At 41.7% G+C, this 68464-nt stretch overlaps 1 pseudogene; it reads left to right on the top strand.

The window, feature by feature from the left end:
• The first annotated feature begins 30318 nt into the window (after window positions 1-30318).
• On the top strand, window positions 30319-61813 carry LOC129734895 (solute carrier family 12 member 2-like; annotated as a pseudogene).
• Window positions 61814-68464: the final 6651 nt, after the last annotated feature.

The following is a 68464-nucleotide window of genomic DNA, read 5'->3' as shown; positions in this document are numbered from 1 at the left end:
ACTAGCAAATGTGCTTGTTGCAGACTTTCCTTTTTCAATGGCCACTGTCCGATCCAAACAGGCTCTTCCATTAGCCATTTCAAAGGAATCGGGAAAGTCCAATTGACAGTGACCGTTCCTAAAAAGGTGAATTTGTAGTAAGTAGTACTCCTAATTGATTCAACACATCTCTTCCGATGAGTGCATTCACTCCACTCGGTAAGGGCATAACAGTAACATGTAGTATCGCTGTTTTTCCATCTATGATGATTTGTATTCTTTGTTGACTGCGCTGAACAGGCGCTATTCCCCCTACTCCTTCAACTCCTCCAGGGACGTGTTGCAGTGGCCAATAAGAAGGCCACTGACCACGCGCGATGATTGTGATATCGGCACCAGTGTCCAAAAGTGCAGTCATGTGTTTTTTATCAGTCCCATGTACAAGAATAATTTGGGCGAGTGGTCGTTGATTCATAGGTACAGTCAACATCGCTAAGCCTCCTGTGGACCCAAAACCATCTGTCCCGCGATCGTGATTGGAGATTGCAGACATTTGGTGAGTTAAGTGTTGGAGTGGTATTAATTGAGCAATGCGACTACCTTTAGGAATATATATAGGCGGAAAACTCGTTTGAACAACTATAAAAATTTCTCCTTTATAGTCACAATCAATAAGTCCTGGTAAAACAAAGAGTCCCTTGAGGCCACTGGAAGAACGACCCAGCAGCAAAGCTCCATGAAGTTGTCCGTTTATCATTATAGGTCCTTTGATTCCTGTGGCAACTTTCTGCGGACGGTTATCAAGTAGAGTAATATCTATTGCTGTTGCCAGATCCAATCCGAGGCTCCCTCGGGTTGCTGGTCGTAACTTTGTGGCTGGTTGAAGGCGGGAGGTGTTGGTTGTTGGTTGGGGAGCTGGTTGGGGACAGTCATCGGCATGCAGGTTGCTGGAGCCGCTATTGGGGTCAGCGCGCCGCGACTCCTGGCGCTCCGCTTCCCTTTTCCCGAACGCCGGCAAGCTGAGGTATTATGATTATTCATTTGACAGTTTCGGCACCATACTTGGCGTTCTTGACACTGCCGGCGCGTATGACCCGAACGTCCACAACGAAAACATGTATAGTCCCTTCGATGGTGTATTCTGTCTCGACGTTCATCCGGAGGTTTCAGTGGAGCGAGGGCTGCAAATGCTTGCTGCTGAGCCTTAACTAAATTGTCCCCTACCTCTTTAAGCGCTTCAACTAACAGAGCTTGGGCTCCTACAGGAACCCTGCTCATTCGCTCTAACATGGTTTCAATAGAGGCATCCAGAGGAAGAGTAACAAATGCCTTTTGTATAAGGGTTGCAATTTTCCAGCACACATTGTCTTAACAAAGGTCCTTTCATAAAGTCAGCCATATCTGCACTATTAATAGCATCTGTAACCCTATCTACAAAAGAGGCAAAAGATTCATCCCTTCCTTGTTTGACTGACATATATGAGGGTGTAGCCGGTGTAGTTTTGACTTTTTGTAAGGCTTCTCGTGCTAGCCTCATAGACTCTAATAAGACATCTGGGCCAGATTGCATCTGCATTTCTACAGAAGCAAAGGGCCCGATTCCCATCAATTGTTCTACTGTTAAACCCGCTAAACGATCATTCGGTGCGCGAGGCATATGTACAGACAGTTCACAAAGTTTCTGCCAATGGGCTTGCCATAACAACTGTTGTGATTGTTTCAAAATGAGTCTCATTATATTTTTAATGTCTTCTGGACAAAGCATTCCGCTACTCCAAATATAGTTTAACATTTGTCTTGCAGGTTCGCCATGTAAACCTGACTCATTAACTGTACTCCGTAACTGATTTAATATTTTCCAGTCTAAAGTATGATGTTCTCCTGTCATTACTCCTGCATTATCAACAGTGTAAATTACTGGATAGGCTTGATGATTAATTTGAGCTACGACATCAAAGTCTTTTTGTTCCATCGCTTCTCGGACTATTTTGTCCCAACCGACTCGAATTAGTCGTGGCTGCGGGTGAAGGCAAGGCGATTTAAAAGTTCTATTAGCTGAATCAGACTTTAACTTCCCATCGTCTGCCCTCTCATTTTTGTCACTTGTCTCCTCCTCAGTTTCGCTTTCTTGTGATTCTCCCTGCACCTCCTCTTGAGGTGGTGCCGAGGGACAAGCTTTTTCCTCCGGAGGAGGAGGGGGAGGAGGATGGTCTGAGGGTCGGCGAACAACAGGAACAGGGATTCCCGAGGCAGGGGGGGTAAAATAATCACCTCCTGCCGTAAGACGCCCAGCAGCCGGGTCAGACCGTTCGAGTCGGCTGGAAGCAGCTGCTGCCATTTGTTTTTCAACTTTATATCTTTTTAAACAATTAATAACTTCTCTCCAAGGTTTCATTAATTTCTTAGCAGCTTTATCATCATCAATTACTGAATCCCATAAACAATCCCCATAATTACACCATTCTTCTACTTCAAACATATGCTCAGGATCTGCAAAATATCCTTTTGCTTTACCTAATGCAATTAACCCGGCCAGATCTTTTAAAGGGCCTACTCCCCGCTTTTCTAAAAAGCATTGTAAAAGTGCTAGCGCTACCTCTTTTTCCATTGCGCGCTCGTTAAAGTCCTCTTTGTTGCAGCCTTTTCCCTTGGGTAGCAGCTCACGGACGGCGAACCCCTTCTTTAATTATCCTGGGCTCAAGCACGGATCGGGTACGATGCCAGCATCAGCCGATCTTCTGCTCTCTGGTCGCTGCTACCAGTGCTTCTCTGTCCTCGCTGTCCGGTGAAGAACAGGGATTGGGGGTCCCTGTTCGGGCGCCACTTGCGACGAGTGAGGGGAAGCAAGCAGCCGACTCAATGTGAATGATAGAGCAAGCTTCGATTTATTACGGCGAGATTATGTCTTATATACAGTTCCAGTTAATTATGCCTACAAATCATCTGCTGATTGGCTAAGCTCTAAAGGGTTACACTTTCATACGTCCTCCTATTTGCGGTTTCTGCGGATAGCTAGCTACATATTTTTTTTTTTTCCTCTCTTGTCTACGCGAATTCCTCAAAGTTATTTACAACATTAGGCACAAGGTCAGCATGACCTTATCTCTCTTCCCTTTTTAGCAAGCCTGGTAATTTTCCATTTTTAGCAAGTCTGGTAATTTCTCGCTGCGGCCTAGCTTGGTTCACTCCAGACTTATGTCAAAAGCTGTATCACACAGTCCTTCTATGGAACCGTGGCCGTTCTCTTTCATCCATTCTGCAACAGAGTCCCATGATTGGGGTGCTGGGATGAAGGGCTACAGGCTGTTCAGGAGGGATAGGCAGTGTAAGGGCTCTTTCTGAAATCTATGCAGGCTTTTCCTGTTTGCTCTCAAGCACTGGATGTGGAGAAAAAGAAAAGGCCTTGTTCATTGTCTGGGTGCCAGACTGCAGAGTAATTATGGCTTAAAACATAGTGAGGAAGCAACTAGCACTAAATCTGGCTCTCAGAGCTCACCTGCAAATTACTTCTGTGCATACCTGTCTGCAATGAGGGGCGTGCCCAAAGCCTCCCAAATCTTAAATCCTGATCTAGGAAGAAGAGACCTCCACAGATGAGCATAGAGGGAGTGAACAGCTCAGTGGAGTGTAAACTAGCTGCAAAGGTGCTTTGGTGCATGTGGACATTTTCCAGAGCAGAACTTGGGTAGATAAGCAATTGTATATAACCAGCACTTATGTATGCAATAAAGGTTCTCACTTCTTCACTGACTTGGAGTCTGTGCCTTCATATGCCACAAGGCAGGGCAGGCAAGGCAGAGATGTTGCACTGTATGTAAGGGAGAGAGGCTTGACTGTACAGCCCTCGCAGTTAGTGATGATGTGGTTGAGAGCCTCTGGGTGAGGATGAGGGTGGTGGAAAACAAAGGAGATGTTGTAGTGGGTGTCTACTAACGATTGCCCAGCCAGGATGTCAGCGCTGATGAGTTACTCTATAGGATTGGTAGCCCTCGTCCTTATGGGAGATTTCAACTTCCCAGACATCAGCTGGGAGTACCATACTGCTGTGATGAGCAGGTCTTGGAAGTTCTTGAAGTTTGTAGGAGATAACTTCTTGTCAAAGGTACTCAGTGAGCCAACTAAGAAAGATGCCCTCCTAGACTTGCTAATTGTGAATAGAGAAGGACTCGTGGGGGATGCGATGGTAGGTGGCTGTCTTGGCCACAGTGATCATGAAATAGTTGAGTTTAGAATTTTCAGCGTAATGAGAAAAAAGGACAGCAGAGTTGCTACCTTGGACTTCAGGAGAGAAAACTTTAAGCTATTCTGGGAGCCACTTAGCAGAGTCCCCTGGGAATCTACTTTTGAGGGCTTAGTAGTCCACGAGTGCTGGTCAGTTTTTAAGAACCACCTTTTAGAAGCACAGGAGCAGATGTAATCCCACTGTGTTGAAAGTCAAGCAAGCAGGGCAGAAGACCAGCTTGGCTGAACAGGGAACTCCTCGTGGAGCTCAAGAGGAAAAAGAAATTGTATGATCTCTGGAATCAAGGTCAGGCTTCTCAGGAAGATTACAGAGCCGTGGTTCGTATATGCCGGGAGAAAACACAACAGACCAAAGCTCAATTAGAGCTGAAACTGGCCAGTGTTCTGTTAGATAACAAGAAAGGCTTTTTGACGTATATTAATAGTAAGAGGAGGTGTAAAGACAACATTGGACCGTTACTTCTTCAAGATGGTTGTTGTGGTTTAACCCTGGCCAGCAACCAAGCACCGTGCAGCCACTTGCTCACTCCCCCTCACCCAGAGGGATGGGGAAGAGAATTGGAAAGGAATGTGAAACTCAGGGGTTGAGATAAGAACAATTTAATAGGTAAAGCAAAAGCCGCGCACGCAAGCAAAGCAAAGCAAGGAATTCATTCACTTCTTCCCATGGGGAGGCAGGTGTTCAGCCATCCCCAGGAAAGCAGGGCACCATCACGCGTAACGGTTACTCGGGAAGACAAACGCCATAATGCCGGATGTCCCCCCACCCTTCTTCTTCCCCCAGTTCATATACTCAGCATGATGTCATATGGTATGGAATATCCCTTTGGCTAGTTTGGGTCACCTGTCCTGGCTGTGTCCCCTCCCAATTTCCCGTGCCTCCCCAGCCCTCTGGCTGGCAGGGCCCAAGAAACTGAAAAGACCTTGACTTAGTAAAACATTACCCAGCAACAACTAAAACCATCAGTGTCCTATCAACATTGTTCTCGCACCAAATCCAAAACACAGCACTGCACCAGCTACTAAGAGGAAAATTAACTCTATCCCAGCTGAAACCAGGACAATGGTCATCTGACTATTAGGGCTGAATAAAAAGCGGAGGCATTCACTGCTTATTTTTGCCTCACACTTTAATAATACTGGTAGACCTTGGGCTGGCTGGTCCCCTGAGTCAGAGGACCATGAGTGTGGGAAGAGTGGCTTTCCACTTGTGGATGCTGAAATTGTAAGGGACCAGCTAGATCAGCTGAATGTTCACAAGTCCATGGGGCCTGATGGGAGTCATCCCAGAGTACTGAAGGAGCTAGTGGATGTTACAGGAGGACCCATCTCGATCATCTACCAAAGGTCTTGGGAGTCTGGGGAGGTCCCTGCTGACTGGAAACAAGCTAGTGTTATTCCAGTCTACAAGAAGGGCGTGAGGGAACTACAGACCTGTTAGTCTGACCTCAGTTCCTGGAAAAATTATGGAGAAGATCATACTCTGGGTACTATTGAAAGGCTTCTAAAGAGCAATGCAATCCTCAGACTCGGTCAACATGGGTTCACAAAGGGAAAGTCCTGTCTAAACAATCTGATCTCCTTCTATGATAAGGTCACCCACCTACTGGATGAAGGGAAGGCGGTAGACGTAGTTTTTCTGGATTTTAGTAAGGCTTTTGATACTGTCCCTCACAGCATCCTTCTGGACAAGTTGTGCAACTGTTGGATGAGTGGGTTCATTGTGTGTTGGGTGAAGAACTGGCTGAAGAGCAGGGCTCAAAGGGTTGTAGTGAATGGAGTTATATCTGGCTGGCGACCAGTCACCAGCAGTGTTCCTCAGGGTTCAATTCTAGGGCCGTTTTTGCTCAATATATTTATCAGCAATCTAGATCCATTAGCAAGTTTGCTGACAATACCGAACTGGGAGGTGCTGTTGACTCTCTTGAGGGACAAGAGGCCTTGCAGAGGGATCTAGATAGATTGGAGCATTGGGCTATGATTAATAGGATGAAATTTAACGAGCCCAAATGCTGGGTTCTGCACATAGGATGGAGTAACACCAGACACAAGTATAAACTGTGAGAGGAGTGGCTGGAGAGCAGCCCTGCAGAAGGGGATCTGGGGATGCTGGTTGGCAGCAGGCTCAATAGGAGCCAGCAGCATGCCCTGGCAGCCAAGAGGGCAAACTGCATCCTGGGGTGCATCAAACACAGCATAACCAGCCAGTCAAAAGAGGTGATGACCCTGCTGTATTCAGCATTGGTGCAGCCTCACCTTGAGTACTGTGTGCAGTTCTGGGCCCCACAATTTAAGAGGGATGTGAAGATCCTTGAATGCGTCCAGAGGAGGGCAACAAAGCCAGTGGAAGGGCTGCAAGGCATGTCCTATGAGGAGCAGCTAAGGACTCTGGGTTTGTCTACTTTGGAGAGAAGGAGTCTGAGGGTCAACCTCATTGCTCTCTACAGCTTCCTGAGGAGAGGGAGTGGAGAGGGAGGTGCTGATCTCCCTGGTATCCAGTGACAGGACCTGTGGGAATGGTTCAAAGCTGCACCAGGGGAGGTTTAGATTGAACATTAGGAAGCATTTCTTTACCTAGTGGGTGGTCAAACACTGGAACAGGCTTCCTAGAGAGGGGGTCGATGCCCCAAGCCTGTCAGTGTTTAAGAGGCATTTGGACAATGCTCTTAATTAATAACACACACTAACTTTTGGTCAGCCCTGAAGTGGCCATGCAGTTGGACTAGATGATTGTTGTAGGTCCCTTCCAACTGAAATATTTTATTCTTGTCTCATCTAGTCTTTTTTATATATAGCTTATCAGAGGGAAAGGAGGAAATTCCAGGAAAACTATTCATGAAATAATCTAGGAATGTTAACTTCCTTGCCTGATTTACATCTGTCAGGCAAACCTTTTTGGTCACTATAGGTGAAAATTTTTTTACTGTGGAATCATAACACAATCTTCTAGGAAAATAAAACCTTGCAAAATTGTGTCAACCTGTTTATATATGTGTGTATGTATCACTACAAAACTGCACTCCACTAGGAAAACTGCACCAAGAAAATTTTTAAAAAAGAAACTCAAACCAAACACACACACATACACACTAACAATGTGTTATGTAAGTGATGTTGCTTAATACTAACTTAAAATAAAGTGCTATGGGTAAGTCATGATTCAAAGAAATAGAAGATTGAACTAAAAATGAGCTATTAAATTTTTGCAGTTCAAGTGATTTATAGCTTTCCTCTGTGCTAGGATTTTCTTTTTCTTATTTATTGGACTCTGGTTTCTCTAAAACTAAGGCTTTTCTCAAACAAGAAAGCAGATGGTTATCTTGATTGCATTATTTCTTCATGGTGAAGAAGTGCTTAAGAGTGAAACTTATTAAAAATTTAAATGCCTTATCTTGATGTTGCTCTGTGAGAATATGCCTACCTAAAAAGGGAAGTAACCTAGATACGTCCTTCTTAAGTGCAGGTTCAGTCTGTTAATGCTTATTCTTGTGATGGCTCTGCTCTAGGTTCCTGTGTTGTTCGAGATGCTACAGGGAAAGTTAATAATACCATTATCACCAAGCTGAAAAATTGTACTACTGCAGCTTGCAAATTAAACTATGATTTCTCATCCTGTCAGACAGGGTGTCAGTATGGGCTGATGAACAATTTCCAGGTATGAAATGTTCTCTTAAATTAGTATAATTGGGTTTGTGCTTTTTTTGAAATGCATATTAACAACAACAATAAAATAATTGGTTAAAAATGTCTGTCTCCATAAATACAAGGTTAATCTGGAATAGTTCAGTGATACACTTGAGCTAGTATGTAGAACAGCAAGGTAACCATGTTTAAAAAAACAAACCAGAACACCTTTGGGTATTTATATGCAGATGGTATAAATATTTACTCTTCTCCCGAGTAAGCTGCTTAGGTTAGTGGTGGTATTGCAGCTTGCTCCATTTAGATAATTGAATGTCATAATTCACTGACATGGATAGATGTGCTCATTGATAAATAGTGAGGTGTAGTAATTGTAGGAGGTATCTGTCAGTAACTTCTTTTCTGGTTCTGTTTTTTTAAAACTTGAAATTTCCTAGGAAATGTACTGACTTTTTAAAATATTACATATCAGTCACTATCATCTTTAGTGGTAAGGATTTTGTGAGATTTTTATAAGAACTGGTGTTATACTTTAAAAAGTTTGAAGAGTAGTGAGTAGTATTTTATCAATCCTGTGCACTTTGTGCTGCATTCAGTTCTTACAGCAAATTTTGGTTTTAGTGCTTAGGCAGATGTGGTTTTGAATGCACTTGCTGGATAGCAAATGGATGATCCATAGTGCAATTTAACTATGGAAAGCTTAGATGACACTAAGAACTGTGGGTGAGAGGCTTAGAATTCCACTCACTGGGATGGTAACAGTCTTGCATAGGAAGACCATCTTTAGTTCTTGTTGCAGTTATTGCAAATGAAGTCCTTGCAGGCTTCAGACATTCCTCTGTTCAGTGTCACAATGGCTGTGAGCTGGTAAAAGAGTAACTTCAGGAAACTGTTTGGGCTCTGTAGCCTGAGCTTTTATCTAATTCTAGTTAAGTTCCAACACGGAATAAAATAAATGCAGAATTCGGTCACATAACTATTTTAAAGTATATAAAATGGGTTTTTTTGAAACTAACTGATTTTGGATGACAGTCAGAAGTAGCATGAAACTAAATTCCAGAATCAGTGTAAAAGTTCTACTAAAACACTCTTCTTGCAAAGGACGTAGGCTATAAAACATTGCAAAATAGTTGGGGGTGGGGTGTGGGTTGGTGGTGAGTACAGTATAATCCATATACATTATATTCAAAAAACCCAAACCAACAAACAAAACCACAAAAAAACTCCAACCCTAAGATAATAGAGAAGCTACTGTTTGTTTTCATGCAGCTTTACTTTTCCTCTACAATGGCTAGACCAAATAACTGAAACTCCTGCTGCATATCAGCCCTTCATATTCTGTATGCACTCTGCTAGAGCTATCTGCATAAGTGGGCTTCTAGGTTTTGTGGTTATGAGTTCTGGATTATGGTGTATAAATTGAGTGGTTTCTTTTAACACCATGGCATACTGGTTCTACTGGAACAGGTTGTATGTGTGTGTCTCTGCAAATGGGTGTGGGGTATCTCTCCTGGGCATGCCTCCCACCCTTTCCTTGGCCCCTCCCCCCGTTTTGCTGGGCATGCCCCATCTCAGCCTCCCTCTCTTTTCCTGGGTGTAGCCCTCGTTGGCCCATACTCTTGTTTCCTAGGACCTGGGCCTTGCCCTCCAATCGTGGGTCTTGACTGGATCCACCTCCTGCTGAGCCTCACATCCCACACCCCCACCTCGGGCCCTGCCATCTTCTCATCCTTTTGGCTGGCTCCTGAACCCTAGCCTCGCAACCCCTTCTCCTTGAGCCTTGTCCTCTTCTTGCCCTTGCCCTCACCATGTCCCTGGTTCCTCAGGCCCTGCCCTTAGCTCGTCCTCCTCTCCTTGGCCCTTGCCCTTGCCTTCCTCTTGCCCCCGGCTCCTCAGGCCTCTCCCTGCCTTCCTCGACTTAGATCTTGCCCATCTTGCCTTGCCTTGCCCACTGGCCTGCCTGTCTCACCTCACTTTGGCCTCGCCTGTCTCACTTTGGCCTTGGGCCTCCCTCTGGGTCTCACCTCAGGCCTTGCCTTGCCTGTCTTGCCTCAGGACTTGCCTTGCCTGCTGCCTCACCTGTCTCCCTTTGCGCCTTGCTTTGGCCATGGGACTTGCCTCATCCATCTTGCTTTGGCCTTGCCTGTCTCCCCTTGGGCCTTGCCTTGCTCATCTCACCTCTCCTTGGGTCTCAGGACTTGGCCATCTCACTTTGGCCTCCCAATTTACCCTCCTTGTCTTGGGCCTCACCTCACCTGCCACCTCACCAATTTCCCCTTTGGCCCCGCCCACCTTGCTTTGGCCTCAGGCCTTGCCTCACTTGTCTTGCATTCCCTTGGGCTCTGAGCCTTGCTGTCTAGCTTTGGCATCCAGTCCTTGGGCCTCCCCATGCCCGCCTGACCCCTCATGCCTGGCCTCATCCTCCTCTGCCTGGGCCTCACCTTGCCCTTCTCTTCTTGAGCCTTACTTCAGCCCTGGTCTCACCCTTGCATTACTGCCCATGCCTCACCACCCTCAGGCTGAGGCTCACCCTGCTCTCGCCCTCCTCTCGCCTCGCCACCCTTGGTCCGAGGCATGAACTCGCTTCATCCTCAACTCGCTGCCCTCGGGCCGAGGTTTGCCCCCACCTTGCCCTTGACACCCTCGCCTCGCTCCTCGCTTTCCCCTCACCTCACTGCCTTCTGGCCAAGACTCACCCTCACCTCGCCACCCTTCAGGCCAAGGCTCACCCTTGCCCTTTCCTCACCTTGCCCTTGTCTTGCCCTCGATGCCCTCAGGCCAAGGCTCGCTCTCGCATTGGCAATGCTCTCTCCTTGACCGAGGCTCGTGCTTGTCCTTGCCCTGCCGCCCTTTGGGTCGAGAATCACCCTCGCCTTGCACTTGGGCCAAGGCTCGCTCTTGCCTTGCCCTGGCTTCACCCTCTCCTTCTCTCACCCAGAACTCCTTGCCTCTCCCTCTCCTTGCTGCGTCATCTTGGGCCAAAGCTTGCCCATGCCTCACCCTCACCTCACGGCTCTTGGACCAAGGCTCACTGTTGCCTCGCCCTTCCTTTGACACCCTCTGGCTGAGGCTCGTCCTTGCCTTGCCCTCACCTCATTGCCCTCAGGCTGAGGCTTGCCCTTGCTTCACCTTCGCCTCACCCTCACCTCATTCTTGTCTTGCTGTCCTCATGCCAAGATTCACCTGTGCCTCACTTTCAGTGCCCTCACCTCTCCAGCCTCTGGTGTTGCATTGCCAGCCTCTGGCCTCACATCGCTCTTGCCTTGCCCTCACCTTGCCAGCCTCAGGCCGAGGCTTGCCCTGACCTCACCCTCGCCTTGCCTCCCTCGGGCCAAAGCTCACCCTCATGTCACCCTCACCTCAGCACCCTCAGACTGAGGCTCAACCTTACCTTGCCCTCGTCGCCCTCAGCATGAAGCTTGCGTGCAGTTCACCACCCTCAGGCCGAGGCTCAACCTCACCTCGCCCTTGCCTTGCCCTCGTCTTGCCCTCGCCTCGCTGCTATTGCCTTTCCTTGCTTCGCCCTTGCCTTGCTGCCCTTGGGCCGAGGCTTGTCCTTGCCTCACTGTTGCCTCGCTGCCCTTGGGCTGAGGCTTGCCATCACACCAGGCTTGCCCTGGCCCTGCCACCCTCAGGCCAAGGCTCGCCCTCACCTCACCACCCTCCAGCCAAGGCTCACCCTGGCCTCACTACCCTTGGGCTGAGGATTGCAATCACCTCGCCAATATCACCTTTTCTCATATCACCTTTTCTCGCCTCTCCCTTGCCTTGCTGCCCTCAGGCTGTCTTGCCCTAACCTCACCCTCGCTTTGCTCTTGCCCTCACCTTACCCATTCCTCACACTCAGCTTCCTGCCTTTGGGCAGAGGCTTGCCCTCACCTCGCCCTCGCCTTGCTGCCCTTGGGCCAAGGCTTGCCTTTATGCTGAGGCTTGTCCTTTCCCTGCTGCCTTTGACCCAAGGCTTGCCCTCACCTTGCTCCTATTGCTTTTCCTTGCTTCACCCTCACCTCGCTGCCCTCAGGCTGAGGCTTGCACTTGTGTTGCCCTAACCTGAGCACCTTCAGGTAGAGGCTCGGCTCCCCATTGCCTCGCCAACCTTGGGCTGAGGCTCACCCTGGCCTGTCTGTCACCTCGTGCCTTGTTCTTTCCCTGCTCCCACCTCTCGCCACCCCTGTGTCCTTGGCTCTTGCCTCACCCTCACCCCATACCTGGCTCCTTGCCCCTTGTCCTGACCTCTTTGGGCCTTGCCATTGCCCTGCTTCCTTGGGACTCACCTTGTTGCAGATTATCTTAAGATTTTACTGAACCTTTCTATATTTTGTGTTTATGTAACAGTTAGTTATAAGAACATTTTGATTCTAAGGAATTAACCTTCATGATAGAATTATGTTAACACTTATTAACCAATGACGTATGAATCACTGTGCTGCTTGTTATCCGAGACTGTTACTTGAAGTCCCTATGCTATAGACCATAATACCCTTAGTCTTTACTCTCTAGACCATAACCAGAGCACCCTGGTTCTATTGTGTATAGGATGAGTTATTGGACAGCTTGGCAAGGCCGATATCCAGCCGTCCAACTTGGCAACAAAACTTACTTTTAAGGTGTCCTGAAGTGAACTACCTTCATTATAATACTAAAAATCACGCCCACAGGTCAAGAAGACCCCTTGCCCAGGTGAAGACCCTTCCCCTGCGCAAGCGTAGTAACAGAAAAGGATGACACAGCAAATATTACAATTCTATGCAAATTTCTAACCAATCATTGTAACTGGGAGTGTACAAACTTGTAATTTTGTGTATAAATGTAATGGTAAAATCTACACAGGTGTGCTTGATTTGTGGCGATGCCACCGAGCACCCAGCGCTGCAATAAAGGAGTGCCTGCTTCTTAATACTACGTTGGTGTTAAGAGGTTTGATTCCCGATTTTGGTGACAGCTTTGGCGACCCAGATGGGACCTTGTGAGTGAGATTGGAGGGGACTGAGTGCTGATCGAGCTCCGGCCAGCACCGAGGATTTCTCGTGGAGAACCATCACCCTCGACCCATAAAGCTCCTCACAACATTCCCTGGAATGAGGTAAGGCACTTCCTTAAAAAAAAAATAATAATTGTTTGGTTGTATAGCCTGCCCATAAGGTGCAGCGAAAGCTGCGCAGGGTTGGGGCTCAAGGGTTCCAGATTTGGTTGGTCTGCTCGGCATAAGCAAAAGCAGTTATCAGGTTAGACATTTGTTTGGTTTGCCCATAAGTCATAATCGAAAGCTATTGCTGGGTTGGACAATTTTTTTGGTTGTGTACACATTTGGTTGAACAATATATATGTGAATTATCGTCTGCCTAATTTTTAGGTTAGACATTTGGTTGTAATATGCACATATATTGATTTTAAAGTTTACATCTAAGTTACAAGTGGGTAACTGCTGAAACTTGGAAAATTTGAATGTTATCTGTTCTGTTGATGTTCTGTTGAGTGTGTGAGTGGGTGATTGAGATGTGCACGAAGTGAGTGTGGAGTCCCCATACACTGTCCCAACATCCCACGAGGGGCTTGGTCAGAGAAGGACGAAGTGTTTGATTTGATCGTTATATAAGGTAATAACTAAAAGAAAAAAAAAAAAAGAGAAAAAGAAGAAAAAAAACCCTGGTAACATGGCAACAAGACTTATAAAATTATTTAAGAGTAAAAGTGTGGGGAATTTAACACTGGATGAAAAGATACCGAAAACCTCGCCTGCTGCGGGCATTTCGGGCGAGCGGGAGTCAGATTCAAATACTCACAGAGTTCAAGATCTGATCCGTTTATTGTACAAACCAGATAGACTTTTATAAGGCATTCTATAAGCGTGCAATAACGTGATTGGCTATTTTACAAGCGTATAATAATATGATTGGTTAACAATTGTTTACTGGGAAGATTTCTGTTTCTGCTTGTTCTGGCATGTAGGCTCCTTTCTGCGGTTTCCCAGCTCCTCTTATCACGTCCCGTTGGCCTTGGTTTTGTGCCAACATCTGCAATTTGCTCCTCTTTCTTCATTCCACTGTTCTGGTCGTAACCTCGTCTTATCTCTTCAGTATTTTTCCACTTCCTTCAGAGTTCAGTATAATCATTCAATACAGCAAGAGCCCCAACACTCGCCGTTAGGATGTTTGTTAACACACTGGGGTATTCACCCCATGAAGATTTATGAAAAAATCAAATGATAGAATATTGTAATAATTGGTGGCCATTGCACATTTTAGAAGATCAGGTAAAGTGGCCAACTAATGGAACACTAAGTTATAATACTATATTGCAATTGATGCTGTTTTGTAGGAGAGAAGGGAAATGGAATGAAGTCCCATATGTGGATTTGTTCTTTTATCCGAGGCAACAAACGATTTGGCAAAAGGAATGTAAATTGATCAGTCAGAATAATCTAATAATGACATTATATTTATGGGACAATCAGTGCCAGATATAAAGAGGATTTTAAACTGGGAAATGAAGGAGTCAAATTTCTGGTTGATACTGGAGCAACGTATTCTGTGTTAAATGTTTGTAAAGGGAAACCGGGAAATAAAACTGCAAAAATAGTTGGAGCAACAGGGAAAGAGGAAAACAGGCCATTCCTACAACCCTTGGATTTAAAATTTGGATATAAAATAATTACACATGAATTTTTATACATACCAGATTGTCCAATACCTTTGTTAGGGCGGGATTTACTATCTAAGTTAAATACACAAATAGTTTTTGAGGAAGGAGAAGTTTTCTTAAAAATCCCAGAATCAAAACCAGGAGAAATGCTAATGATAGAAGAGAAGGTGAAAGAAATGCAGATACCCCAAGAAGTGGATGAGGCTGTCATGCCAATAGTCTGGAACACAGACATACCTGGCAAGTCTGAGGCAGCACAGCCTGTAACGATAGAATTAAAGGAACAGGCAAAAACGGTAAGAATTAAACAATACCCAATCAAGCCGGAAGTGAGGCAAGGAATTAAGAAGTTAATTGATAAGTTTCTAAAATATGGGATTCTTGAAGAATGTGAATCAGAATATAATACTCCAGTCTTGCCAGTAAAGAAACCTTCAGGTGAATACAGACTAGTTCAGGATTTAAGAGCTATGAACCAATTGGTTAAAGATATACATCCTATTGTTGCAAGCCCATATACACTCTTAACTGCATTAAGAGAAAATTATCAATGCTTTACAGTGCTTGATTTGTGGAGATGCCACCGAGCACCCAGCGCTGCAGTAAAGGAGTGCCTGCTTCTTAATACTACGTTGGTGTTAAGAGGTTTGATTCCTGATTTCGGTGACAACCTCACCCTCTTCCACCTTTCCTTGGCTCTTGCCTAGCTTGGGCCTTGCCCCAGTCTCCTTGGCCCTCACCTCATCCTCACCTTTTATTCAGTTCCTTCACTCTTGCCTTGCACTCTTTGAGCCGTGCCTCAGCCCCGGCTTCTTTGGCTTCATCTCCCCCAGCTCCTTGCCTCCGGCTGTTTTGGCCTTGCTAGCATGCCCTAAGGTCCTCAGACCTTGTCTCACCACCAGCACACCCTAAGCTCCTTGGGCCTCAGCTCGCTCTGTCCCAGCTCCTTGTCTCTGGCACCTTGGCTGTTGCCTTACCCTCCTCTCCTTGGGCTTCTCCTTAGCCCTCCCCTAGCCACCAGCTCATAGGCCCTTGCCTTGCTCTTGCCTTTCCCCGGGTTCCTTTGCTTTCATTTCACTCCTCCCCTGGATCCTTGCCTTTTTTTCACCTTACCCTGTCCCTGGCTCCTTGGCCCTTACCCCACATCCTTTGGGCCTCACCCCTGGTGCCTTGCTCCCAGCTCCTTGGGCCTCATCTCACCCTGCTCACAGGTCCTTGGCTCTTGCCTCTACCTCACGTCATCATCCTTTCCTTGAGCCTTGCCTCTCCTTGGCATCACCTTCCTTTCCTGGGCCTTGCCTCACTCCTTTCTTAGGCCTCTCCTCACCCTCTCCTCTGCCTCACTCATTCTCCTTTCCTGAGCTTCACCTTCCTCTGCCTCATCTCATCTTCCTCTCATTTGGTTTTTCCTCCTTTCTTAGTACTTTCCCTCATTTTCCTCTTCTCATCCTCCTGTTCCCCTCCTCATCCTCCTTTCCTGGGTTTTGCCTTACCTTCCTCTTTCCTGCATCACCCTTCTTTCCTGGGCCTCACCTCACCCTCCTCTTCCCCACCTTGGCCTCCTTTTCTGGGTTTCCCCTTTGTCTCACCCTCTTTTCATGTACCTTACCCTCCTCCTTTCCTGGACCTCACTCCTGCTTTCCTGGGACTCTTTTCCTGGGTATGCCCCTTCTCTGCCTCCCCTTATATATTTTGGGCATTCCCCTTGTGGTGGGTTGACCCTGGCTGGACACCAGGTGCCCACCAAGCCACTCTATCACTCCTCTCCTCAGCTGGACAGGGGAAAGAAAATATAACTAAAGGCTTGTGGGTCAAGATAAGGACAGGGAGAGATCATTCACCAATTACTGTCACAGGCAAAACAGACTCAACTTGGGTAAATTAATTTATTCTCAATAAAATCAGAGTAGGATAATTAGAAATAAAATCATATCTTAAAAAAACTTTCCCCCATCACTCCCTTCTTAACTTTACTCCTGATTTTCTCTACTTCCTCCCCCTGAGTGGTGCAGGGGGATGGGGAATGGGGCAATGGGGGCTGCAGTCAGTTCATCACATTGTCTCTGCCGCTCGTTTCTTCTCAGGGGGAGGACTCCTCACACTTTTCCCCTGCTCCAGCATGGGGTCCCTCCACAGGAGACAGTCCTCCATGAACTTCTTCAACGTGAATCCTTCTCATGGGCTGTGGTTCTTCATGAACTGCTCCAGTGTGGGTCCCTTCCATGGGGTGCAGTCCTTCAGGAACAGACTGCTCCAATGTGGGTCCCCCGCAGGGTCACAAGGCCTGCCAGAAAACCTGCTCCAGTGTGGGCTCCTCTCTTCATGGGGCCACAGGTCCTGCCAGGAGCCTGCTCCAGTGCAGGCTTCCCATGGGATCACAGTCTCCTTTGGGCATCCACCTGCTCCGATGTGAGGTCCTCCAAGGGCTTCAGGGTATCTGCCCCACCATTCATCTCCCTGGGCTGCAGGCGGGGCAGCCTGCCTCACAGTGGTCTCGCTGTCATTGGTTCTATCAGACATAAGGGGAGCTCCTAGCAGCTTCTCACAGAAGCCCCCCCTCCCCCCCAAAAAACAACCAAAACCAACACCACAACACAACCACCTTGCTACCTAAGCTCAATACATCTATGTTGGACTGAGACAGGTATTCACTCACCCCATGCTGGTCTGGCTAACTCAGGGAGACATTCACACTCTTTTAATGAACTCAGGGAGAAACATTTACACTACCAGTTGATCCACCCAACTGTGGATAGCTGTTTATCTAAAAATAGGCCACCCTCTGGTCCCCTTTGTGTTGATATAAAGCCAGCTTTCATTGCAACAGCTGTGGTCAGTCACACCCTACATTATTGCCTGAGCTTCATGGGCTCATCACCCTTGCCCATCTCTTTCAAGCCTTCTTCAATTGTAGGGGTTTTTTGGTCAGTCACAGACTGGACTTCAGCAAAGCATTCAACACTGTTTCCGAGCAATCAATCACTGGAACAAACTCCCCAGGGATGTGGTGAAGTCCCCATCATTCTATAGAGGTTTTCAAAATGCAGTTGGACAGAGCGCTAGATAATCTCATCTAGGCTGCCTTTTCCACGAAAGGTTGGACCAGATGTTCTTTCAAGGTCCCTTCCCACCTGAGCTGTTCTATGATTCTTTCTGTGGGTGTCTGTCCCTCTCTCTGGGTGTCTCTGTGGAGCGCATTGCTCTCTGTTGGTGCGTTTGTGGGTGTGTCTGTGGATTCCTCTCTCTATGGGTGTCATGCTCTGTGTGTGTGTGTCTCCAGGTATGTGTTTGTCTCCAGGTGTCGTGCTCTGGAGATCATGGTCTGGTGCTGTGTGTCTCTGGTGGTGCCTCTCTATCTGGCTGTGCATGGGTAGTTGTTGGTGTCTCTCTGGCTGTGTGTGTGTGCATACCTCTCTCTGGCAATGCCTCTCTGGCTGTGTGTCTGTCTTTGGTGGTGTTTCTCTCCAGCTCTGTATGTGTGTGTGTGTCTCTCTCAGTTTGTCTCTGGCTGTGCGTTTTTATGTCTCTGTGTGTGTGTCACTGTCTTTGTGGGTGTCTATCTGGCTCTGTGTGTGTGTGGGTGTCTCTCAGTGTTTCTGTATGTGTGCATGTGTGTCTGGGTATGGCTGTCAGTATCTCTGTTGCTGTTGGTTTCTCTGCATGGGTGTTTCTCTGGAGGATGTTTTTCTGGTGGTGTCTCTGTGTGTTTGTGGGTGGATGCCTCTGTGTGTGTGTGTCTCTCTCTGTCTGGGTCTCTCTCTCTCCCTCTGTGTCTGTGTGGTCAGGTGTCATTGAGGGTGTGTCCCCTCGTGTGTTTATCTGTTTTCCTGCCTCTGTCAGCCTCCATCTCTGCCTCTGCCTGTGTGTCTATGTGTTTCTCTGTCTCTGGCTAGCCATCTATCTGTCTGGCTTGCTGCGTCTTGTCTCCCCCCACAACTTTGGAAGAAGCTTCCTAATGTCTTTTACAGTGGTAACTTGAGTTGTAACTTACTAGCTTGTATAATGAACAAGTGCTGTCTGCATACATCTTAGATTTTTCTAAAATTTATAAAACCAGATTTAACATTAAAAAATGAATAGTATAAATAAATGAAGCAATGAACAGAACCTGGAAAGAGAATGTAACATCTGAGTAGATTATAAGGACTAAATTGCAAGGAGTCAATACAAATGTTGTATAGTATGGGCCTTGAAATATCACTTTTAAACTGGATGGAAAGAAAAGCGAGGGAACAGATTTCTAAACATTCTGTCCATAAGAAGTCCTTCTTGATCAAGCCATTTTCACAGGAAACACAATTTTCATGCTGCATCTACTAAGATTTTTCTGTGTTTGTTTATTATGTTCTTAAACCAGCTCTTTTCTGAAACATTTGCCAGTAGAGCATTTATACTCTTAATTTCTCTTCCAGAAATATATAAAATTGAGCCTGGCATTTACAGCTGTAACACTTTCTGTAGAGTGTAAATCTACCTTAATCCTGGACATAGAAAGAATAGTTTAATCTTGTGTAACCGAGTATGAAAGATACTGAGATAATACAATGGGAAAGGTTAATGAAGTGTTAGTAGTATGAAAACATTCATGGTATTTTTAACTAATGAGTATGTCTGAGTTGTATGAATAAATGCCTGTCCTACCATAACATTTTTTTGGTGAAATTAAAATATACTTCAGGAAATCCTGTACTTCATTACTTAACCTACTGACTATAACAGCTACTTCATCACTCTCCTCTTATGCATCCACAGATCTTTCATTTTTTTTTATCCAAGGAATGCTTTGAATTGACCAGTGAAACATAATGTAACCTAGAAATTCAATTTCCTATGTGAGAGGCCCAGCAGTCTTTGACTGTCTGATCTATAAAAAAATGCCAAATTTTGTCATTAGTTCAGCCCTAGGAATATGAATATAATTTCCTCAGCCACTTGTATATTGTTTCTGGGAGCATGCCCTACTTAATAAGATTGCTTGGAACAGCTGGATTTTACAATTTCAAGTGGCAGTAACTTAAAAACTAAACAATTCTGCATTCTTATTCTCCCTTTCCTCCAGTCCCCATTCTGCTATTCTAGAAGTTGCTAGGATGAAAGAGGTATATATTCAGTGCAAATGATGCAGAACGTCATTCTGACACTTATTATAGAATCAGAATGGTTTGGGTTGGAAGGGACCTTAAAGATCATCTAGTTCCACCCCCCCCCAGCACCATGGGCAGGGACACCTTCCACTAAACCAGGTTCCTCAAAGCCCCATCCAACCTGGCCTTGAACACTTCCAATGATGGGGCATCCACAACTCTCTGGGCAACCTGTGCCAGTGTTTCACCACACTCATAGTGAAGAATTTCTTCTTAATATCTAATCTAAATCTCCCCTCTTTCAGTTTAAAGCCATTCCCCCTTGTTCTATCACTACATGCCCTTGTAAAAAGCCCCTCTCCACCTTTCCCATAAGCCCCCTTTAGGTACTGGAAGGACGCAATAAGGTCTCCCTGGAGCCTTCTCTTCTCCAAGCTGAACAACCCCAACTGTCTCAGCCTGTCTTCATAGAAGAGGTGCTCCAGCCCTCTGATCATCTTTGTGGCCCTCCTCTGGACTCACTCAACAGGTCCATGTACTTCTTATGTTGAGAGTTCCAGAGCTGAATGCAGTACTCCAGGTGGGGTCTCATGAGAGCAGAGCAGAGGGGAAGTATCACATCCCTTGACCTGCTGGCCATGTTTCTTTTGATGCAGCCCAGGATGCGGTTGTCTTTCTGGGCTACAAGCACACATTACTGGGTCATGTTGAGCTTCTCATCCACCAACACCCCCAAGTCTTTATCCTCAGGGCTGCTCTCAATCCATTCTCCAACCCAGCCTGTGCTTGTGCTTGGGATTGCCCCAGACCACATTCAGAACCTTGTACTTGGCCTTGTTGAACTTTATGAGGTTTGAGGTTTGCATGGGCCCACCTCTCAAGCCTGTCAAGGTCCCTCTGGATGTCATCCCTTCCCTCCGGTGTGTCAACCACACCACACAGGTTGCTGTCATCAGCAAACTTGCTGAGGGTGCACTCAAACCCACTGTCCATGTCGCTGACAAAGATGTTGAACAGTACTGATCCCAGTACACACCCCTGAGGAATGCCACTCGTCACTGGTCTCCTCATGGACATTGAGCCATCGACTACAACTCTTCGAGTGCAACCATACAGCCAATATCCACTGAGTGGTCCATCTGTCAAATCCATGTCTCTCCACTGGAGAGACAAGGATGTTGTGTGGGACAGTGTTAAATGCTTTTCACAAGTCCAGGTAGATGACGTCAGTTGCTTTTCCCTCATCCACCTTCACTGTAACCTTGTCATAGAAGGCCACCAAATTTGTCAGGCATGATTTACCCTTAGTGAAGCCATGTTGGCTGTCACCAATTACCTCCTTATTTTTCATAGAATCATAGAATCATTTAGGTTGGAAAAGACCTTTAAGATCATCAAGTCCAACCATTAACCCAGGACTGCCCAGTCCACCAGTAAACCATGCCTCTAACCACCACGTACACATTTTCTGAATGCTTCCAGGGATGGTGATTCCACCACCTCCCTGGACACCCGGTTCCAATGCTTGACCATCCCTTTGGTGAAGAAATTTTTCCTGTGTGCCTTAGCGAAGTTTCCAGGAGGATCTGCTCCATGATCTTGCTGGGCACAGAGGTAAGACTGACTGGCCTGTAGTTCCCTGAGTCTTCCTTATTTCCGTATTAAAAAATGGGGGTTATGTTTCCCCTTTTCCAGTCAGTGGGAACTTCACTGGACTGCCACGAAGTCTCAAATATGATGGATAGTGGCTTATATTCCACTTAAAGGCCAGGCATCATGCTGGGATTGGTCCACTGACTGAAATCATCAGATTTTCAAGTTGTTAGCAAATTAGTTAATACTGGCTGTCTTCAAACAGCCTAGTGTCACGGTCCACTCAGTGGACTCATGATGGTTCGTTAACTATGATCTCGAAGCGCAAAAATCAAGGCGACCACGCCAAGGGGTTATGCTTCAGTTAAACAGCACAATTTTATTGTTTGCCCGTAAAGCGGCTTGTGATAGGTAGAAAGACAGAAAGTAAAGGAAAGGTAAAGTAAAAAGAAAAGGAAAGAGGATTATAGCTACCACCACGGGTCCAAGGCATCCCTATGGTCCCAGGTCGAGGCAGCGTCCCGCCGGTCCTTCTGATCGTCATGATCCTTGGTGGGGAAGATCTCCAAAGTTCAGTTACTAAGAAGCCATCTTTTTATGACAAGCAACACACGTTGCTCCTCCTCTGGTCCATGGATTGTTGCTAGCCTCCGCCTTCTTGAGCCAGGTTATCATGCGTGTCCAAAGAGGAGTGCCCGAGGCGTAGTTTGCCTCAGAGGCGGGTAGCTTCAGACCAGGAGGTGTGTTTTTGTATTATAATGATATTATAATGAAGAAAGTTCACCTGAAGTTTATGTTTTCTGGTTCGTTGTTATGACCACGATCGTGATCCATCTTCTGGACAGCTGTTATGCGGCCTTATTGTAGTTGTTCCTTTCAGTCCCAGGTGGCAAGGAACAGCATAGTACTCCTCGTACCGTGCAGTTCTCCTTCCCAGGGTGCAGTTGTTCCTTTCAGTCCCAGGTTGCAGGGAGCGGCATAGTACTCCTCGTACCATGCAGTTCTCTTTCCCAGGGTCTTTGTGTCTTGGTGTCCATGAGGACCACATTCCATCTCCAGGTCTCTGTTGGCAATGTTGAGACAATATTGTTCTCTTTAGACTGACTCTTACACCTAGGTGTTGGGATTTTTTTTTCATAAAGAAAATTAATCTGAGTATTGAACCGTAACTGTTCTCTAAATACAAAGTTCTGTATCTTAATTCACTTGACACATGCAAAACTGGATGCAGCTACGGCAAGGGAGCAGAGCAGTATAATGGTAGAATAAGGTCTTCAGACAGAAGCTGCTTTCGTTTTTTTGGTGTTTTTGTCTTATCAACATTGTTCCATTACACTAAGCCTACTGAGCATTTGTCACTTTGTTAGTCATCTAGTCTACCAAAAGTTGCATATTATATTTCACTCACCGGAGTTACAAAGACATCCTAGGACATGACCTTGGGGGCATAGGAAGCAAACTTATCCTGTCCTTGTGATTTTGAATGGCAAACAAATTTAGTTTCTAGTGATAGAAATGTTGAGAAGCAGATACACAGACAAGACAAACTTTCCCAAGATGTTCCCTGACTTCAGTGTTTTTGTCACTTGGGTTTCCTGAGACCATGTTATTCAGTGCTAAGTTAGTCAAAATATGTAACAGCTTCCAATGCATTTTTCTTCCATTAACTTCTTTTCCAATCTTTTTATGAGTCTATGGACACTAATGCCATAGATTCATGTGACTGGAGAATTACATGGTTGGGCTATGTATTGTGTGAAAAGTTGCCTTCTCTTGTTCTGAAACTAGGATATGCTTATCTCACCTGATTTGCCCCTTTGTTCCTGTACTGGAAGAGGCATTAAAATGAATGCATGATATTCAAAAAGCTTTTAACTGGAGGGTACACAGTATTATATTTTTCTGTTTGTGTAGTTAATGTTGACATCTATCTGTATAGTATACTTTGTCATGTGCTTTTAAAAAAAATTATGCCTTGCTTTCAGGTGATGAGCATGGTATCAGGATTTGCACCACTGATTTCTGCAGGTATTTTTTCAGCCACCCTTTCTTCTGCATTAGCATCTCTTGTGAGTGCACCTAAGATTTTTCCAAGTAAGTATGGAAGCAAAATCATAATCTTTTAAAGAATAATTAAGTTATGAATCAGAATTTTGGAAGACAACTCTGGTATATAGCTTGCTACTGTTCTTAAATATAGTTAGAATATAGTTCATCCCAAATCTTGCGTTTTCAGTTAGTTTGTTAGAGGTAAGCTGTGGCATAACTAATGTTGCAGGAGTCTACAAACTCCTTTAGATGGCTTTTGTTAGAACAGAGACCAAGGATCGAATTAGCTGAAATGATGGTTACTTTTGTCCTATTGGCCATATGTCCTGGGACATTTCTACATAGTAGTCCATCTCTGCTGCTGTCCTTGTTTCTACTCTGAAGAGCAAGGAAAACATAGACTCTAGATATTCTCATAATTGTTTTCTCTCAGCACTAAGAAATGTTTAAATTTTGTGTCAATGGAACACATGCAAAGATTAGATATCCAATTAGTTCCTTTCTAGAAGTAAACATAGAAGAAAACAGCATTAAGTAAAACTTGTAGCTGTTGAATCTTAAGCCTCAGATAACACGTTATGAAAATAACTCAATATAACTGTACCAGTATAAGTCACTTTACATTGATTTTGATGGTGTTCCTGAAAGTATTTTGGTTTACCTTCTTTTTAACCCTTTAATTTAATTTTAACGACTTCTCTTTCATTCAGTAAAACTTTAGTATCCTCTAACAATCTTTTTCCCCGAAAGTTCAGTAAGGAGTCAAACATGGAAAGGGTTTTGTTGCAGAATATAAATGCAAGTGTTGAAGCAGAGAATTAATTTTACATTGCACAAACTTTCCAATTTCTCAGGAAACACTGTTTTGTCTCTAAAGATTCTTTGTTATTGTAAGATGCCAGTAAAGTACAATAGTCAACCACTTGCAAAAAAGCAAAGCTTGTCCTTATAGGTAGAAATTACTGAAGAATGTAAGAAATGCAAAATGCAAAGACAATTACAAATAGAACACGTTGGCTATAAACCTTCTTCTTTTTGGAAGATAATGTATGTAGTGAAAGACCACATTAGTAAGCATTAATAAGGATACATTTTTGAACAAAATGCATATTAACTTTTGAATCTTTTTTTTTTTCTTAGGCTTTGTGCAAGGACAGCATTTATCCAGGATTTCTGATGTTTGCTAAAGGATATGGGAAGAACAATGAACCACTGAGAGGATATCTTCTAACATTCTTAATTGCTCTTGGATTCATATTAATTGGTTAATTTTAAATTATAATAAATCCAATATCCTTTTGTCCTTATGAAGCATACTATTCCATCTCATGAGTTGATAACAACGTCCTTGAGGTTTAATGCTCAGTTTGATTTTAAGCCCACATTCTAAATCTGTTTAGTTCTAGGACTCTCTTCTCCTGTCTTCTAGATATAGCTCTATCTAGAATTAGAATAAATCTGAACTGTAGCAATACTGCATTTAATCATAGCAATTTGTAGACTAACACGGCACATTCTGCAATTTGATCACTGTTCTTTGTGATGGTGGGAGTACAAAACCAAATACTTTGTACCATACTGCTTCAAGGAAAGGAGAGCATCGAGCTCTTTCATCTCTCACTGAAGAGGGAGTACTCATCACTGTTGCCATAGGGTAGTGGTCTATAACAGTACACTAACATTAGTACTGTTGATTCAACTCTTCATTTAAAATAAAAATGGATAGTGTTAGTCAAATTGCTCACACTAGCTTTGTCTGCTGTTACCATTTGCCATACTTGATTGTCTCTTAATCTTATTAGTCTCTTGTTCTGTGCTGTTTGAGAAATGAGGTTTCAGCTAGAGACATACTGCATATATATTAATGCTCTGTCCACTGCTTCTGAGGTTCTTCAGAACTCAGTACATTGCTGCACCTTTTGATCAAGCCACACAAGGAAAGAAATCTCCTGAATGAATTATTTTGAGAAAGCGTGTAGCACTTCAAAACAGTTGATAGCATGGAAAACCATGTAGTTTTTTTGGGTGAAAGTTTAATTTGCAATTTCTAGATGCAGAAATACATCTTATAAGGTAGTAAGTTAAATGTCTCGTTTAGTTTAGTTATTAAACATCTATTTTACTTTCATGGTGCATCTGAATTACAAGCTTAATATGTTTCTGTTAGCTTGGGTTTTCTGAAATTTTGAGGACTAAGTGATCCATGCCTAGTAAAGCTTGAGAGCTACTGATTTTGGCCATCATTGCTAAGAGAACACAAGATAATTCAGTATTTATTCAGAAACTCTCAAATGGATCTCTGATGACATCTGCCACTGTTGTATCTCCTTTCTGTATTTACGTTTCTTTAAGGACTATCACTTGAAGAATGCTTTCTTGCTAATTCAGTATCTGGAGTTCAAGACCCACCCTTTTCTCTTCTTTGGATTTATCTCAATATATTTAGCCTTCCAGTGCAGAAGAAACTGGAATTGCAAGGTAGTATTGCCATATTTTTATAGCCTTTGTTTGGTGTGGGAGACTAGTTAGAATAAAGGAAGAAGTCAAATGACAATACTTGTAGAACCAATGGAACTTATGCTCAGTCCTCTATTGGTTCATGATGAAATAATGTCACTAAAAGGTTCTCATCTACTGAACTGGTAAATAACATTATTTTTTTCATAGCATTTGCATAACTCAATGTCTACATAACAGGTGTATATGTCTAATACAGTTGTTAACCTTGTGTGTTTTGGGGGTGGTGGTGTCTTGGGGCTGTGTATTTACCTGATCTTGGATAAACTTGTGACAAATAAGGGCGTAAAATGGTGGCAGATCAGTACTTCGACATATTTGCATTCTGCTAGGATACATCTGTCCTTTTTCTTTTAGTGTAAAAATACCTAGTCATGTGTAAATGCTAAAAACACACACCTAGAACCAGTTAGTATGTGATAAAGACACTTGATAATTCCTGTTATACTACCTTCAAAAAAAAAAATCAACTGTGTAATGCAAGTTATTGCCAAAGGTTCTAGTAGCCTGTTTTAATAGATATATGTGGGCATTTCTCGAGCTAGCTCGACAGCATCAGTGAGTGAAAACTGACCTTGGGAGAGAGACATAGTTATGCTTGTTGGAAGGAAGCCATGGGAGCAAGAAGAGAAACTTTAAGATACGGAGTTGTCTGCAGAGCTTGTGGCCTTGTAGATAAAGGGAGTTGCTAAGTTGCTGTGTCTGCAATAGAAAAAAGAGCTAGAATGGAAAATTACTGAGCATAGTTACAGGCTGATACGTCAGCCCGCTGTAAAGGTATAAAAGGCTAGCTTGATTTTAATAAAGTGTCTTCTTCAAGGTATCTTTGAGTCTTCGATCCGCTCTCGGAGTCCGTGCATCAATACACCACGAATGGTGCCCAACGCGAGGCCCGAAATTGACTAGCTGTTGATCTGGTGGTGTAGCAAAGCCGAACTACAGGACTACATGCTGAAAGGAAGAGTATCCAGTGCGCTCAATTACCTATCGCAGGATGAAGGTAAGTGGCTGAGTATGGGGACTGCTTTAACAAAGGAGCAGAGAACCGTTTTACAAGTTTTTACTAACATTCCTAAGAAGTATGGGAAGAAAATAGATGAGCAAGAATTAAAACGCATTCTTCTATGGGCATCAAAAGCTGACCCATCTGTTAATACCACTAACATTTATACTCCAGAGATTTGGGATAAAATAGGCATCCATCTATGGGACTGCTACAAAAAATTATAAGGTAGCAGCTACTTTGTTGAGCCCTTGGTGAATTATTTTTGAAACTTTAAAAGCTCATGCTGGCTCACAATCAAAGGAAGCGGAAACAGCTTCTTCAGCTCCTTCACTGCCACACTCTTTAGCAGACGCTGCCGTAAGACCAAAAACTAAACCTGCTGCTACTGCTCTTGCGGCTCTGCCGCCTGATACTCTCGATGATGACATGGATAATCCTTTTGACCCAGAGCTTACTGATCCAGAAAAAGAGCCTGAATTATATCCTCCAGACCCTCATGATAAATGGGTGGCTGTAAAAGGGGAAGCAAAGCAAGCAGGGGATACAGATGTGCTGAGTGCTTTCCCTGTGGTGTATGTGCCAGATCAAGATCCGCAATGGGAAGCTCTCTCGTATGCTTTTATTAAAGATATCAGGAGAACAGTGACAGACCATGGGCTTGGGGCTCCTTATACTACTCATTTAATAGAGTCTCTCTGTGATACTCATGTGTTTACCCCTAATGATTTTAAAACGTTGTTTCACTTGATAATGACGGACATGCAATACACTATGTGGGAGTCAGAAACGAGGCAGCTTGCAGGCATCCAAGCTACTGAAAACTCAGTGTTGGGGGCACGTGATCCATTGCGAGCGGTTAATGTAGATGTATTACTAGGGCAAGCTGATCATAGCACCAATGCTGCGCAAGCTAGGATTTGCCAGGCAGGTTTGCAGCAAGTAAAACAATAGGCGTTCCGTGCTTTGAAAACTGTCCCTGAAGCAGGTAAACAGAGGCAGCTTTTTGTCAGAATTAAACAAGCAAATGAACCATTTATGAAATTTTTGGACAGACTTAATGAGGCTTTGGAAAAGCATATTGATAATGAGAAAGCACGTGAATATATTTTTAAACAACTTGCTATTGAAAATGCCAACCCTGACTGACAGAAAGTATTATGATCTTTAAAGAATCCTAGCACTGATGATATGTTGAATGCTTGTATGAATATTGGGTCTAGACAGCATGATTTGTCTCTGATTGTGGAAGCATTTGCAATGCTATCAGTTAAGTCACAGCAATGCTTTTCGTGTAGTCAGTACGGCCACCTACAAAAGAAGTGTCTGAAAGCAAAAGTAAATAATAAAGGGGGTCCATCTGGAATCTGTCCGTGCTGTCGTAAAGGGCATCATTATGCCAATCAATGTCAATCAAAATTTGACTGGGATGGCCAGTCTTTGACCTTACTGGGAAACCCCAAGTGGAGCACCACGAGGGGTTGCGCTATGATAACAAATTACCCCTCTGAATGGCCCCCCCGGAGCTGCAGCAGTCTGTGCACCGGTACAAGTGGCAGCACCAGTATACGGATGAGATCTTAATTGCTGCAGAATCAAAACAGACAGCCCAAGAAGTGAAACGGCAAGTAGTCCAAGCAGTCTCGACAGCGGGACTCAAAATTGCAGAAGAAAAAATACAAGAAACACCACCTTGGTGATATTTAGGATGGAAAATATCAGAACAAAACATCCAACCTCAATGTATCACCTTGCAAACAGAAATAAGGACTCTGAACGATTTACAGAAACTGTTTAGGAACCATAAATTGGGCTCGTCCTCTCTTAGGGATATCTACTGAAGAACTCCACCCCCTCTTTAAACTATTGGAAGGAGATCCAGACTTGATGTCTCCTTGAACACTTATCCTTTCTGCAAAAACTGCTCTTGATAAAGTGGTGGTAAAATTAGCAGGTCAAGTCACTCATAGGCAAAAAATGGACCACCCTACCTATTAGCCTTTTCATTTTTTATTCAACTTTTCAACCCTATGGTCTCTTATCACAGTGGGTTCCGCAAGACATATATCCTTTGATTATTCTGGAATGGATATTTTTACCACATAATTTTGGAAAAAAAGTTACCACAGCTATTGAAATGATAGCTATGGTAATTCAGAAAGGAAGAGAGCGTTTATTAACTTTAGATGGTGTTGAACCTAATATTATCTATTTGCCTCTTGATACAAAACAGCTAACTTTTTTAACTCACCATTCTTTTGTTTTTCAGTGAGCTCTAGCGAATTTTACAGGACATATAAGTATTCATTTCCCAGGACACAAAATTATACAATCCCTGCACTCTCTTTCTCTTTTACCTACTTCACAACTAGCTATCACACCAATAGCTGATGCCCCTACAGTATTCACTGATGGGTCTGGCAAGACAGGCCAAGCAGTGATAGTTTGGAGAGATGATGAAGGAAACTGGAAAAGCAACATACATATTGTCACAGGATCGCCTCAGGTAGTAGAACTCTCTGCAGTAGTCTGTGTTTTCAAATTATGGACCACCCCAACAAACATTATCACAGATTCTGCCTGCGTGGCAGGCCTTGTTTCTAGGCTAGAATGCTCCTTTTTGAAGGAAGTCTCACACAAAGCCTTATTTGCTCTTCTCTGGGAGCTCAAGTGGCTCCTGGATCGACAGGCACATCCATATTTTATACAACATGTATGCTCACATACCTCCCTACCCGGCCCCATAAGTGAGGGAAACACACAAGCAGATAGGCTTGCAGGTACCATGCAGGTCTTACCTGACAGTTTTGCACAGGGTCATTTACCTCATGAATTATATCATCAAAATGCAAAAGTACTGCAACGCACATTTCAACTGACTCAAGACTAAGCGAGGCAAATTATACAATGGCGTCCTGATTGTCAACAAGTTTTGCCTGCACCGTTGATCAGAACTAATCCTCAAGGTCTTTCATTACTTGAAATTTGACAGATGGATGTTACTCATGTACCAGAGTTTGGCAAGTACAAATATGTCCATGTCTCTAACGACACTTTTTCATCTTGTATTTATGCATCGGTACACTCAGGTGAAAAAGCAAAAGATGCTTGCAGACATTTTATTATGGCCTTTGCCACCCTGGGAGTTCCAATAGCTATAAAAACAGATAATGGCCCAGGCTATATAGCGCATAAGACACAGACATTTTTTCAACAATGGGGAATTCAGCGTATTACAGGCATTCCACATTCTCCCACAGGCCAAGCCATTATCGAACGCACACATAGCGCTCTTAAAACTATGTTGCAAAACCAAAAAAGGGGGAGTCTAGGGTTAATCCCACAAGAGCATATAGCTAAAGCCTGTTATGTTTTGAATTTTTTAAATCATTGGACGGAGGATGGACCTCCTATACAAGGTCATTTTGGCTTACATAATGCTTCAAATTCTAATGAGAAAGCCCAAGTTATAGTAAAAAATTTACAAACAAATCAATGGGAAGGTCCTTTTCTGTTATTAACTTGGGGTAGAGGGTATGCTTGTGTTTCCACAGGTTCTGGCCCAAGATGGGTACCAGCTTGATGGATCAAGCCATCGTTATCTCAGTCATTGCCATCATCTGTGCCATGATGTCAGCTGCATCAATATGGATCCCGCCTCAACCCAAAACCAACATCTGGGTAACCTTGTCCAATCGCACAGGACAGGACACACTATGCCTGTCAACTGCTTCTCCAGAAAATCCTTTTACAACCTGTCTGGCTGGCCAACCTGTTGATGATTGGCCCGTCCCCTCAGATAAACAGATCATAATTCAGGGATTTGGTGATGTGTTTAACAATTGGGATGGTTGTGTTCCATATTTAGCATATGGTGGGATTGAACCACAGGAACTGGATTTATTAGGATCTGTAAAAATGGATTATTGTGTATACTTCAACTAAACAGGCAAATATGATATAAAACCGATTCAATGGTTAAATGCTACCATACCTGCATATAGAAATGCTAGTGCTTGGTGTAATTATATTTCTCCTAACATATCAAAGTCTAGCAATCGTCCACTTAAACTGCCTGCAGGATTATTTCTAATTTGTGAAGACCATGTAGCATTGGAAGGTTAACTTTGTGAACACTCAATACATCCATGATTATAACTCATAAGTTATGCCACCACAAATGCACTATACATGCCTTTAAAACTGATTGTAAAGATAATATGGAATCTTGGAGCCCTAGTGAAATTATAGCAGCATCTATATTTGCTCCAGGAGTAGGAACAGCGCAAGCGCTAACCACCTTGAATAAGCTTGGCTGCTGGCTTGCAAAACAAACTAATGCAACTTCATTAGCCCTGAGTGGACTACTGCTAGACGTTGATTCAATAAGACATGCTATGCTGAAGAATAGAGCTGCAATACATTTTTCTATTATTAGTGCAAGGTCATGGTTGTCAGGATTTTGATGGACTTTGTTGTATGAATCTGTCTGATCATTCTGAATCTATTCACAAAAGTATTGAAGACCTGCAAGGAGGAGTACAGAAACTACAACAAAGTGATGGTTTTAACATTTTCTGAAATCTTTTTGGTAGATTAGGTTTAACTGCATGGATAAAGAGCTTATTACAAATAGGTGTAGGGTGCTTATTCATTTTTATATGTATTCTGATCTGTATTCCATGTGTGTTAAAATGTGTGCAAACTATAACAGAGCATTGAAACAAGCCTTTTTTATATATATATAAAGAAGGGGGAGATGTGGGTATTTCTCGAGCTAGCTTGATGGCATCAGTGAGCAAAAACCAACCTTGGGAGAGAGACATAGTTATGCTTGTTGGAAGGAAGCCATGGGAGCAAGAAGAGAAACTTTAAGATACGGAGTTGTCTGCAGAGCTTGTGGCCTTGTAGATAAAGGGAGTTGCTAAGTTGCTGTGTCTGCAATAGAAAAAAGAGCTAGAATGGAAAATTACTGAGCATAGTTACAGGCTGATACGTCAGCCCGCTGTAAAGGTATAAAAGGCTAGCTTGATTTTAATAAAGTGTCTTCTTCGAGGTGTCTTTAAGGTGTCTTTGAGTCTTCGATCTGCTCTTGGAGTCCGTGCATCAATACGCCACAGATACACTGGTACAAGCATCTTCAAACGCTCCTTGAGACACTCTTTTAGATATGGAAATGTTTCTAATTTTCTCCTCTATTTAAAAAATATGCAAATTAATTTCAAATGTGTTGGAAAATTAAAAGTGTAAATGTGTCAAAGTCCTTATTTTGTACAGTACTTAAACTGATGTGCATTATTATGAAATGTGATGTAGAGCACTGAGGAAGGAAGATGAACGAACAGCTCTTACCTTCCCTTGGAACAGTGATTAAATTTTCTTCCTTTCTTCCCTCCCCTATCCTATTGTGACTAGGTTGGCATCTTGCTTTCAAATACTACAATATGTGGATTTCTCTTGTTGGAGCTATTCTGTTTTGCATTGTAATGTTTGTCATTAATTGATGGGTAGCACTTCTAACATACGTCATAGTCCTTGGACTCTATGTCACTTAGAAGAAACCAGGTATGTATAGGGTTTTCTTCTGGTTTTGGTGTGGGGAAGAAGGGGATAGAGGAAGGAAAAGGTCATGTTATTTAGAGAAAAATGAGAGAATTCTATTTGGATGACTAGTTCAAACTTCTGTTTCAGACTTTCCAGTTGTAATGAAATGCAGTTATGCCTGTATATTCATTGCTGTTTTCTTCCTCCTCCTCTGAGTATATCAAGATCCACCCAATTCAAATGTTTGCCCTTAGACATAAGCATTTGAATGAAAGTTAGAGAGAAAGGTGCGTATAAGAAGAGCTTGGGTTGCAATGCTGAAGGCACCAGAAAAGCATGTTTTGACAGGAAATGAAAGGGGATGCTCCTGTACTCTTCTGAATTGGAAATGTATTTGTGTAGCATTTGTGGGTTTTTTCAATAAACTATCCCTGTAGCTATGAACAATTTATATACTTTCTTCCTTCCCTTTAAGAACACTATATGATTATAAGTGCAACATGGAGCAGGATTGAGCCAAAGTGTTCCTGAAGTTAAAAACAAGGAAAAGGCAAAATCCTATGTTGTGAAGGTTATAAAGTACTTAAATAATATATCAATCGTAACTAGCAAAATTGGAACATATATGGGAACAACTAGAGAGGATACTAAGAGCTTTCATTTCCTCATAAAAATAATATTCTAAAAGGAACTGCATAATCTAGTCTGTCCTCTTTATTCCATCAAAAGTTATTCATTGAAAGGATTTGACTTAATTTAGACAATGCCTTGCAAGGTTACTTTACCTTTGCTGTCATTCAGAATAACTAAACATCTTATTTTTTTCCAAAATGTTAATTTTTTTAACTCTGAAGTTGACAGTCTTTGAAATGTTGGAAGCAACTCAGTTCTCTTTTTCCTCTCGTTTTCCTCTCCTTTTCTTATCTTTTTCCTCCTTTTTCTTCTTTAATATAAAATATCAAACTGTAACATCTATTGGACATCTTCTACAGAAATTTAATCTTTAAATAGAATTGCCTATTTAGTTGTAGGGTCTTTTAGCCATTTGGTGTTCAACATTCATTTTGTGATCCTGTAGTCTTATGTTGAACTGCTTTAAATAAAATATTGAAACTTCAAATCATCCCACAGATGTGAAATGGGGATCCTCAACACAAGCTTTGATTTATTTGAATGCACTACAGCATTCTATTCGTCTCTCAGGAGTGGAAGATCATGTGAAAAACTTCAGGTAACAGTTTATGAATGTATTAAGGACATAAGAAATTACTTCTGCTATGTAGCCAGTAGGGTATGGCTGTTTCCTATCATGGCTTCCATTAAATTGCCTGTTCACCTCCTATGGTTTGTAATAACGGGTTGTAATAACTTTTAATAGCACTATCTTAGCTTCTGGGCATATCTACATTAGTATTTTATTTCTGATCAGGAGTGCACTTGAGAAGCAAGTCTGTTTACTGCACTTCAGTTTGTATCATGAACTGGTGGTCTTGGGGCACGTAAATTGCATTCCTTTTTGATGAAACTAAATTGAAAGATTTGCTCCAAACTGCTAATGGGCATTCAGTCAATGTGATCAGGCTAAAACTGATCTAACCAAAAATCCCTGAAATATGTATAATACGTATGTTGTGTCCTCAACACTAGCTGATTCACGTTAGGGATATTCTTCTGCTGCAGTGCAGCAATGATAAACAGGCTACACTAGCAGTCTTCACACAACTGAAGGAGTGAACTGATTTTTTTCATTAGCCAACATGGCTGCCCAAGAAGTGTCCTAATGAAGTAGGTAATTGCCTATCCTATAGTATGTATGCTGCTTTTATGGAATGAGCTATTCCAGAGGAAAGGTGCTTCAAAAAAATTTAACAGAAGGTATTGATTACTTAAACTTTCCTCTAAATAGATAGAATCATAGATTGAACAGGACTTCACCAGGTGATCTTGTCCAACCATCCACTCAATTGGCTTAGTGCAGAGACATCTGCAAAGATAGAACCAACTTTGTTAGATCAGGATGCTCAGGACCACACCCAGTCAAGTTTTGAGTATTTTCAAGGATGGAGATTTTGCAGCTGCTCTAGGTAATCTTTCCCAGTGTTAGACCACCCTCATATTTTTTTTTTTCCTTAATGTTGGAATGTCCTACGTTATATCTTCAGTTACCCCTTATCTTTTTTTTTCCTGTGCACCTCCAGAAAGAGTCTGGCTCCATCGTATCTATAGCCTCCTATTAGATAACTAAAGACAATACTGAGATGCCTTCATTTGCCTTCTTAAGACTGAATTAACTTAGTTGTCACCCTTCCCTTGTACATCATGTGCTCTAGCCTCCAAATCTTGGTTGATCCTTTGTTGTTGACTCCTCTCTTTTCAAATTGGGTGGTTACCTACTACATGCTGTGTTGCAGCACCAACAAACAAGTAGGCTACAACAAAGCTTTACCATTGGTCAAATTCTACCATCTGTGCTGTATCTCCTTCCTCCAGAGGCCAGACCACACTACTCCTCCTCCATCCAACCTCCTCTCCCACAATCCTCAGGGCTATTTAACCACTTAGCAGGAATGAGCTACAGCTGCACATCATCCATGTCAATCAACCCACTGCCTGCGAGGCAAGGCCACAGCTGCATGTTATCAATGCTAATCAACCCACTGCCTTCATTCCTCTACAATTCTGCCCAAGCCTGGCATAGGGTTTATACTATTGACACTTAGTCGAGCAACTCATCCCTTGCATCTACAAGTCTAAGAAATGTCTTATTCTGTCATAGTTATGCTCAGTGTGCTAGCAAATGAATCTAGCTACTAAAATCTTCTGTTGTTTACAGAAGGGAATTTGCCTACTTAGAGCATAATTTAAGGAGTGAGTTTTAGGAGAGATTCTTGATACAGGTGCTATTTGCTGTCGAGGTTAAGTCCAGAATCCAGAACCTGGCAGCGATGGAGTATTTTTCAAAGAAAAGATTGATAATATTGCCTGTCATTTGGGGAAAATACACCAGTTCTGCCACCTAGCCTCTCTTGGAGGTGACTAAAATTAAACAAAACAAAAAATAGGACAGGTACTCACAATGTCTGTGTTGCATAGATACAGATATTTGAAGTAAGATGTCAGCCAATTATGATAGGTATCAGCACAACCCCAATGTATATTATAGTAAAACTGTAAATTACCAATATATTAATATGGATATTAATGAACTTTCCACTTCTGAAGAGCTGGATGTTGTAAGCATAAACTGCAAAACTTGAAGTCGAATTATGAAATTACTGTTCTTTCTGAAGTTCTAAGACTATGTGACATTAAAATCTCTCATTATTTACAAATATCCTACTATTACATCCAGTCATATTAATGGGGGGAAAAAAAAAAAAAAAAAGAGTCTGACTTAAGAAAAAAAAGAATCTCTGCTCTGATGCTTGGAATACCTCCTCCCTCTGCTTCTTCACTGACCTTGGTATCTACAGAATTGTTTCTCTCACACTTTTTCTCACTCTTCTTTCTCACAGCTGCTGTGCGGTGTTTTTTACCCTTTCTTAACCGTTATCACAGAGGCACTACCAGCTTCACTCATTGGCTCATCTTTGGGCTGCAGTGTGTCTGTTTTGGAGCTGACTGCAACTGTCTCTGTCTAACATGGGGGTAGCCCCTTTCCCTTCTCAGAGCCACCCCTTCCGCCCCACCTGGTACTGAAACCTTGCCACATAAACCCAATACAATAGCTTTTTGAGTTATAAACTTCTCTAATAATTTTCCAGAGGAGGTATAGATCTCCACATGAGCCAGTTAAAAGTACTCTGGCTTTAGGAGTACTTTTTTGTTACTCTTTTTTAGACTGACACTGATTTCTAACCCATGGCAAAAAATGTTTTGAATTGTAGAGGTACATCCTAAAACTAACTGGTTCTAGTATGGAAAATGAACTGCAGCTGTTGTAGGGACTGAGACAGATGGACAAATTACTTTTAGTGATTCTTATGGTTTAAAAAAAATTTTTCTGAAATGAATGAGACTGTATACTTCAACTTCTAAAATTTATTATAAAGATCAATTAATAATGAAATAATGGATGAATAATGAATGAATAATGAATAACTTATTTCACTTACAGTAGTTTGGTTGTTCCTTCTGAATGATAGCAATAAAAGCATATGGCTCCAGTTCTGTTGGACAGAGAATCTAAGCCAGAACATGTAAAAGGATGTGACTTAAAAGATGGGGTGTTGGGGCTCTTGCTGTATTGAATGATTATACTGAACTCTGAAGCAAGTGGAAAAATACTGAAGAAATAAGACGAGGTTACGGCCAGAACAGTGGGATGAAGAAAAAGGAGCAAATTGCAGATGTTTGCTCAAAAGCAAGGCCAACGGGACGTGATAAGAGGAGCTGGGAAACCGCAGAAAGGAGCCTACATGCCAGAACAAGCAGAAACAGAAATCTTCCCAGTAAACAATTGTTAACCAATCATACTATTATACGCTTGTAAAATAGCCAACCACATTATTGCACGCTTATAGAATGCCTTATAAAAGTCTACCTGGTTTGTACAATAAACGGATCAGATCTTGAACTCTGTGAGTATTTGAATCTGACTCCCGCTCGCCCGAAATGCCCGCAGCATCTGGTGACCCCCGACGTGATCCGATGAGGGTCGACAGGATCGGTTAAAAGTCAGGAAGATTCATTAAGGATCGTGTTACAAGCTGCGGAGCCGGCGAGGATCCTGCTGCCAGCGGAGAGAGAGCTGGGCGCCCGAAGAAAGGCGGAACGTGCACGGCTGACCGGTGAGTCAGGAAATTTAAGCAGGATGGGAATCACTGCATCAGTGGTGGAAAAAGCAACTGTAGACAGTTTGATGAAACTGGCAGAAAAAACTGAAACGCCAGTCTCACGGCAGGCAGTAGTTGATCTGCTATGTTGGAGTCGCCGCCGTGGTTACCTTGCTTCTACGCAAGATGTATATAATAATGAAACATGGAAGAAAGTAGGAGAGGACTTATGGGAATCTGTGCAAGTTGGGACTAAGGGGGTAAAGACTTTGGCTCGCACGTATCGAGCTGTAAGGGGTATGGTCGCGCAATTACCACCCTGGTGTCCTGAAAAGGAACAAGCGGCGAGCGGCGGCGTGCGGCCCGGCAGGCCCCGTCCCGGCCGCGGTTTCTCTCCGAGGCGGCACCCCCCCTCCACCCCCCCCCCCCGCTCCGATCGGCGCCATGGCAGTGCAAGCGGCCAAGCGAGCTAACATCTGGCTGCCCCCAGAGGTCAATCGGATCCTTTATATTCGGAACCTGCCGTATAAAATCACAGCGGAGGAAATGTATGATTTATTTGGGAAATACGGACCTATTCGACAAATCAGAGTTGGAAACTCTCCTGAAACAAGAGGAACAGCTTAAGCTTCTCAAGGAAAAATACGGACTTGATTACAAACCCCTCCCCCCCCCCAAAAAAAAAAAAAAAAAGAAAAAAGAAAGGAAAAAAAAAAGGAAAAAAAAAAAAAGAAAAAAGAAAAAAAAAAGAAAGAAAAAAAGAGAAAAAAAAAAAGAAAAAAGAAAAAAAAAAGAAAGAAAAAAGAAAAAAAAGAAAGGAAAAAAAAAAAGAAAAAAAAAAGAAAAAAGAAAAAAAAAGAAAGAAAAAAAAAGAGAAAAAAAAGAAAGAAAAAAGAAAAAAAAGAAAGAAAAAAGAAAAAAAAAAGAAAGAAAAAAAAAAGAAAAAAAAAAGAAAAAAAAAAAGGAAAAAAAAAAAAAAAGAAAAAAAAAAGGAAAAAAAGTGCTTCAGATGTCACCTACAAGAAATGCGTTTCTGCTTTGAACTAGCTTTTGAGCCTTTGGGAGTAAACTATACGGCTATAAATCAATCATATTGGGGTTGGTTAGATAAGAAGTATAATGACACGAATTTTGGCTTTAGTGATAACTGTACCTGGTGGAATACTACACTTGTTAAAAATATGTATTTTTTGCAACAGTTGATTTACCGTTTAAATGTATCAATTTATTTACCTCAACAAGAATTGAGGGTGGTTGAGGGATTTATTGAAACAAGGTCTGTCTATATTGTTGTTTGTTATTCTTTTGTTACTTTTAGTGCCTTGCCTTTTACAATGTTTTCAGAGCTGTGTGGAACGCAGTATTAATGCTGTATTTAAAAAGAAAGGGGGAGGTGTTGGGGCTCTTGCTGTATTGAATGATTATACTGAACTCTGAAGCAAGTGGAAAAATACTGAAGAAATAAGACGAGGTTACGGCCAGAACAGTGGGATGAAGAAAAAGGAGCAAATTGCAGATGTTTGCTCAAAAGCAAGGCCAACGGGACGTGATAAGAGGAGCTGGGAAACCGCAGAAAGGAGCCTACATGCCAGAACAAGCAGAAACAGAAATCTTCCCAGTAAACAATTGTTAACCAATCATACTATTATACGCTTGTAAAATAGCCAACCACATTATTGCACGCTTATAGAATGCCTTATAAAAGTCTACCTGGTTTGTACAATAAACGGATCAGATCTTGAACTCTGTGAGTATTTGAATCTGACTCCCGCTCGCCCGAAATGCCCGCAGCAATGGGGGAAGAAATTTATCCCTCTTAGTCTTGTCTAAATTCTGTTTCTGATCTTTTAAAATGTTTAAATATTCAGACTTAGTGGGATTATTAAGTTTGGAACCAATTAATCATACATATGCTGACAATTGTCAGATTGATCTTGTCCTAATTTAACATAATCTTCTAAAAGCAGATGATGGTATTACCTCTCCTATGAGGATTACAGTCTCGTGGCCTCTCTTTTTTACAAAGTAAGATAACAAAGCTCCAGAGGAAATTACTTCTAACCATTTTTCCCCCCTATCCACAGTTATTAGACCTCAGTGCTTAATTATGACAGGTGCTTCAAACTCACATCCAGCTTTGCTTCACCTTGTCTGTGCTTTCACCAAAAATGTGGGCTTGATGATCTGTGGCCATGTACATATGGTAAGTGTATTCTTTCTTTTTACTTAAAAATTACCTTGACTTTTTTACAAAACTGTCATTTTCTTCAAGTGAAAGACGTTAGTTTCCTGAGAAGTGCAAAAACTGTGATTTACTGGTGGGATCCACTCATGCAGGGGTCACCACCTTTGCAGTTAGGTGTGCTACACCTTTAAGGAAGCTAATATGGCAGTTAACATAAACATCAGGATGTTGTGCTTTGCATCACTTTTTATCCACTTCTAAATGAAAGTCCTGCAGTAGAAGTTGTGTTTTAGGATATGCGTATGTATGGTATGGGAGGAAACAGCAAAATTAGTATCTTCGATCATTTGATATTTAAATGCTTTGGAAGACTTGTAGGAGTAAAGTGAATACTGGAATACAATCTGGGCCTTTTTCTGTCCTTGTGTCATTCAGTCTTGTGCTCTCTCATACATTGGACAGAGCAGTCAGTCAAAATGACAGCAGTATACAGCTAACTGTCTAAGTTAGTGCTATCTTCTCTGAAAGAAAACATTTTTCTTTCTGCAATAGATGGAATTGCATTTCTATCTCATACAAGTTACCACAAAGACTGGGATTTATCATAAGCAAATACATGGACACTTGATTAGTTTTGTATGAATGAGGAAACTTGGACTCTCAAAAATCACAGCAGAAACTTGTAAATTGTGGCTTTAATCTTTAGTTGAAACACAGAGTCAAATCTTAAGGTAGCTTTCTCCAAAGCTGTAAGACTCACTGCAATACACGGAGACACAGAACGGTTGAAACTGGAACATGAAACAGACTAGAAGCAGAAATATTTTGGACTGGTCTTAATCAAGCTGCAGATCTCAAACTTTCATCTGGATATTTTCCCACATCATAGAATCATAGAATGGTTTGGGTTGGAAGGGACCTTAAAGATCATCTAGTTCCAACCCCCCTACCATGGGCAGGGACACCTTCCACTAGACCAGGTTGCTCAAAGCCCCATCCAACCTGTCCTTGAACACTTCCAATGATGGGGCATCCACAGCTTCTCTGGGCAACTTGTTCCAGTGCTTCACCACCCTCATTGTAAAGAACGTCTTCCTAATATCTAATCTAAATCTATCCTCTTTTAGCTTAAAGCCATTCCCCCTTGTCCTATTACTTACATACCCTTGTAAAAAGTCCCTCACCAGCTTTCTTGTAGGCCCATTGGTAAAACAATGTAAAAATAAATAGTCATATAAAGTGGTAATGCAATTTAAAATCTTGGAAATTTGAGGGGATGTCATGGTTGAACCCCAGCCAGCAACTAAGTACCATGCAGCTGCTCACTCACTCCCCAACCCCCACCCTGGTGGGATGGGGAGGAGAATCAGAAATAGGTAAAACCCATGGGTTGATATAAGAACAGCTTAATAACTGAAATAAAGTAAAATAATAACAACAACAATTGTAATGAAGGAGAGAGAGAGAGAGAGAAATAAAATCCAAGGGAAAAAAGCAAGTGATGCACAATACAATTGCTCACCACCTGCTGACTGATGCCCAGCCAGTCCCTGAGCAGCAATCGTCCCTCCCGGCCAACTCCCCCCAGTTTATATACTGAGCATGATGTTCTATGGTATGGAATTTCCCTTTGGCTAGTTTAGGTCAGCTGTCCTGGCTCTGCTCCCTCCCAGCTTCTTGTGCACCTCCTCACTGGCAGAGCACGGGACACTAAAAAGTCCTTGATTTAGAGTAAGCACTACTTAGCAACAACTACAACATCAGTGTTATCAACATTATTCTCATACTAAATCCAAAACACAGCACTGTACCAGCTACTAAGATGAAAATTAACTCTATCCCAGCCAAAACCAAGACAGGGATTTTGATAGCTGTGTGGAAGCTAGAAGTCCAGGGAAGAAGTGTAGGTAACTAAGTCAAATTACTGGGTTTGTAGGAAACATAAGAGACTAAGCCAGTTCTAAATCTCCCTTGATGGTAAATAGAACACAGTGGTAGTCTTAATGTCTCAGGCAGTTGTTGCTTTTTGCTCCTCTAACCTGCTTCCACAGTCTGATCTTGGATTAGCAATGCAGACTTCATGTTGTGCTTCTATATGTTGTACTGAATCTCACAATAAATAGTTTTCATAGAGCTGCAGTAGAGGCACTACTGTGACAAAGGCTTTCTGAAATAGCAGTAGGAGGGAGCAGTAGTAGGATTATGTATAAATGTAGGCAAATGCAGTTTCAGTACAGCTTGAAACAAATACTCCCATAAAACCTAATATTAAGTCATCTTATATCCATGTATGTTTTGTTACAGAGCCCTTTTCTTCTAGACTTATGTTATGCTTTGGAGGACAAATTTATGCCACAAGCTAGTGAAGTGGTTGTGCTCTGCAGGAACAAGAATGTTTAAGGTTGAGGAACCCTTATCCTAAAAATGAGAATGTGGTCCACTCTTTATTGTTGTTGTTAATGAGTGATATTTCATTGGGTTGGGTTCTTTTTGACAGTGGAAAACATGTTTTGAGGTCCTTCAAGTTTTATTTGGATTCTAGCAGTGAAATAAAACATTCTGCTTTATTATGACTGATGCTTATATTTCTTGTTCCCTCTCCCCCTTCATTTCCTTCTTTTGAAAGGGTTCTAAGAGGCAAGCAGCGAAGGAACGGTTAAGTAATCTGACCAAGTACCAACAAAGGCTTATTAAAAACAAAACAAAGTCCTTCTATGCACCAGTGCATGCAGAGGACTTGAGGGAAGGAGGACAGTATTTAATGCAGGTACACCTGTGTTGTGGTTTAACCCTGGACGGCAAACAAGCACCATGCAGCCGCTTGCTCACTCCCCATCACCCAGAGGGATGGGGAATCAGAAAGGAATGTAAAACTCAAGGGTTGAGATAAGAACAATTTAATAGGCAAAACAAAAGCCACGTACGCAAGCAAAGCAAAACAAGGAATTAATTCACTACTTTCCATCAGCAGACAGGTATTTGGCCATCTCCAGGAAAGCAGGGCTACATCATGCCTAAAGGTTACTTCGGAAAACAAATGCCATAATGCTGGATGCTCCCCCCCCCCCCCCCCCTTCTTCCCCCAGTTTATATACTCAGCATGATGTCATATGGTACAGAATACCTCTTTGGCTAGTTTGGGTCAGCTGTCCTGGCTATGTCCCCTCCCAATTTCCCATGCCTCCCCAGCCCTATGGCTGGCAGGGCCCAAGAAACTGAAAAGACCTTGACTTAGTAAAATATTACCCAGCAACAACTGAAACCGTGAGTATGCTATCAACATTGTTCTCACACCACAACATTGTTCTCACACCAAATCCAAAACACAGCACTGCACCAGCTACTAAGAAGAAAATTAACTCTATCCCAGCTGAAACCAGGACAACCTGTTTCATGTTTGTTTGGGTTTTTTTAATGGAAGTGGTGAGGATGGACATAAAAAAATTAAATGTTTTTATACTTTGCATGTTGAAGTGTTTCCATTATGCAAAGTTATCCTAAAACTTTGAAAGATACTTGTATGCTTAAAAAAAAAAAAAAAAAAAGAAAACTATTTTTTAAAAGTAAGTTACTGAAACAACTAATTTGTGTTCTCCTTAGGCTGCTGGTCTGGGTAGAATGAGACCCAACACCCTTGTTCTTGGATTTAAGAGAAACTGGAGAAAAGCTGACATTAGAGATGTTGAGACCTATATAAATTTTTTCCAGTAAGCAGAAAATGCAGAAATGTGGATAATTCTTATTACCAAATGAACAAAAATGAAACATAAGTAAAAGAATTTTTATTTCAGGAAGATCAGTTACACAAGCTTTCTTCTAATTGCTTTCAGATGCTTTCTAGTTTTCCACATTGCTGATCCAACAATCTTCAATCCAGTGTTTTTTTCTGATATGGAAATTAATAAGTAGCTGTTTTACAGTTTGAACAGAGTAAATTTCTATTTAATAACCCTTTCTGCATCTAGAGAGCATTGTGGCAGCAGATTGAGATTTAAGAGTTACAGTCATTGAGGATTAAGTCTAGAAAATGAATCGACCGTTATGTTAACTTTTCATCTTCTAGTTAAACCAGTAAAATATTCTGTTGGATTTGTGTGGCAAGGTTTTGGTAGTGGGGGGGCTACAGGGGTGGCTTCTGTGAGAATCTGCTAGAAGCTTCCCGTATGTCTGATAGAGCCAGTGCCAGCTGGCTCCAAGACGGACCTGCTGCTGGCCAAGGCCAAGCTGATCAGCAACAGTGGTATTGCCTCTGTGATAACATATTTAAGAAGGGGGGGGAAATACTGCAACTGCAGAGAGAGGAGTGAGAATATGAGAGCAACAACTCCACAAACACCAAGGTCAGTGAAGAAGGAGGGAGAGGAGGTGCTCCAGGTACCGGAGCAGAGATTCCCCTGCAGCCCATGATGAAGCAAGCTGTCCCCCTGCAGCCCATGGAGGTTAATGGTGGAGCAGATATCCACCTGCAGCCCATGGAGGACCCCATGCCAGAGCAGGTGGATGCCTGAAGGAGGCTGTGATCCCATGGGAAGCCTGCACTGGAGCAGGCTCCTGGCAGGCCTTGTGACCCTGCGGGGGACCCACATTGGAGCAGTCTGTTCCTGAAGGACTGCACCCCATGGAAGGGACCCACGCTGGAGCAGTTCATGAAGAACCACAGCCCATGAGAAGGATTCACGTTGAAGTTGTTCATGGAGAACTTGTCTCCTGTGGAGGGACCCCATGCTGGAGCAGGGGAAAAGTGTGAGGAGTCCTCCCCCTGAGAAGAAAGGAGCAGCAGAGACAACGGGATGAACTGACTGCAACCCCCATTGCCCCATTCCCCTGCACCACTCAGGGGGAGGAGGTAGAGAAAATCAGAAGTGAAGTTAAGCCCAGGAAGAAGGAAAGGGTAAGGGGAAAGTGTTTTAAGGTTTAGGTTTTATTTCTCATTACCCTAGTCTGATTTGATTGGTAATAAATTAAACTAATTTACCCAAGTTGAGTCTGTTTTGCCTGTGACAGTAATTGGTGAGTGATCTCTCCCTGTCCTTATCTCAACCCATGAACTTTTTGTTACCTTTTCTTTCCCCTGTCCAGCTGAGGAGGAGTGTAAGGGACAAAAATAAGTTGACCTGGTAGAGTAACAAGACTGAATTGGCAGAACTGTTAGTGTACAGATAAGCGGCCAAATTTGGCAGTGAAACCGCAAGTGTGTGAACAGCTCATAATGAGCAACTGCTTTGCTACATGTAGACAAATTCCCAGGTGCTCTGCTGTATGTAGGCACATTCCAGGGCAGAACTTGGGTAGATAAGCAATTGTATATAACCAGCACTTATGTATGCAATAAACGATCTCACTTCTTCACTGACTTGGGGTCCGTGCCTTCATATGCCACAGAGGGGAGTGACAGAGTGGCTTGGTGGGCACCTGGCATCCAGCCAGGGTCAACCCACTACAAATTTTTATTGTAAATGATACACAGCACTGGACACCCAAAGTAATACAGTAGCCAACAAGCAGATGGGAAAGGAAATCCCAGTGTAATTTGTCAGTTGTGAAGGTCCAACCAGTTCTGATTGAAAAAATTAATATAATATCTTTCACTACTAACATATTTAAGAAAAACAAAACTTGCTTCTCACACTTGCACTTATACAGAGATTATTTTGTTGTTGTGATATGCTACTTAAATTGTTTTAGTTGTGCTTTACCCTTGTTGGTTACCATGCCTTTAAAAGAAAGAAGGGAAGAAGGATTACAGGTAGAGATTAAAACAAACCAAACTGGGATTAGAAGGGAAAAAAAACCCCAAAACCTCTCCCACCACCACTACCACCACCCCAGGTCCTTAAGAAAAATGCAGGACTCCCAAAGGCAGTGAAAAATAAGGGGAAAATTTGGTTAATTTTTCTTTGTGTGGAGGGGATCCACACCCACCCCCATATTGATTTGTAATGGCTTGTGCTGGAAGAACTCTTAGGGCCATAAAGTCATGTGGCTCTCCATATCCACAACAGAAAAACCTCAGGATGTAGCAACTATAGGTCAAGCATATTTTTGAAGTTTGAATTTTTAAAATTTCTGAAGAGCACAATAGGAACACATCTCATCTGCAGAGATTTAAAAAATTAAAGAATGTTTTAAAAATGTTAACTGATGGGAAAAAGATTTTTATTCCTATACCATAGTCAATTTTTATTGCATTTATTATGGAATATGTTGATACTTTGAACATTTCTCATCAAGTCTTACTACTTTTAAAGAATAGCGTTTAATGACGGAAATCTTGTGGTATTTCTGTCTGAGGAAAGGACATGGGATTTCTCGGAATCATTTATCTGATTTCAGAGGGCTGGAGCACCTCTTCTATGAAGACAGGCTGAGACAGTTGGGGTTGTTCAGCTTGGAGAAGAGAAGGCTCCAGGGAGACCTTATTGCGTCCTTCCAGTACATAAAGGGGGCTTATGGGAAAGGTGGAGAGGGGCTTTCTACAAGGGCATGCAGTGATAGGACAAGGGGAAAATGGCTTTAAACTGAAAGAGGGGAGATTTAGATTAGCTATTAGGAAGAAATTCTTTACTATGAGGGTGGTGAAGCACTGGCACAGGTTGCCCAGAGAGTTGTGGATGCCCCATCATTGGAAGTGTTCAAGGACAGGTTGGATGGAGCTTTGAGCAACCTGGTCTAGTGGAAGGTGTCCCTGCCCATGGCAGGGGGCCTGGAACTAGATCAGGAGTCCTCAAACTTTTTAAACAGGGGGCCGGCACGCGGATGAAGTGGCAGGCAGTCATCTGCGACTGCTTGGTTTCCCCCCTCAACCCCCAGCGGGGGGGGGGGGGGGGCGGGGGGGTTCTGTAAGTACCGGGGGCCATATTGAGGACCCTGGGGGGCCGTATCCAGCCCGTGGATCGTAGTTTAAGGACCCCTGAACTAGATGATCTTTAAGGTCCCTTCCAACCCAAACCATTCTATGATAAATGAATTATAGTTGTTTTAATGAGGTATGTATATTTAAAGTGCTGATGATTAATGGCTAATGCAAACTGGATTATATGACTAAGTTCATATTTTTATCTTTTAAATCTTGATTTTTCTGTCCTTCCTTTTCCTCAGACTTTTGTTCATTCATTTGTTCAGGCTTATTGCTTGTTTCTACAGTAATTAATTTTCTCCTAATTTATTTTTTAAAGGGGTAAGTTCCCCCATCAGATATAATGGAAATAAGCACATTAAACTTGTATCTAATTTAATTCTGAATTAAAATTTCATATCTTTTTTTAAGCCCCAAATGTTTTGGAACACTTCAGAAATGTGTAGCCTGCAGATCAAGGAGATGTCCTTGAAATAAATCCCATTTTTTGATGGAAGAAATCAAAATTTAGATTTCCCAATGGATTTTGTCATCGTCTCTGCAGAATTCAACTGACTTGTTCATGTTTCTTTTATTTAATGACCATTTTGTATAGGTGAGACAGAAAAGGGAACAGATAACCTTTATGTATGTTGCATTTCAGGACATGGTGTTCAGTTCACTAATGCAGTTGATAGTTTGGAGTTGAAACTAAAATTGTAACAGAAACATATGATTTGGAAGTTTAAAATGTAGTTTAGTCTCTAAAATTTGTTCAAAGAGGGTGCATAAAGTAGGTTTCTGGGGAAGGAATGCATTATAAAAGTGTTTTATTTCTGTTTCTTTTGTGTAGTGATGCCTTTGACATCCAGTATGGTGTAGTTGTCATCCACCTAAAAGAGGGCTTGGACATATCTCACCTTCAGGGACAAGGTAATATTTATTTTATTTCCTCTGGCAAATAGCTGTTATTTTAACACCACTTTCTGAAGATGTTAAATGAAGAATTTGTTTGGTTTTTTTAGCGAAAACCAAAATCACTCTTTTCATAGAATAAAAATTACTGAAAGGAATAGGTCTGTGTGGTGGGTTGACCTTGGCTAGCTCCCAGGTGTGTAGAGAGCTTTATGGCAAGTGCTGGAGGCCACGATGCCTGTGAAGGACCTTGAAGGCTAAAGAAGAAAGAAAGATAAGGTTGGCTGAACGCCTGGAAGACAAATGGGATACGAAGCAAGGCTGGAGCAGATGTGTGATGCCACGTCTTGGCAGCTGGCTGAGAACATGAAACTCACAGAGGTAAGAAAGAAGAGAGAAAAAAAAAATGCAAGAAGTTCAGTACGTTTGTAGCTTAGTAATTAACCAATTATATGTAGCCAAGAAGTGTGTGAACGGTATTGATTAACCAATGATATTTTAGTATGTTGCGCGTGAACAACGAACGAGAATATATAAGCATGGGGTTTGGACTAATAAAGGGTCTTCTGGTCAGATTCAGGAGTCCGTGTCTCAGTCTCCCCAAATGGTGATCCCTATGGTGGAGTTCCAAAACCTTGGAAGAATAAGGACGGAACTGAGCGACAAAGACGACAGCTCGTGGAAGAGGGCTGCGTTCCGGAGGAGACGTCTTGGCTGAACGATCATTCTGCTGGCTGGACCAGGCAGACAACCCAAACCCCGGGGACTAAGGAAACTAAGGAAACAATGCCTGTACGCATCGATACAGGTGAGCAGCCAAGAAACTTTAGAAGCTTTAAGAAATTTTAAGAAACTTTAAAAAATGGGTTCAAATATGTCTGCAGAAGAAAAAAGTATATTAAGGGTGTTTCAGCATATTTTGCACAAAAGAGGAATTGTATATGAAAAAAGTAATCTGGGACTGTTGCTAGCCTGGTTAAAGAGCCAAGGCACCCCAGCAACCTCTACAGAAATATTTGATGTTAAAATGTGAGAGTCAGCAGGAGAGCAAATTTGGGAAAAGGCATCTCGAGGAGACTTGAATGCTAGTCAGGTAATGACTACTTGGAGATTAGTGTTCGAGACATTGAAAGAGATGCGTGCAGAAAAACAGCTTGCAGATATTGCTAAGGAGGCTTGGTCGGAGACTGAGAAGGGGCAGGAAGCCAGTGTAACAACAAAACAAGATGTTGCTCAGCCGACGGAGCCGAGTGAGAGCAAGGCTGACACTGAGCATGTTTCTGATGAACTAGAAGGAGCAGTCGGAGGATTCAGATGAGGATGGACAAGGTGAAAATCTGTTAAATTTACGATTGGAGGATTTACAGTTAAAAAAGGAACAGTCAAAAGTAAGGAAGAAGCAAGTGGTGCGGCAGAGTGCTAATAAGGAAAGCAACAGTGATAATGAAAATGATATCGGGAGACGGATTAAAAAAGAGTGGAGGGGAGTGCACTTGGAAAGTATGAAAGAGGGAGTGCACGTGTTTCCCATGGTATTACAAGATAGACACCCAGGCCAATATCAGGCGTTTCACTGGGAAATGATTAAGGAACTACAGAAAACTGTAATGCAAAATGAACTATATTCTCCTTTCACACAAACTTGATTAGAGAATGTGATGATGGGTCCGCAGCTAGTGACTGTTAGAATGGATCCGTGACAAAGTGCTGGACTTTCCACCTGATGGCACTTTGCAAATTCCTGCCTGGTAAGTGGTCAGCAGACAATTGTATGATGATGCTGCGCAGGGGGACTCCGCGTCGGGAATGCATTTAGCACCTTGGTGGCAAATTCTGACTACTCTTCGCCAAGTGTGGACTAATTCTACTAACAGTGCTAAACCAGGGGAAGCTGTAAATTCCAACGACAGTGCGACTCTTCTCGACACACTGTCAACGATGGTCTCTGCCCCCAAAGCTCCTGTCACTAATTGCAGCAACCCTCACAACACAGGACCAAGCACTGGAACAGGACAACTCGGACAATGATTTTATTGACACTGATAAACCTTTTGATCCAGGTCCTATAGATCCAGAAAAGGAGCTAGACCTTTTTCCTCCCTCCCCCGGTGCATTGACTGTATTTTCGGGGAGGGTGAAAGGGGGTCTGAGGGATTGGTGGCAGGAATGCAAGTGGGAAGAGCTTAAGCGAGGAGATTTGGGAGTCGCTGTGGCATGTTCAGTATTTTGTTAGACAAATCAACCTCCAGAGTGGCAGCTTGTGCAATACGAGGCTGTTAAAGAGTTAAACAAAGCAGTGCAGGAAGGGAGGATTCATAGTACATTTGCTATGTCCCTTCTTTAAGTAATTGAAGAGCCTTATACACTCACACCACATGACTGGAAGTCATTGCTTTGTATGGTACTAACTCTGATGCAGTAAATGATGTGATTATCTAATTTTTGTGAGCTATGTGTAGTGGCCTTGACTGAAAACCTTAATCGGGGAATTGCTGTTAACTATGAACAGTTGGCTGGAGAAAATAATTGTGCCGATTCTGTGACTCAGGCAAAGTATCCCAGGGACAACTATTTGCAAATGAAGGAGATGGCTATTAAGGCAGTCCGGATGCGGGAGTCTGGTTGAGCCTCTAGTGAGTCGTTCGCCACAGTCTTGCAGGGTCCTAAAGAGTCATATACTAACTTTATTGATCGGCTTCAGAATATTTTGCAACAAGTCGAGCATGAGGAAGCTCAAGGGTTGCTTTTAAAACAACTAGCTATGATAATGCCAATGAAAATTGTAAACGGGCAACTTTCAATTGCAACCCCAACATGTGTCAAATGATTGTAATGCAGAACTCACAGCAGACTGTAACTCTCAGGTTGAGTTCTGGAATGCAGCATAACACATTTTTGCTTCTCTAATCTCTTCTGTAGGAATAGTACACGCTCTTAACTTGCTTAGTAAATTAGGCTGCTAGCTTGCTAAAGAAAGTAATACTACAAATACTATTTTTTTTTCTGGCTTTTTAATAGATGTTGATTCTGTCCGTCATATGTTGCTACAGAACCAAGATGCTATTGATTTTTATTATTGGCACAGGGACATGGGTGTGAAGACTTTGATAGGATGTGTTATGTGAATCTGAGTGACCATTCTGAATTAATTGACAAAAGTATACAAAACTTAAAAGCCTTAAACAAAGATCTGCAGCAGAGCCAGGGGCGGGATGCCTTTGGTCTCTTCTCACGGCTGGGAAACTTTGGGCCGTGGATCAAAAGTATTACAGGATTTATTATAATTACCTTAACCACCTTATTGATGTTTGCCTTATGTCTCCCATGCCTTTTTTCATGTATTCAGCGTTTAGTTCATTATAACATAAATCAAGTCATGGTCACCCAGCTACACATAACCTTTGCCTTGTTGCAATTAACAAGCAAAGAAGAGGAGGATAGACAATGTCTGAAGAGAGATATAGGAGAGGAAGATGGAGAATATCTCACCTAACAGGAGATGAGAGAACAGCTAGGTATTGTGAAGGAGAGTAGGAAAGATGAACATGGTTATCTAGTGATAAATAGGTGTCTGCATGCTTGTAGTGATATATAGCTATGTAACTGCATGAATGGTTCCTGCCCTGAGCCTGGTGGTGCATGCAGCTGCGGTTTGTGTCCGGGCTCAGAGATGTAAATATGGGCTTCTCTGTTAAGGTAAAGTGTCTGGTTGCATTAAAAAAAAAGTGACTTTAATAAGACTTAGAAAAACAATTGTGAACATAAGAACTTTTTCCAGTTACTCTTCTGTTTCTAGAAATATGCTTTTTCATCATGTGTGTTTTTCGGTTAAGGGGTAAAATGTGGAAACTAGATGTTAGGATGACAACTCCAACCTAATCTAATTCCAAGCAATTTGAGATAAAATGGACTTCTGAATTTTGTTCATAAATTATAATGGAGTGCTACATATATATAAATGCTAGAACATAACCCTATTTCAGTGTGACCAGAATTTAACATACAACTGCATCAGCATATTGACAGAATATCTTTTGAATTATTTCTTTTTTTTTCTTAACCTCTAAATTGGGAACAGCTCAAGGTGAAAAGACTGTGCTGGTGCTTCAGAAGGAATAAGTGTTCTTTGTGTACAGGTGAATTTAACACAGCTGAAAATTTGTTTTGGGTTAAAAGTCAAATATCTGTCACACCTTCATCACCACCACCACAACCTTTAAGGTCAGTGGAAAAAGTATTCTGTACTCCGTTGCAGCGGTGAAACTTCAGTTGAGCTGCATTAGTTTGTGTACTTAACTGCAACTCCTTTGGTGAAAATGAAGTTGTCATAGAAGTTAGACTTTAACTTGAGTAACATACCATTTGATACCTTGTAAGTGAGAAAGATTGTGTCCCGACAGCATGCCATTTCCCATACTTGTGCCTAGAATTATACTTGAAATCAGCTTGCGTGTTAAGTTTAAATGTAATCACACAGATATCTCAAAGTCCACAAAGATACAGTACTGCTTAGGGTATTCTTGCAGTATAGCAGGTGCAAAACCAGTTTTAAAGTTATGATCTAAAGAAGCGTTTTCTTTCAGGAACACCATTTTTCACTTCTAATAGATCATACACAATACAACATAATATCTCTCCATAAAGTGTCTTGTGGATAGAACGCATTCTACAAATTTGTATTAGAAATAGATGTTTGTATATTTAACCTGATGAAGTTGCCTAAGCTAAAGGATCATGACCTAGGTATTGTTATGAAGCTCAAAGACAGTGACAACAGTGATGGAGAAGAGTGATTTAACATGTAGATGATTTATGGTTCATACAGGACTACATTTAATTCCAGTAATGATCTAAAGGTGTCCGTTCAGCTGTTTGTTTAGTTCTAAGTTTTCATTGTATGCTTTCAGGTTCTTTGAAAAACAGCAATAACAGTTGAACAATTATTTCAAGTACAGCTTTGTTCTACACAATTTCCACTTCCATGCTTTAGAATGGAGGCACAGTGGAACACTCGCCCAAGTGCAAGATTTCAAGAGCTTTTAAGTAGGTTTTATCTCTTTTTTTTTTTAGGATAGAAAATGTTTCTTAACAGCTTATATATAGAATTTTCAGGTTAAACACAATTTCTCATGCTCATTTATTTGATTAGAAGTTTCTGATGGAATATTATAATAAAATTTCCATAGCTTATTGCATGTTCTTATAAATAATCATAAACCTATATGTAGACCTCTGTATGAAATGCGCTGATAAGAAAAGTTTTACATTTTGTGAACCTGATTGAAATGTACAAATGTACACATAAAATAAGGCTAAAATTGGTAATTAAGTAATGAGAAAAAAAAAATTAAAAAATGAACAGTCCATAACATGTTAAAGCAACTTTTTGAAAAAAAACCAAACCAAAACAAAACCAAAACCTAAAAGGGGGAATTGTACAGTATGGAGACAGTGGGTTGTTTTGACATTGATAATGTGCAGCTGTGGCCTTGCTTTGACGATGTGCAGCTGAGATCTTGCTGCAAAGAGTTAAATAAATTTGAGGGAGTATGAGAAGAAACCAGGATGAGACAGAAACAAAGGAGGAATGTGATCTCACCTCTAGAAGATAAGGAAACAGCATGAACAGTAGAGAGTAGCCTATAAGTGAACAGTGCTAAGGAATGCGTTGTATGAACCTTTCGGACCATTCGAAGTCAATTCACAGTTAGTTACAAAAATTGAAGGACATGTCAAATGACTTACAGCATGAACTATCAGGAGATTGGTTGCGGAATCTTTTTAAGTCATGGGGAATCACCAGATGGTTGCAGGAGCTTACAATACACAGAGGAATGTTGTTATTTGTAATTGTAGTTATATTGATGATTATTCCCTGTATGTTGAATTGTATAAGATCTATGATTCAAAAGCAGTTTAACCTGTATGTTGTTTCTGTTCAAAATAAAGAAGGGGGAATCGTAGAGAGCTTTATGGCAAGTGCTGGGGGCCACGATTCCTGTGAAGGACCTTGAAGGCTAAAGAAGAAAGAAAGTAAGATAAGGTTGGCTGAATACCCAGAAGACAAATGGGATATGAAGCAAGGCTGGAGCGGATGCGTGATGCCACGTCTCGGCGGCTGGCTGAGAACATGAAACTCACAGAGGTAAGAAAGAAGAGAGAAAAAAAAATGCAAGAAGTTCAGTACGTTTGTAGCTTAGTAATTAACCAATTATATGTAGCCAAGAAGTGTGTGAACAGTATTGATTAACCAATGATATTTTAGTATGTTGCGCGTGAACAACGAACGAGGATATATAAGCATGGGGTTTGGACTAATAAAGGGTCTTCTGGTCAGATTCAGGAGTCCGTGTCTCAATCTCCTCACAGGTGCTCACCAAGTCGCTCTATCACTCTCCCTCCTCAATAGGACAGGGGGAGAAAATACAAAGAAATGCTTGTGGGTTGAGGTAAGGACAGGGAGATCACTCACCAATTACTGTCATGGGCAAAACAGACTTGACTTGGGAAAGGTTAATTTAATTTATTGCCGATTAATAACAGAGTAGGATAATGCAAAATTACATCAAATCTAGAAACACCTTTCCTCCACTCCCATCTTCTTGCCAGGCTCAAAATCACTCCAAAATCTTCTGCCTCCTCCCCCCTCCTCAAGTGGCACAGGGGGATGGGGAAAGGGGGTTGCAGCCACTTCATAACTCTTTGTCTCTGCTGCTGTTTCTTCCTCATGCTCTTCCCTTGTTCCAGTGTGGGGTCTCCCACAGAATACAGTCCTTCATGAACTTCTCCAACATGGGTCCTTCCAATGGGCTGCAGTTCTTCAAGAACTGCTCCAGAGTGGGTCCTTTCCATAGGGTGCAGTCCTTTAGGAATGGACAGCTCCAGCATGGGTCCCCCACGGGGTCACAGGTCCTGCCTGAAAATGCACTCCTTCTGGGTTCCTCTCCATGGGCTGCAGTTTCTGCCAGGACCCTGCTCCAGCATGGGACATCCACCTGCTCTAGCATGGGGTCCCCCACAGGCTGCAGGGTGGATATCTGCTCCACTGTGGTCATCCATGGGCTGCAGGGGGACAACCTGCCTCACCATGGTGTTCACCATGGGCTGCAGGGGAATCTCTGCTCTGGCACCTGGAGCACCTCCTCCTCCTCCTTCTTCACTGACCTTGGTGTCTGCAGAGTTGTTTCTCTCACATATTCTCATTCCTTTTTCCCAGCTGCTGTTGCACAGCAGTTTTTACCCCTTTTTAAATATGTTATCACAGAAGCACTACCACTGTCACTGATTGGCTCAGCTTTGGCCATCGGCCAGTCCATCTTGGAGCTGGCTGGAACTGGCTTTGTCCAACATGTGGGCAGCTTCTGGTGTCTTCTCACAGAACTCACCCTTGAAGCCTCCCTGCTACCAAAAACCTTGCCACAGAAACCCAACACAGCCTGACATCTGTAAGAAGTATACCCTATGTTCAGCAACAGAATTTTTTTTAATATATATACAACTATCTTTATGTGTAAGCTGTATGTACTTGCTTCCCAATGACTTAATGTTACTGAAAGAAAGAGGCTACCAAATTGACATCAATTACTTAAGACCCTAGTCTAGAAATTAAGAAAATATTTTAGCAAAAGTTGCATGAGCCAGTAATACTGTTATGTATTTTTTTCCCCTTACCTTAGCAGCTTAGAGACCTCAACAGAAGTCTGTCTTAAGTTTGGAAAGGTTTTGTATTTTCAATGTAGAAGACTTGCTTGCACTTTGTAGGTATTTCTCTTAAGTCCACTAGCATAATTTTAGTTGCATTTCGAGCACAATCATGAAGGAAGCCTTTGAACTTCATTGGCAACTGTCTACTGAATTGATAATGTATAATTTGTTTGTAGCCTGCTCCATGCAGTGTGGCTACAATGAGGAAGACTGCTTGTGGCATGCAACTCATGCTGTGTAGGTGGCACCCTGTGGAAAGAGAGGATGTTTTTTCCTTCCCTGGAAATATACAAAGGTGTTAGGATTTAGGGAGAGGCAGAGAACTTATTGCTATGTACAAGAGGGCAAAGCAGTATGAGAAAAACAGTAAGGAGTGGCCTGTTTTTCACACAGGACACTGCTGAGATTGGGAAAGCATAACTTCAAGGTGTCAGAAAAGTCTTATTAGTATCCACGGGGGTCTGTGTTGAGTTTGCTTCAACTCAACCATCAAGTAGCTCAACTGAAGCCAATCCTGGAAGAAAACTTGGTGGTCTGGGCCGTGGCTGGGGCCTTGTCTAAGGCTCATCCTCCACTTGGGGTTAGACTTTGTATTTTTTCTCCTTTTGCATGGAAAATGTTGCACCAATATCCTCCCCCCACATATGTTTAAACAAAAACCAAGGTCTCCATGTCAGATAGAATTAGTAGTGTGACACCATTAATATAATAGCAGAGAATGTGATAACTTTACCACACGTTTCATACTTAAGGCATCTTGTCAGCCATAGAGTTCCATTAGCAACACTTGAAAAACTCTTTCGCTATACAAATGCTTAGTTAACATTATTCTGGTATCAGTAGCTGTCTTTTGTAATTATTGTTTCTTTTATTAAAGTTGGGGGGGGGTGGTTGGTGTCCTAAAGGCTTTTCCTTTTGATCAAAGGAGGAAAATTTTTGCTAAAATGAGAAAAATTTCTAGCCAATGTTTCTGTTTAGCTCTTAATTTTTTCAAATTCTATTTATGCCAGAGGTACTGTGTATTGATACTTTTACATTTTTAAAATATGCATATAATATAAACATGAAGTTTGTACTTTCTCAGTAGTAGCTAGCTGTTTTATGTTTAACCTACAGTAATGCGATAGACACCAAAAATCTGGGAAGGAAGTAGCAGGAATCTAAAGCTATTTTCAAAGGAGGAGCCTCTTTGTACTTTGAATCAGTTTTTATAAGTTTTTGTTGTTTTCCATAGCATAGCAGTTGTAGTATAGTTTAACCAACTGTGAACTATTCCAGTACAGTCACATATCTCTGTCTGATACCATTTGGCACAAAGAAGTGGTTTATAATGCATTTCTTTGCTTCCTCAAATAAGAGATACTCTCATTCTAAGAAAAATCTACATGTTCCAAGGATGTCATAGTAAAAGTGGATTATAGCAAGAAGGCTGAGACAGATGCTTTTTCTATAGCTTTTGTTCTGTCATCTAGTGAAAACACTCCTGTTCTACATAAAGGTAACTTTCTAGTTAGCAATGAAACTTGAATTCTCACTCTTTCTCTCTCTGGTTCTGTTTTCATTCTCTCCCCCACCTTCCCCCAAGGAATTAGATAAGGTTGGGTTTTTTGGTCTGGGGAACTGAAGTGTCTTATGCTTTTCTAGCCATTGATGTCTAATCATTTAAGTATTTTGTTTTAGAATTTACCAGTACATAAAATAAATCTTTGAGCTCTAGGCCTCTAAATAAAATAGTTGGTAGACTACAAACTACAATGAATATTTTTTTTGTTTTAAATAGTTAATGAGATTGGTGAGAAGCAGTCCATAAAGCTATATATTGAAAGTGCTACTAAATTTATGAAGGGTTCATTACCTCAGACTAGAATTTTTTATTATATTCATATTAACAGGCACAAATAATTCAAGATACGATACTTTAACATTAACTGTCTTTCCTCTTTTTAAGGAAAAAGCTTAAAGTGACTTTATAGTTAAATGAGAAATGTTTGGATTTGTTTCTTGGGTGCGTTTCTTTTTAAGTACAAGTCATTCTTAGGACGCTTTTTTCATATGAAAACCCATTTCATTCTACATCTTTATTTTCTAAGGTTTTTTTTTAATATAAAACAGTTGTGTTTTCATTAACATCACAAAGGAAATTAACCTTTTCATTTTTTATTTTTAAACATGTTCCAGAGGACGAGGAGGATGGAAAGACTCCAATGCAGTCACTGTTGAAAAAAAGCAGGCATTTTTCACCATTTTGTGTTAAATCATTCTTTCGCGTTATTAATTTTTATTTTCCTTTCACACTCTTTCTTGTATATGCACATGTGTGTGTGTACCAGAGAGAGAAAATATCAACCATACAATGTTAATTTTTTTCTTTATACTTGAGTTGGAATATGGTCGGTTCATCTTCAAGGATTAGGTTGTAGTAAAATGAAAGTTTGTGCAAGTTCCCAGAACAGGATGTTACTGTGTATGCACAGTAGGATTGTGTATGCATCCAAAATATGATTGTTGGGTGGTTTGGGGTTTTTTGGTTGGTTGGTTGGTTTTGAGTGGGTTTTGTTGATTCTTTTTTTTAACTTTGTTCTTTATAATTTATATTGAAATGTATCCAGGAGCTTGCTTAGTTCTCTGAGTCTCAGGCATTTTACTGGATCACTACTTGATTTAGGAGTAAGGGAAGGATTATCTAGTGTTATACTCTCAAGGGTTGTTTCAGTCTATTCAATAGATCTTCTGAAGCCATAGTTGTTGGTATAGTATTTGGAATTGTTCAATAGCTTACAAAGCAAAGGATAATATAGACAAACAGTGAGATTATTGTCTGAAATAACATGAAGTAGTCATTCAAATAGTATGAATAGAGATTAATTAGGATGAATTAAGCAGTTCTTGGTTTATTTTAGTCTTTTTTTGAAAGTTAAGCAAATACTTTTGCCTCGACTAAAATACATCCAACTCTTTTGACATTTACTTCATAATTTTGACAGCTAGAAGCTGTTATTTTTTAATAATGGAAAGTGAGATTTCAGCTTGAAGTACAAGATGGCAGTTTGGAAGAAGTCCCAGTATGCAATATAGTAGTATAGTAATTTAAATCAGTCACAGATGTACTCTGAATTTAAAAATTCCTAATAAGGCAAGGACTGAGATGAATATCAAACTCATGTTTCTTGTTCAAATGCAGATTTAAGCTAAGGGAAATCAGTTAGGTTTTTTTCTAGAGTTCTTTTATATATTTATATGTATTTAATTGAAAATGCCATTGTAGTCTTGTTTTAATAAGTATCTATACATTAGATACAACAGCTGTCCTGGTTACACAAAACTAGTCTATATTGTGCTTCAGAGCCTTGCACATGTAAAACAGTACTTTCTACAAAAGACAGAATTTCAACAGTGGGAGCTAGCTTTTCTATTGACCAGATGCTTAAAAAAAAATGGATTTAAGGAATGAAGAACAGTGCTTAGGAGGTGGTTCTTATTTATAAATTAGAGTCTATATGTTTCTCAGGGGAGTAAGATTTTTGTCATGCAAGAGCAATGCAACAGCACATGATCTAATGCTCTGAAGTATGTATGTGATATTAGTTAAATTGTTCAGGCAAATGACTATGTAAAGTTCTTGCAAATTATTTATTTGTCAAATGTCAGCTAGATGACTTGAAGGTATAAATCTGTAGCTGCTGAACTTGTGAGTTTGTGAACTCCCTAAATATAGCTTAGTATATATCTATTCAATCAAAATTTGGAGTCTAGAAAAAGAAAATTTTAAAATTACTTCTATTTCAACTTACAGATATCACAAAATATTAAGATGTTGCATTTGGGCTTTGGGGTTATTAAGCAAAACAGTTAAAAAATAACCTGCCATTAGATATTTTTTCCAGACTCAAATGGCCCATCTTCTCCTTTAAATTTGGCTGACCAAAGACTTCTTCATGTTAGTACCCAGTTTCAAAAGAAACAAGGCAAAAGCAATATTGATGTCCGATGGCTCTTTGATGATGGAGGCAATGTACTTTGTACTTTATCAACAAGTGTTTGGAAAACAATATTGAAGTGATTTTGAATTAATTGTTGATAGATATCTTTCAGTCCATACATAGATTACAAAGTTGTACTATTAAACGCTCTTCTTAGAAGATACTATGTTTTCTGATACGTTCCTAAACTGGTCAAAATGCAGGTTTGACACTGTTGATTCCTGTCGTGGTTTAACCCCAGCTGGCAACCAAGTACCACGCAGCTGCTCGCTCACTCCCCCCGCAGCCAGAGAGATGTGGAAGAGAATCAGAAAGGAATGTAAAACTCAAGGGTTGAGATGAGAACAATTTAATAGGTAAAGCAGAAGCCACACACGCAAGCAAAGCAAAGCAAAGCAAAGCAAAGCAAAGCAAGGAATTCATTCACTGCTTCCCATCAGCAGGCAGGTGTTCAGCTGCGGCGAATGAAGAGACGGGACGCAGCTTGATGCAAGCAAATGTCAATTTATTGTACAGAAGCACGCGTTTTTATACACTTTCAGAAGCTGCGCGTTTTAAACAGATTGGTTCTTGAAGCTAAGCCTTGCATACTAGGCAATCCCTGATTGGTGGTTAACTACCATCAATTAACAGCAAGGTGTTACCTTTCCTTGGCGCCATCCGTCTCCCACTCCCCTGTGCTCTGTAAACATGTCTCATCATGTTAATTGTTGTCTAGACAAGCTCGAGCACATTCCCCTCAGCTAACTGATTGCCACGCATGGTCCTAGTTTCCAGCCCGCTCCTGCATTCAGCCATCCCCAGGAAAGCAGGGCTCCATCATGCCTAATGGTTATTCAGGAAGACAAATGCCATAATGCTGGATGTCCCGTCCCGTCCCGTCCCTTCTTCTTCCCCCAGTTTATATACCAAGCATGATGTCATATGGTATGGAATACCTCTTTGTCTAGTTTCAGTTACCTGTCCTGGCTGTGTCCCTTCCCAGTCTCTTGTGCCCCTCCAGCCCTCTCACTGGCAGGGCCCAAGAAACTGAAAAGTCCTTGACTTAGTATAAACATTACCCAGCAACAACTAAGAACATCAGTGTGCTATCAACATTGTTCTCACATCAGAGCCAAACACAGCACTGCACCAGCTACTATGAAGAAAATTAACTCTATCCCAGCTGAAACCAGGACAGTTCCTTATCTTCTTACAACCTAGAAAAAGTGGAAAGATTGTAAGATCAGAGTGTTCGTTGGTGGAAAAATAAACAGTATTGATCATAACAGAAGAGCGTAAGTTTGCCTCTAAAAATTTTATTTCAAATGCTAACATAGTATACATTAGATGACTTTCTCTTACAAGTAGCCTTCTTTCAATTGTTCTGTAGCAGAGGTTTAATCATACTCTCTTCTCCCTCCACCAGAATAGTTCCATTCCCCCAAATTATGTTGAATGAGATACCTCAGGTTACACTAATTTTTCTGTAATGTTGTCTGGCACTAATGTTGTCTCTGTTCCTCAAATATTTTCTGGGGTGGGCTTTAAGGAAGGGCTCTTCTCTTATTTTATGCTTTTAAAAATTTATTTTCCGAAGTATGTTGATCTGTAGCAGTATGGCAGATTTGTATAATAGTTCTGTTCAAACAGGGATTTTTTCCCCTCTACTTCTATCACACTTGAGGGGTGGTGTGGGTGGTGTTTGTTTTTGTTTTCAAACTAGTGTTTTTAGTACCAAGTGCCTGACTACCTTGTAAATTATAAAAGAAATGCTCGCTGTATAAAGGCTTGTTTTTCTGATGCAGGATGGCTACTTTGCTCAGCAAATTTCAGATAGATTTCTCAGACATCATCATCCTTGGAGATATTAATACTAAGCCAAAGATAGAAAAGTAAGTCTCAAAAAAATCACCCCAAAAAACCTGATTGTAAGGTGAAGTCTTCATTTATTTCATGAATTTAGAATATTTTGTTCTTAAGAATTTTGATAAAGTAGGTCCTATAACATAGTTCCCGAAAAACGCGAGAAATTAAATAAGCTATAACTATTTTATGATTCTAGAACTTTCTATTTTATAACATTGGGTTTTTTAAATTTCTGGTCTTTAGACTGTGTGGTGGGTTAACCTTGGACTGCAGCCAGACCCCTACAAAGCTGTACTCTCACTCCCCCTTCTCAGCAGGACAGGGGTAAAAAGTAAGATGAAAAATCTTATGGGTTGATACAAGGACAGAGAGATCATTGTCATGGTTTAACCCCAGCCAGCAACTAAATACCACGCAGCTGCTTGCTCACTCCTCCACCCCACCCCCAGAGGGATGGAGAGGAGAACTGGGGAAAAGGTAAAACTCAAGGGTTGAGATAAAAACTAATTAATAATTTAAATAAAATAAAAACAATAATAATAATAACAATTATAATGAAAAGGAGGGAGAAGGGGAGAGGAATAAAATCCAAAGGGAAGGGAGAAAAGAAAACTAGTGATGCACAGTACAGTTGCTTACCACCCACTGACCAATGCCCAGCCAGTCCCCAAGCAGCGATTGGCAGGCTCTGGCCAACTCCCTCCAGTTTATATACTAAGCATGATGTTCTATGGTATGGAATACCCCTTTGGCTAGTTTGGGTCAGCTGTCCTGGCTGTGTCCCTTCCAGTCCTCTCTCTAGCAGGGAATGAAAAGCTGAAAAGTCCTCTACTGAGTATAAACACTACTTAGCAACAACTAAAAACATCAGTGTGTTATCAACATTATTCTCACACCAAATCCAAAACACACTACTATACCAGCTACTGGGAAGAAAATTAACTCGATCCCAGCTGAAACCAAGACACAACCCCAGGTCCTTTTCTGCCAGCTAGCTTTCCAGCCACTCTTCTCACTCCTCTCTCCCATAGCATGAAGGTTGTTGCTGATATACTGACTAGTACCATATTTGTTTTAATATGGCTGTTCTCTTTATTGTTCCAGTATTGCAGCTTTTGAAGAAATGATAGAAGCATTCAGACTTCATGAAGATGATAAAGAGCAAGAAGTTGTAGATAAAATGAAGGAGAGTGAACCCTGGAGGATAACAGATAATGAACTTGAGCTTCACAAAACAAAGGTGCTGTATTCTTTGAATAGCTATGCTAAATGTTGATTTTTTTCCTCTCCTCCTACTGGCATTTGTGGATATAATAAGCTGATTCTTGTTATTATCTTCCATAGATGCTTTTATGAATAACTCATGGAAAGCAGCATCTTTATAGTTAATGAACTAGTTAATTCTTTGCTGTTCCTGATGTCCACAAACAACCCCAAAACTTTTCAGTGAGATACTTGCAGCAACACATTCTTTTGTCTGCTGATTGATAGCTTGTTTCTGCAGACACTAGCCAGCAGGCTAACAAAACTTCAGCTGACCTGAGAACAACAGAACTATAAGAAATGGCTAACTCCAAATGTTTGCTGCAACAAGCACTATAGCTGATGTGAAAGAGAAAACTGAAAATGACTGTATGAATACAAGTTTAAGAAGTCATCAGTAGTAGAATGGTGGGGAGCTGCTTAAGATGCTAAGCAAGGATACAGTAGTATAAAAAGGAGGTCCATTACAGGGAGAGGCTTGCCAAACAAAGGTGGGGTTTCTGTAACAGTGGCTTCCTATTAGCTTACAGGAAATAGTTAAACAAACCTTGGAGAGAGTTTAGGGGGCTCTTGCTTCCAGCAGTTGTGAAGGACGATATCATTAGTAAAGGGACTATCTTAAAAGTAGCTTTTGTAGTATTTCACTTATTTGCACGTTCCTAAGCTTACCATTTTTTTTTTCTCTCATGGCCTTTGAACCATAGATATCTCAGACAAATGAACAAGTTACCAAACTGAGGGATAAAGTATATGCTTTCTATAAATGACACATACCAATTGATCACAACTGGGTTTTGTTTCTTGGTTAAATTATTTTTTTCTAGTTTATATATATAAAAAAAAGATCTTCCTAACAAATTTCATTTTAAATACAGACTTATCATCGGATTAGGCTAAATGAGTTGCTGAAAGAACGTTCAAGTACAGCTAACAATTGCTATGTAAGTAAATATTTTTTATGGTGTCACATGAAAAGGGGGGGGGGGGGGGGATCCTCTCAACCTCAGGTGTTTGATCTGTCTATTAGTGCCCCAGGAAAGCTGAGACCCTTGTGCCCGACCAGTCTGTCGTCAGTGTCCCATTACAGGGACCCTTCACTGAACAGTCTCACTGGATCAGAGGGCAATTTGACTGACTTGTTCAGGGAAACACACCAACAGCATCAGGGGGACCCCTCAGTGGGTCTTCCCACTTTATTCAAATATGTTACCTGCTGCCAGCAACTGCTAGCACCCACAAAGGATTAATACTAACAGTTTACAGAATAACACTCTTTCTTAATATAAAATTGTGACAAATTAAGGTTCGTGATTGCAGGTGATAGGGACTGTCTGCAAAAGCAAACTTGAAATGATATACAACCAAACTACATACAACTAAACTATAACCGCTAATAACAGCTAGCGTGAGTTAGTTATTAAGCATGCATAAGACAAAGTTCTTACCCAATAGGCGTCCCTATGGGGGAGAAGAGAGGTTCAGCCCGTCAACTGATCCCAGGAGTTACGATGGAATCTTCCCCTACTTCTCCCCTCCTCTATCCACGTTTTATACTTCATAGTATATTGCATATTCATTCATCATACACAGGACTGGTTACCAGTTTCTCACTTCTAATGCAAATTAGTACACATCCTGAGATAGCACTACTGAAGTTCTCTACTAACTACACGTGCTCCTCAAGCAGGGTTTTGCCCTCTTTCGGGGGGGGGGAATTTGAGTTGGAGCTTGCGATCTCCCACTACCACTGTTATCTTTGTCCTATTTTCAACTAATTTTCTGTTGATGTCAGTGCATTGCAACACCTTATCATCCTGTTTCCTCTCATAGCCAGAACTACCCTCACTTGAAGGTTTCTTTCTGCATAACTTAGATAACAGTGTTCTTTTCAGTATCTGTTCTCATGCTCCCCAAGGCTGACTACCTTGATTAGAAGTCCCTTCATTCGTAACAACTTTAGAGAGTGAGTCAGTTTGACCTAGCTTTGTGAACACTGAATCAGAGTTGGGTAATCCGGGAGTTTAGACAACAGTTCCCCCCCTGCCCTGGACTTATTTCAGTTTAGGACTAGTCCATTTCCATCACATTTAGGTGGCGCTTGAGTGACTCTAGTCATACATATTGTTATTACTAACTGGTATCATGTGCCCAGTGAGGTGTAGTAGTACCTTGGAGGCAGGTAACTTTGAGATGGAGGTGTGTGTTAGTATTACAATGAGATTATTTCATTTTGCCTCAATGGTTGGCTCAGCCACAGACATCTCATGGATTCTTCATGTGACAACTGGTATGCAGCTTATCAGCTGTGTGGTGACATCAAGTTCCCATCCCTGCAGGGAGCATGACAGAGCATGGCCGCAGGGTCTCCACTCCTCTCCATCTTCTGTCACTCCTATCAGCATGTGCTGAGCTGGCAGGGTTCGTTGCTTAGGGAACTGTGATGATGTAGATTCCATGCATGCCAACCATCCTGAAGGCGATAGCTGTATTTTACCCTAAAAAGCTTTCTGTAATACTTCGCTTCTATTAGGACCCAATTTTTCTCTAATTCCCCCCTTCAAGGTGATTTTCCCACATATGGTTATTCTAATTGATATAGTACTGTGATTTGAACTATAAATATATGTAAATATGGGTTAGGAAGAAGACCGTGCCTTGACATTAAAGCATAGAAATACTCGAGCAAGTTTCAGTAGTGGAAGTAATTACTGATGTGTAAAAACTGGCCTAAGTATTTTCATGCTTTTGATATGTTACTTCAGATGACTACCTTCATATCTGCAGTGTGGTGTGATTCTCACATTCATTCCCCTCTCACATGCCAACTATTCCCTCCTCTTTCACATTCTTCCTTTCAACTGTTTTTTTCTGGGAAATCTCTCTAGATAAAAGTACTTTTGATCAACATTATTTGCTGAGGCATTTCCATGGAACTACAATCAGAATGCAGATTGTAGCTTCTTCACCATGTTTTTCTTTAGGAGCCTGCTTCAGAGCTCCATTAAGTAGTACCACAAACAGAGTTTGAGCAGTGCAAGTAGACTTCCAGTAGTTTTTCAAAAGACGACAATATGGTGTGTTTTGGAAGGGTTGTGAGAAAGATAAATAGACTGCAACAACTTAGCACCATAAGTAAAAGTTCTATTTTAAAGATTTGAAGAGTCTTTAAAGAAACTTTCTCCAACTGAGAAGTCATTGTGAAGCTGCCTGAATATAAAATGGTGATAAGAAGCCGAAAATGAAGTGTAGGGCCTGAGAAACTGAAAAGAGCTTGACTTAGTATAAACATTACCCAGCAGCAACTAAAAACATCAGTGTTCTATTGTTGCGACGGAGGGAAGACACAGTCACTCAATATGAGTGATCAGCAGACTTCGTTTATTGTCCCTTACAGTCACCTTTTATGCCTTGTTATAATTAGCTCATACATATTACAAAAGTTAAGCTCATTATTGGTTAGTTGCCTAAATACCAAGCCCGCCCCTAGTTTCTCTTCTGTAGTTATCTGTTCCCACCTGCAACATTCTTTTCCCACCAAAATCTTCCTGTTATTGTGTAACAAGAACAGCCAAGGACAGTGTATTTTTGCTTTACTTCAGATAAGCTGAGAGCAGCGTGCATTTTTGTCCAGCCAGCTGGACTATGTCTATGTGACCTTTTTCAGCTAGCCAGTTATCCACAATTCCCCCGTTTTTATTTTGGGCGACACAGGCTTGGTTGACCACTTTCAATAACAGCGTTTTAACACAGGAAAATACACAGCCAACTTATAAAATCTCAGTTCAGAAGTATAATTCCTGAAATACTTGAAAAATAAAGTTAGCTTGAGGCTTTAATTCAGATGCTCTTTCTGTTCCAGTGATATAAAAAGTTTAAAAACTTCAAAGGTAATTTTACAGTTCTGAACATGGACTAATGCAAGCTCAAAACCCAAAAAGAAAACAAACTGATGTTTGACTAGGAATATTTGCAAATATTTTAGCGGAAAATCCCTGACCATTAACAATTTTCTGTCCAAATAACAACTGCCCTTATGCAACCGACCAGTCCATACATTTTCTGAAGAATACCTCATTGATATCAAAGAATTAACAAAGGGGAAAAATTAGTTCTAAGCTATATACATTCATAAGTGGATTTTTCAATAGTTACATACAGATTTACACACTAAGCCATAATGGCTTGTAGGTGATACACACAAGAAGAGTACGTTGCTTATCTGTCTGAGTGTCTATGCTGAATTTGACAGCTATGCCACAAGCCAAGCCTACATGGGTGCTGTATGTTATGCACGTTCCTTAACAAACAGAAGTATAATAGACAAATTCCCAAGATCTAGTCCCCAACCTAATTATATTATTTTGTAGCCAATTAAGGAAAATAACACAAATGTGCATATCTACATGTGCACACACCTTTTAGTTCAGAACCAATCTGTGATAAAAGGCCTTAGCCTTATGGCATCATCGAATCTTAACGAGTACAGTAATTAAAAATGCAGTCTTACTGTAAGTGCGATTTATGCTGACATTCCCTCAAATGCTACACGTGAGTATTTCTCACTCAACTGCCTCAAGTTAAAATAGTAGTATTTGTTAATATGTATTAAAAAATCATTAATTCTCTACAATAGCAGTTGACTTCCATAACACTATGTAAGCAAAAGAGGCTTAAGATGGGTTTTCTGAATGCTAACAATTTATTTTAGACTGTCTAAACTCAGGTCTTGAAAGATTTCACTCTGCCAGACATAGAAACACTGTTGCACTCCAGTTGTGATAGCCCTTCTCCCAAGTTGTCACATGCACATCTCGCTCAAGCAACATTATTGTTAAAGTTTCTCTCTGCTACATAAAAGCATATTGCACTTGTAGACATAAAAGACAGCACCCTTACTTAGATTATTACCTTATTACCTCATAACTCTTAGTATACCTTGTATCTCTGATTTCATCACTTCAAAAATTCACCAGAAGCAGATAAAACCACAGCATCAGACTAAACTACACCTTAACTGCTGATTCAAATAAAGGCATTCTCTTCAGATATGCCTAATGCTTACAAATAATTTTGGCTGGTTTTGATCAAAAAACTATTATTGCAATAATGATCAAAAATAATAATCCCATTTGCAAAATGCCTTTAAGCCAGCCTCCTAGTCCCAACCAATTTCCACATTCAGAATACAGCATAAATACAGAATACAGAATAAATTATCTCCATCAAGGCAAAAAGGCTTCTCTTTAAGCACAGAGATGTTTGATAGTTCAAGGCAGAAACCCATTTCTTGTAGGGGACATCTGAAGCACTTTTTTTGGTGGGTTTGTAATCAATTCCGTATTTTCCCTTGAGAAGCTTAAGCTGTTCCTCTTGTTTCAGGAGTGTTTCCAACTCTGATTTGTCGAATAGGTCCGTATTTCCCAAAGATATCATACATTTCCTCCGCTGTGATTTTATACGGCAGGTTCCGAATATAAAGGATCCGATTGATCTCTGGGGGCAGCCAGATGTTAGCTCGCTTGGCCGCTTGCATTGCCATGGCGCCGATCGGAGGGGGGGGTGCCGCCTTGGAGAGAAACTGCGGCCGGGAAGGGGCCTGCCGGGCCGCGCGCCGCCGCTCGCCGCTGCCGCAGTGGACCCGGATCCTATCCCATACGCTAATAACCCGGGTAATGCCTTTTTACAATCTATGTCCTGGACGCTCCGCTTTTCTAAAAAGCATATGAGCGAATCGTACGTCGCTTGTCCCTCCATACCTTCGTCAGCGCTGTTGCAGCCTTTGCGAGACTTCGGCGACGCGTGGCCGGCGGGACCCTCTGTAGGTGCTCCCGGGCGCGGGGACTGTGCCCTTCCGCCTCCTGCGCTGCTTTCAGGACCGGTACCCGAATCTCCGTCGAACCGTGGCTCGCAGGTTCAGCCCTCTCTAGGGTCCCTGTTCGGGCGCCATTTGTCGCGACGGAGGGAAGACACAGTCACTCAATATGAGTGATCGGCAGACTTTGTTTATTGTACCTTACAGTCACCTTTTATGCCTTGTTATAATTAGCTCATACATATTACAAAAGTTAAGCTCATTATTGGTTAGTTGCCTAAATACCAAGCCCGCCCCTTGTTTCTCTTCTGTAGTTATCTGTTCCCACCTGCAACATTCTTTTCCCAAAGCAATCTTCCTGTTATTGTGTAACTTTTGCTTTACTTCAGATAAGCTGAGAGCAATGTGCATTTTTGTCCAGCCAGCTGGACTATGTCTATGTGAACTTTTTCAGCTAGCCAGTTATCCACAGGGAAGATCTCCCAAAAATTCGGTTTCTAAGGAGTCCTCTTTTATGCTGTCAACACATGTTGCTCCTCCTCTGGTCCATGGATTGTTGTCAGTCTCTGCCTTCTCGAGCAAGGTTATCACGCATATTCTGGTTTGTTGTTACGACAACGGTTGTGATTCATCTTCTGGACAGTTGTTATGCGGCCTTATCGTAGTTGTTCCTTCCATTGCCGGGTATCAGGGAGCGGTATAGTACTCCTCGTACCATGCAGTTCTCCTTAAGGGTCACTGGATCTTGGTGTCCATGAGGACCACATTCCATCTCCAGGTCTCTGTTAGCAATGTTGAGACAATATCATTCTCTTTAGACCGACTCTTACATGTAGGACAAGGCCTCAAGGA

This window comes from Falco cherrug, assembly GCF_023634085.1.
Source record: "Falco cherrug isolate bFalChe1 chromosome W unlocalized genomic scaffold, bFalChe1.pri SUPER_W_unloc_1, whole genome shotgun sequence".
NCBI classification, from domain to species: Eukaryota; Metazoa; Chordata; class Aves; order Falconiformes; family Falconidae; genus Falco; species Falco cherrug.
This window is presented reverse-complemented; position numbering and strand designations above follow the sequence as displayed.